This window comes from Jaculus jaculus, chromosome 19, assembly GCF_020740685.1.
Source record: "Jaculus jaculus isolate mJacJac1 chromosome 19, mJacJac1.mat.Y.cur, whole genome shotgun sequence".
NCBI lineage: Eukaryota > Metazoa > Chordata > Mammalia > Rodentia > Dipodidae > Jaculus > Jaculus jaculus.
In genome coordinates, this window is record NC_059120.1 from 51,744,070 (window position 1) to 51,801,927 (window position 57,858).

At 49.3% G+C, this 57,858-nt stretch overlaps 2 protein-coding genes and 1 non-coding gene across 3 annotated transcripts; 1 reads left to right on the forward strand and 2 right to left on the reverse strand.

Moving 5' to 3' along the window:
- Nucleotides 1-6,844: 6,844 nt before the first annotated feature.
- LOC123456065 (small ubiquitin-related modifier 2-like) lies at nt 6,845-7,168 on the reverse strand. Its single transcript, XM_045138680.1, has one exon. The coding sequence runs from the start codon at nt 7,138-7,140 to the stop codon at nt 6,853-6,855; it is 288 nt and encodes a 95-aa protein (XP_044994615.1). The 5' UTR covers nt 7,141-7,168; the 3' UTR covers nt 6,845-6,852.
- A 7,425-nt stretch (nt 7,169-14,593) lies between these two features.
- On the reverse strand, nt 14,594-14,702 carry LOC123456126. The gene has a single exon (XR_006634345.1). It is a non-coding gene; the product is annotated as a U6 spliceosomal RNA (small nuclear RNA).
- Nucleotides 14,703-24,610: 9,908 nt separating this feature from the next.
- Phgdh (phosphoglycerate dehydrogenase) lies at nt 24,611-51,238 on the forward strand. The gene is made up of 12 exons (XM_045138336.1): nt 24,611-24,861; nt 33,291-33,442; nt 34,757-34,822; nt 36,029-36,083; nt 36,201-36,299; nt 41,658-41,790; nt 42,859-43,007; nt 44,958-45,110; nt 46,489-46,621; nt 48,773-48,903; nt 49,825-50,062; nt 50,949-51,238. The coding sequence occupies exons 1-12, from the start codon at nt 24,724-24,726 to the stop codon at nt 51,101-51,103; spliced, it is 1,602 nt and encodes a 533-aa protein (XP_044994271.1). The 5' UTR covers nt 24,611-24,723; the 3' UTR covers nt 51,104-51,238.
- Nucleotides 51,239-57,858: the final 6,620 nt, after the last annotated feature.

The window sequence follows — 57,858 nt, forward strand, 5'->3', positions numbered from 1 at the left end:
ATGAGTTCAAGGCCACCCTGAGATTGCATAGTGAATTCCAGGTCAGCCTGGACTAGGGTGAGACCCACCTCAAAAAAAACAAAAAACAAGAATCAAAAAAGAAAGAAAGACCTGGAAGGCAGAGGTAGGAGGATCACCATGAGTTTGAGGCCACCCTGAGACTCCATAGTGAATTCTAGGTCAGCCTGAGCTTGAGTGAGACCCGACCTCGTAAAACCAAAAAAGAAAAGAAAAGAAAGGAAGGAAGAAAGAAAAGAGTTAATTGACTTATACTCAATGAACTTGAGATACCAGAAATGAGACAGTCACTTAGCCAAAGTCTTAACTAAAACTATTTAAATATATATATTGTTAAGTAGATGCCCAACAGAAATGTACTATGGTTGGCGCCACCGGCTGGCCTCATCTGAACCAGTTGCAGGTCCAGAATGACTGAGTCTGTGATTTACTCAGAACCAGGGGACTCCCGCCCCGCCTGCAGAGAAGTGCCGAAATCAGCACTTCACAAGATTTTTTTTTCTTTGAGGTAAGATCTCACTGTACTCCAGGCTGACCTGGAATTCACTGTGTAATCTCAGGGTGTCCTCGAACTCACGGTGATCCCCCTACCTCTGCCTCATGAGTGCTGGGATTAAAGGCATGCGCCACTACGCCCAGCTCTAAAACCTGCCCATCTTGGTTTGCCTCCCCAGGGCCCCCAGCCACTGCATGCGCCTTCCTGTGCATCTGGCTTATGTGGGTACCGGAGAACTGAACCTGGGACCTTAGGCTTCGCAGGCAAGCACTTAACCACAGCATTCTCTCCAGCCCTGCTAGGTGATTTTACAGCTTCAGCCTGATTTCCCAACAGTTCTGTTAAATGGGGCATGGGAAGGCACGCTTGCTGTGGGGTGCAGATACACATGGATTGAATTAGAAAGTACTGCTTATTCTATACATGCTATTCTCCTCCCCACCTGCTCTATGTGGCCCTGGCTGAACTCCAAGTGATTACATACATACATGAGTGGTTAGAGAGTTAGCCATCATGCCTGGCTCATTTTCATTTTCTTCTTTTTCAGAATCAAAGGAGATATATAGAAAGGGATGAGTCCAGAGCTTGGACAAAGTCTGGCTAAGCTAAATACCCCGGGTTCATTTCTGTCTTTTATTTATTTATTGGCGAGAGAGCGAGCGAGTGCATAAGGGCTTCTGGTCACTGCAGATGAATTCCAGATGCATGTATCACCATGTGCATCTGACTTATGTGGGACCTGGGGAATTGAACTTGGGGCCTTGGGCTTTGCAGGCAAGCACCTTAACTGCTAAACTATCTCTCCAGCCCCCTTGGAACATTTTAATATTTAGTTATTTATTTAGAGAGAGAGAGAATGAGTGAGCCAGGGCTTACAGTCACTGCAAACGAACACCAGATGCATGTGCCTCCTTGTGCATCTGGCTTACATGGGTCCTGGGGAATCCAACTGAAGTCCTTTGGCTTATCAGGCAAGCGCGTTAACCACTAAGCCATCTCTCCAGCCCCGACCCCTTGCTACCTTTTAAACTAGTGTCTCTCATTGCATCACTGATTTGGAACTAATTGCAGTTTATTATTTAACTTTCCGTGTCTCTGTGTTTGTATTCATGTGTCTTAGGCCACCAGATGTCCAGGACTACCTTTAAATACTTAGGACTCTTTGCTGTCTAAGCAGCGCCTTGCATTTTATATTGTCAAAAGTGCCGGGCTGGAGAGATGGCTTAGCAGTTAAGGCTTTTGCCTGTGAAGCCTAAGGACCGAGGTTTGATTTCCCAGAATCCACATAAGCCACATGCACATGGGGGCGCACACATCTGGTGTTGGTTTGTAGCGGTTGGAGGCCCTGGCGCGCCCATTCTCTCTCTCTCTCGTAAATTAAATAAAATATTTAAATACGGGCTGGAGAGAGGGCTTAGCGGTTAAGCGCTTGCCTGTGAAGCCTAAGGACCCCGGTTCGAGGCTCAGTTCTCCGGGTCCCACGTTAGCCAGATGCACAAGGGGGCACACGTGTCTGGAGTTCGTTTGCAGAGGCTGGAAGCCCTGGCACGCCCATTCTTTCTCTCTCCCTCTATCTGCCTTTCTCTCTGTGTCTGTCACTCTCAAATAAATAAATTTAAAAAAATATATTTAAATGCTTAAGAAATTAGCATGTGTTGCTGTGAGTCAAACTTTTTTTTTTTTTTTAACAAAAAATAATCCAAGTGCTGGGATTAGAGGCGTGCACCACCATGCCCGGCTCTTTTCAGGTTTTTTAGTTTTGCAAAGCCAATGGGAGAATTAATTCCTTCCTAGCAGTTCAGTTTTTGATGGCTCTGGTAGGGCCTGGTAAACTCTTCCCGGTGGCTGCTGGCTAGAGCCCAGGCTCACTGATTTGGTTGTTAGAAGCTTCAGGGCGCTCCTGCTTCTTTGCTGGGGTCTCACCCGAGTTAGCAGAGCCCTACGTACCTTCTGTGTGTGTGTGTGTGTGTGTGTGTGTGTGTGTGTGTGTGTACGCGTGCACATGCATGCTCGTGTATGTTCTTGCCTCTCTTTCCCCCCAGGTTGCTTTAGCGAGACTCTTAATCTGCCATCTTAACCATCTGGCCCACTTTCCTGAATCTTCAGAGTTCCCTCCCTCTGGAGAGAATGGCTCCAGTTGGAAGAAATAGGTCACAACGTGGGGCCTCTGTATGCAGCCCAGGCTGGCCCTGTCACCCTCCTCCTTCAGCCTTCCTCTCAAGTGCTGGGATGACAGGCATATGCCATTATGTCCAGCTAAAACTGCTTTTTAAAAACATATTTTTAGGACCAGACATGGTGGTGCTGCATGCTTTTAATCCCAGCACTTAAGAGGCAGAGGTAGGCAGATTGCCGTGAATCTGAGGCCAGCCTGAGACTACATTCCAGTCAGCCTGGGCTATCTCAAAGAAACCACATAAACAAAAATAAAAAATAAAAAATTGGGCTGGAGAGATGGCTTTTCGATAAAGATGCTTGTCTGTGAAATTTAAGGATCCAGGTTCAACTCCCTAGAACTTACATAAGCCAGATGCACAAGGTGACAGACCCATGTGGAGTTCAGTTTGTAGTGGCTAACTGGTGTACCAAAAAATAACATGCAAAGAAAAAGAAGAAGAAGAAAGAAAAGAAAAGAAACGAGAAACAAAACCTGGCTTTACCTGGGCACTAGCGTATTGAGCCCCTGTTTTTGGGCTTTGCAGGCAAGTGCCTTCACTTGTAAGCCATCTCTCCAGCCTGGATGTGACCTTTTAATTTAAGGGCTCCTACTGTTTTTAGCTTTTCAAACTATCCTGAGAAGGCTGGGGTGAAACTAACCAGTAGAGCACTGGCCTAGCTGCAGGAGGCCCCCGCACCATAAAAAGAATAGGAAAAGTTGGGCTGAAGAGATGGCTTAGCTGTTAAGCACTTGCCTGTGAAGCCTAAGGACCCCGGTTCAAAGTTCGATTCCCCAGGACCCATGTTAGCTAGATGCACAAGGGGGCGCAAGTGTCTGGAGTTCGTTTGCAGTGCCTGGAGGCCCTGGCGAGCCCATTCTCCTTCTCTCCCTCTCTCCCTCCCTCCCTCCCTCTTTTTCTGTCTGTCACTCTCAAATAAATAAATAATAAACAAAAAATAAAAAAAAAGAATAGGAAAAGTCGTTTTAGGGCTGGAGAGATGGCTCATCAGTGAAGGCGCTTGCCTGCAAAGCCTAACACGGGTTTAATACCCTAGTGCCCATGTGAAGCCAGATGCACAGTGGGGCATGCATCTGGTGTTCCTTTGCAGTGGATGAAGACCTGGTGTGCCCATTCTCTCTCCTCTCTATCTCTGCTTGCAAATAAATAAAATTTTGAGTGTTTTTTTTTTTAAGATTTATTTTTATTTATTTATTAGAGACAGAGAGATAGAGAGAAAGTGAGAATGGGCAGGCCAGGGCCTCTAACGACTGGGAATGAACTCCAGATGCATGTGCCACCAGGTCCACTTGGTTTAAGTGGGACCTGAAGAATCGAACCTAGGTCCTTGGCTTCACAGGCAAGCACCTTAACCACTAAGCCATCTCTCCAGGCCAGAAATAATTTTTTTGTTGTTTATTTGATTTGACCCAGGTTCTATTCCCCAGGACCCACATAAAGCCAGATGCACTCGGTGGCACATGCATCTGGAGTTCGTTTGCAGTGGCTGGAGGCCGTGGTTCACCCATTCTCTCTCTACCTGCCTCTTTCTCTCTCTCAAATAAATAAATAAATAAACATTTAAATATATATGTATATACATTTTAGTTATTTATTTATGCATGTGCCACCTTGTGCATTTGGTGAACGTGGGTCATGGGGAATCAAACCTGGGTCCATTGGCTCTGCAGGCAAGTGCCTTAACTGTGAAACCATGACTCTAGCCCCTATATGAGTGTGTGTGTGTATATATATGTATGTATATATATATATGTGTGTGTATGTATATATATGTGTGTGTGTATATATATATATATATATATATATATATATATATATATATATATATATACACACATTTGAGAGTGACAGAGAGAAAGAGGCAGATATATATAGAGAGAATGGGCGCACCAGGGCCTCCGGCCACTGCAAACGAACTCCAGACGCATGTGCCCCCTTGTGCATCTGGCTAACGTGGGTCCTGGGGAATCGGGCCTCAAACCAGGCTCCTTAGGCTTCACAGGCAAGCGCCCAACCACTAAGCCATCTCTCCAGCCATATATATATATTTAAAGTCACATTTCCAAAGGGAGCAACAGGAAGACAGCAAGGAAAGACTGATTAAACAGGCAAAGACCAACTCCTGTATCTTGGCATTCAGCAGTGGGGACAAAGTGAGCTCCAATGGGCCTGCGCAGATCTGTCCGTAACACTTCCCACCTTCAGTCCACATGGCCTCCCTCCAGGGCTGGCTCTGTTCATTGCCTGCAGGTTTTCTTGGCAGACATCCCACCTTCCTGGCGTCTCCAGCATCCTGAGTTTTCCATTGCGACTTGGGTAAAAAAGAAAATCAATGTCCGTAATCAAATTACGCAGTAGATGAGCCCACAGGCAGAGGGCGGAGGTGGGGGCCACAGCAAGGGGAGACACGCGCATCTCTGAGAGACGCCATGGTAGTGCATGAAATCAGCCACCAGCCAGCTCACCAATGGCCTGCTGTTTCCCAGTCTCACTTTGAAGGGTACTGCACCTAATTCAGCCAAAATTTCTATGTGAAGGGCAAAGAATAGGGTGTGGGGATTTGCGTTCCTGTCTTGAACACCATCCTGGGGGTGGGAAATGGAACTCTTAAGAGCTTTATTGGGGCTACAGAGATGGCTCAGCAGTTAAGGCATCTGGAGGCAAAGCAAAGGAACTGGGTTCGATTCCCCAGTACCCATGAACAGCCAGATGCACAAAGTGGGCGCATGCATCTGGAGTTCGTTTGCAACAGCTGGGGGCCCAGGCATGTCCATTCAGTCTCTCTCATGCGCTTTCTCTCTTCTCGCTATATCTCTCTGCTTACAAATAAATAAAAACATCTGGCCGGGTGTGGTTGCGCACGCCTTTAATCCCAGCACTTGGGAGGCAGAGGTAGAAGGATCGCAGTGAGTTCAAGGCCACCCTGAGACTCCATAGTGAATTCCAGGTCAGTCTGAGATAGAGTGAGACCCTACCTCAAAAAACCAAAAGAAAAAAAAAATCTGAAGAAGCTGGGCATGATGGTGCACACTTTTTTTTTTTTTTTCATTTTAAGCAAGAAGTTTATTTAAACAAGACGCTTGACTTGAAGGGAAAACTATCTAGGATTCATTTTTTTAAAAAAAATTTTGTTTATTTATATTTATATTTATATTTATTTATCTGAGAGCAACAGGCAGTGAGAGAAAGAGGCAGCGAGAGAGAAAGGAGAGTGGATGCGCCAGGGCTTCCAGTCACTGCAAACGAACTCCAGACGCATGCGCCCCCTTGTGCATCTGGCTAACGTGGGACCTGGGGAATCGAGCCTTGAACCGGTGTCCTTAGGCTTCACAGGCAAGCGCTTAACCGCTAAGCCATCTCTCCAGCCCTAGGATTCATTTTTTAGAGTAATTTATCCCTACTTAAAGACAGATTGCCCTACATGTAACAGCTACGTACAAAAAAGTTATAAAATTGTCCTTGGTTTTACAATGATAAATGAAAAACATTATAATTCTCCAATCAAACAAGGTATGTAAGGATTTTTTTTTATGTTGTTGGGTTTTTTTGTTGTTGTTAAAACAATGAGAGCAAAATAACTTACTGGAATATAAAGAGAGCTGAACGAGCATGCCATGAATGGAGAGAGGGGTTATTTTCACAGAACCAGTACTTTTCCCCATGTCATCTCCATTGGATGTCCACCAAAACATTGGCCATTTATTTTAAAAAGAAAAAGAAAAGCGCAATATGCTTGTGCACACACACACCAGTTACTTTATGTACAATAAAGGAATGGGGAAGGGGATAATGAAAGAATAGAGAAAACTATACTGTAGCAGTCAGGATGTGGTGGAACCATATTGCAGTTTTCTTTTTCTTTTTTTATTATTTATTTATTTGAGAGTGACAGACAGAGAGAGAAAGACAGATAGAGGGAGAGAGAGAGAATGGGCGCGCCAGGACTTCCAGCCTCTGCAAACGAACTCCAGACGTGTGCGCCCCCTTGTGCATCTGGCTAACGTGGGTCCTGGGGAACCGAGCCTCAAACCGGGGTCCTTAGGCTTCACAGGCAAGCGCTTAACCGCTAAGCCATCTCTCCAGCCCAAATTGCAGTTTTCTAATTGAGAATATATTCTTGGTCTATAACAAAATCCTGGAGTAAAGTAGGAGGGTCCCTTTTTAGCAGACACCTCCTGTCTGTTGCTGGAACACATCAATTGTATCTTCATCTTCCACTTCCAACTGTGCAGGTGTGTCTGTTTCATTGATTGGCTGCCCGTCAAATCGGAATCTGATCTGCCTCATTGACAAACCCTGTCGTTCACAATAGGCTTTCATTAGTTTACTAAGTGGTGTATGCCTCTTAATCTTAAACTGCACCACAGAACCATCCTGCCCCGCAACCTTCACATTAATATGATCGTTGTTCTCAGTCTTGACTCCTTCCTTGGGTTTCTCGTCGGCCATGGCGAGCGCTGGGGTGTCCTCAGCAGCCGCTTCACAAAAGAGGTACCAGGTCCACACCCAAGGAACACCCAAGCTGCACCAGGAGCAGCAAGAGAAGGAATTGGTGCACAATTTTAATCTCAGCATTTAAGAGGCAGAGATAGGAGAATCTCTGTGAGTTCGAGGCCAACCTGAAGCTATGTAGTGAATTCCAGGTCAGCCTGGGCTAGAGTGAGACCCTATCTCGAAAAAAGAACCCCACCCCCGCATGGTGGTTTGAGTCAGGTATCCCCCATAAATTTAGGTGTTTTAAATGCTAGGCTTCCAGCTGATGGAGATTTGGAAATTAACACCTCCAGGAGGCAGTGTATTGTTGGGGGTGGGCTTATGGGTGTTATAGACAGTTTCCCCTTGTCACTGTTTGGCACACTCTCCTGTTCCTATTGTCCACCTGATGTTGGCCAGAGGGTGATGTCCACCCTCTGCCCATGCTTCGTTTTCCCTCCCACCTGCCATCATGGAGCTTCCCCTCGAGTCTGTAAGCTAAAATAAACCCCTTTTTCCCAAAAGCTGTTCTTGGTTGGGTGATTTCTGCCAGTAATGCGAACCTGACTGCAACACTTGCCCCCAACTCTCACCCCCCCAAAAAAATCTGAAGAACTATGGGGGAAAAATACTTGATAGAATATAAAACTACTGAGCTGGGCATGGTGGCACACACCTTTAATCCCAGCACTCAGAAGACAGAGGCAGGAGGATCACCATGAGTTTGAGGGCATCCTGAGAATACAGTGTGAATTCCAAGTCAGCCTGGGCTAGAGTGAGACCCTACCTCGAAAAAAGAAAAAAAAACAAAAACCACCACCAATAACAACAACAACAACAAAAAACCTTTATAAACATATGAACATAAAAATAAGCATCTAGAGGGAAATTTGGTGGGCATAATATATGCATTTAGTCAAACAACAGTAGTGGTTTCCCCTCTAGGGCCTATGGCCTCCCCAGCCATAGGCTTTTGATTAGATTTTCAGTATCAGGCCTAAATTCCCTCCCATGTAGTAGGCCTCAAATCAAATCAGAGAACGGTTAGTTTCCCCCATATCAGACATGCCACCATTGCACCAGTTGGCACAGTTGGCCTGGCTCGGCAGCTGTAAAGCTTGCAGGGTCCACTGCTGGCTATGGCCGTTGGGGACATTTCTCCCCACAGAAGCTGCACAGCTCTTTGAAGCATCCTGACCAACAGGGAGTCAACAGGGAGAAGGCTTGCAGCTCAGCTCCAGCTTGATTTTCCAAACATTTTTTGAAAACCATGAGCTAAAAAAAAAAAACAAAACACAAAACTGTGTTTGTGGCCAAAAGTTAGTAAGCCTTCAAAGAGGACCTTATGTGATTTTCCACTGTGGCTCTGACCCCTGTACCCATCTATACATGGCTAATTTTTAAATGAGGTCACTTGATAATCCTGGGTCAGCAAGGACCAGAGGGCAGGAGTGCTCTATGTTTGAAGTTTCAGGGCTGTCAGTCTCTCTGTAGAGAAAGACCAAGGTGCTGCTGTATAGGTAAATTATTTCCAGAGCAGCCCCCCAGCCCCATGCCTCCTGGATATAGCTTTCCTCTGCTTCCCTGAGGCACCCTTGCAGCTTGTTGTTTTGTGCATTTGAACTACATCAGGCCTCTGTAATCGAAAGTTTCACCATCATGCGGCCCTTGTCTAAACATGCACTCTTCATTTACACTATTCGACTGACCCCAATCAAACAATGCTTGCTAAAAAAATAAATAAAAAAAAAAAAATAGAGAATCACACTGGAGAGATGGCTTGGTGGTTGGGGCACTTGGCCTGTGAAGCCTAGGGACCCAGGTCCGATTCCCCAGGACCCATGTAGGCCAGATGCACAAGATGGCACATGTGTTTCGAGTTTGTTGGCAGTGGCTGAAGGCCCTGGTGTACCCATTCTCTCTCTCTCTTTCTCTCACTCTCCAATAAATAAATAAAATAAAATGGCCAGTGTAGTGGCTCACACCTTTAATTTCTGCACTTGGGAGGCAGAGGTAGGAGGATCACCACGAGTTCAAACCCACTCTGAGACTACATAGTGAATTCCAAGTCAGCCTGGGTTAGAGTGAGATCATACCTCAAAAAAAACCCACAAAAATTAAAATAAAATAAAGTTTTTAAAAGGGGCAGGAGAAGCTTGGCATGGTGGTGCATGCCTTTAATCCTAGCAATTGGGAGGCAGAGGTAGAAGGATCACCATGAGTTCAAGGCTACACTGAGACTACATAGTGAATTCCAGGTCAGCCTCTTTGGGCTGGGGAGATGACTCAGTGGTTAAGGCACTTGCTTGCAAAGCTTAACAACCTGCGTTCTGTTCCCTAGTACCAAGGACAATTTTATACCTTTTTTGTACGTAGCTGTTACATGTAGGGCAATCTGTCTTTAAGTAGGGATAAATTACTCTAAAAAATGAATCCTAGATAGTTTTCCCTTCAAGTCAAGCGTCTTGTTTAAATAAACTTCTTGCTTAAAATGAAAAAAGTGTGTGCCCTCATGCCCAGCTTCTTCAGATTTTTTTTTTTTCTTTTGGTTTTTCGAGGTAGGGTCTCACTCTAGCCCAGGCTGACCTAGAATTCACTATGTATTCTGAGGGTGGCGTCAAAACTCATAGCGATCCACCTACCTCTGCCTCCTGAGTGCTGGGATTAAAGGCGTGCGCCACCACGCCCGGCTTTGCCTAGTAATAATCAAGAATATGCGTATTCATTGGCTCTACCGGATGTATTGGAAATTTTGGCCTTGCCACTGCATCCTTTCATAACGGCAATGTAAATATTACTAGGATTTACTAGATACTCTTGTTGAAGCAAGTTAAGAAATGCCGCTTGTTTAGAACATGTGGAGAGATGGCTTAGTGGATAAGGCGGTTGCCTACAAGGCCAAAGGACACAGGTTCAATTCGCCAGTGCTCACATAAAGCCAGATGCACAAAGAGGCACAAGTACCTTGGAGTTCCTTTGCTGCACCTGGGGGCCCTGGGGTGCTGGCTTGGTTCACAGAGCCAGACATGAGTTCTCTCCCACTGACCGGGTCTCAGGTCCAGTTCATGCACACTTGGTTACCTGTATCAGCTGTGGGTCACTATCGCAGGAGTGGACACTTCTTGCTTGGCTGGTTGATTTTATCACTACTTTATCAATCCGTTGGCAACTGTGGTCCTAGCACTTTCTAGCACTGTGAGCGCTAGCCAGGAAGGAAGTGGACTCCTTCTCAGTTCCAGCATGGTAATTTGATGTCCTGTGAATGCAGGCTGAAGCAATAAGGATTTCCCTTTTTAGAGAGAGAGAGGGAGAGAGAATTGGTGCACTAGGGCCTCAGCCACTGCTATCCAACTCCAGATGCTTCTGCCACCTAGTGGGCATGTGCGAGCTTGCTCTTGCCTCACCTTTGTGTGTCTGGCTTACATAGGATCTGGAGAGTCAAACATGGGTCCTTAGGCTGTGCAGGCAAGCACCTTAACCACTAAGCCATCTCTCCAGCCTGGGGTGTTACCTTTTAGCTCTTGTAGGAAACCAAGTGTTTTGGCAATTGTCTGTATTGTTTTGGGGGCCTTGTGTCTCCCTGACCAATAGCTCACGGTGCATGGGGGCGGGGGAGGGGTTCAGTTATGGCCCTGGAATTTACCAGCCAGAGCCCATGGTTTTAGGGATATGCTTTCTCCAGTTTTCCAGGTTTGGGTTTTTTTTTTTGTTTGTTTGTTTTTTGTTTTTTGAGGTAGGGTCTCACTGGAGCCCAGGCTCACCTGGAAATCACTATGTAATCTCAGGCTGGCCTCGAACTCACAGCTATCATCCTACCTCTGCCTCCCTGGTGCTGGGATTAAAGGCGTGTGCCACCATGCCTGGCATCTTTAGGTGTTTTTATTTATTTATTTGTTTGTTTTGTTTTATCCTCCTACCGCTGCCTCCCAGGTGTTGGGATTAAAGGTGTTTTTATTCTTAGAATTACGCATATACCACAAACATGCATCACCAATAATGACTCTGACCTAATGCAGACTGTCTTGGGGGAGAACTTCCTTGTGTTTGGCAGATGGTTTTAAGATAACAGGTTTGTTTGCTGGGAAGGTATCTGGCTATGGTAAACAGAGCCCGGGGCCTGTGGTTAGGATTTAACTTATTTTGTCTAATTTTAGGTAGGAGTAGCTGTATTCCTCCACTTTCAGGACATACATGTTTACTTTTGTACAGTTGTGATGTCAGCGATGTTGAGACATGGCAGAGGCCACCAACACCTGGAGAAGATTCTCCCATTCTTCACTACGTGGGCTGCTGGCTCTCTCTCTTTTTTTTTTTTAATTTTATTTATTTATTTGAGAGCGACAGACACAGAGAGGAAGACAGATAGAGAGAGAGAGAGAGAGAGAGAGAGAGAGAGAGAATGGGCATGCCAGGGCTTCCAGCCTCTGCAAACGAACTCCAGACACGTGTGCCCCCTTGTGCATCTGGCTAACGTGGGAACCAAGCCTTGAACCGGGGTCCTTAGGCTTCACAGGCAAGCGCTTAACTGCTAAGCCATCTCTCCAGCCCGTCTGCTGGCTCTCTTGATGGTTGCTTAGCTGTACAATAGCTTTTTATTTTTATGAGGTCCCAGTTGTTGAGTGTTTGCCCAATGTCCTGGGCTACTGGAGTCTTGTTCAGGAAGTCTTTCCCTATCTATATCCTGGAGTGTTCTCCATACATTCTCTTCTAATCAATTTAGAGTTTCAGATCTTTTTCTTTTTTTTCTTTTTTTTTGGTTTTTCGAGGCAGGGTCTCACTCTAGCCCAGGCTGACCTGGAGCTCACTCTGAAGTCTCAGGTTGGCCTCAAACTCACAGTAATCCTTTTACCACTGACTCCCGAGTGCTGGGATTAAAGGCATGTGCTACCATGCCTGGCTGGCTTCAGATTTTTATATATATATATATATATATATACATAGTTGTAAATAATATCCCATGGTAATTTTTTCCCTTCCCCCACTTTCCCCTTTGAAACTCCATTCTCCATCATATCCCCTCCCCCCTCAATCAGTCTCTTATTTTGATGTCATGACCTTTTCCTCCTGTTATGATGGTCTTGTATAGGTAGTGTCAGGCACTGTGAGATTATGGATATCCAGGCCATTTTGTGTCTGGGGGGAGCACGTTGTAAGGAGTCCTACCCTTCCTTTGGCTCTTTGGCTCTTACATTCTTTCTGCCACCTCTTCCACAAGGGATCCCGAGCCTTGGAAGATGTGATAGAGATATTTCAGGGCTGAGCACTCCTGTGACTCACTTCTCAGCACCATGGTGCCTTCTGAGTCATCCCAAGGTCACTGCCATCTGAAAAGAGAAGGTTCTGTAGAAGAAAAACTCTGCCTTAAAAAAACCAATTAAACCAAAAAAAAAAAAATGAGAGTAGCATTAATATATGGGTATGAGCATTAGGAGAAATGCTTACTGGGCAGTTTGATGAGCATAGTATATACATTTAGCCAGATAGCAGCAGACGTTACACCCCTAGGGCTCATGACTACCCCTGTTGTAGGTTTTCAGTATCAGGGATGTATTCCCTCCCATGGAGCGGGCCTCCAGTCCAATTAGAGGGCATTTGGTTTCCCCCATAACAGACATGACACTATTGCATTCATTGGCTCATTTGGCCTGGCTAGCCAAATTTAAGGCTTGCAGTGTCCACTGTTGAGTATCTCCACCGGTGATTTCTCTTTTTCCCACTGAACATGCACATGCAGCCTCCTTTTTATAGCTTTCTGTCAGGTGGTCTACATGGCAGAGATTTTCAGCTCAGCTCTAGCCGGATTTCTCAGTGACCTTGCAGCCAAGTATGTGGAGTCTTCAGCAATAGGGTCTTACCATGTATTCCTGGTGAGAAACCAAGGGCCTCGGTAATGGCCTGTAAGGTTTTGGGGGCATTAAGGACCTCCCTGGCCAACAACTCACTGGAAGGTATCCCATCCCTGGCACTGAAAATTTCTAGTAACAATCTATGGATCCTGTGTGTTCAAGTTTCAGATCTTATATTGAGGTCCTTGATCCATTTAGAGTTGATTTTTGTATCAGCACTTGGGAGGCAGAGGTAGGAGGGTCACTGTGAGTTCAAGGTCAGCCTGAGACTACATAGTGAATTCCAGGTCAGCCTGGGCTAGAGAGAGACCCTATCTTGAAAAAAAAAAAAATGTACACTAATCTAAAATAAAAAACTTTAGTAGCTATTTGAATGGGCGTGTAGCAGAATCTTCTATTTCATTTGCAAAAACCTAATAACTAGTGGGCTGAATGTCTTTACATGTGATAAAATACCTATTCACAGTTTTTGCTCATTTGTTTTTTAAAAATTGGGTTGTTTGTCTCATTACTTATTTATAAGACTTCTGGGCTTTTATTATTATTTATTTATTTGAGAGAGAGAAAGAGAGGGAGGAGGGAAGGAAAAGGAAGAGAGGAGTTAATGGGCACATAAGGGCCTCCAGCCACTGCAAATGAACTCCAGGTGCATGGGCCCCCTTGTGCATCTGGCTTACATGGATCCTGGAGAATTGAACCAGGATCCTTTGGCTTTGCAGGCAAGCGCCCTAACCTCTAAGCCATCCCTCCAGCCCGTTTTGTTTTGTTTTAACATAGTTTATTTATTTATTTGCGAGCAGAGAGAGAGAGAATGAGAGAATGGGCGCACCAGCAACTGCAAATGAATTCCAGATGCATTGGGCTACTTTGTGCACCTGGTTTCACATGGGCACTGGGAAATCAAACCCAGGCTGGCAAATTTTGCAAACAGCGCCCTTAACTGCTGAGCCATCTCCCCAGCCTATTTTATTTATTCTGAGAGAGAGCGCGTGATAGAGACAGAGAGAGAAAGCAGCAGAGAGAAAGCAAGCGAACTCCAAACACGTGCGCCCCTTTGTGCATCTGGCTTACGTAGGTCCTGGGGAATCGAACCTGGGTCCTTAGGCTTCGCAGGCAAGTGCTTTGACCTCTAAGCCATCTCCCTTGCCCCACAAGAGTTCCTTATTCTGGATATAAGTGAAGAGTAGGTTCCTTGTTACCTAGTGCTTTCCCATGCTCTTAGGTTGCTGGTTGGAGAGTTTCTTAGAGAGTGAGTCCTGCCGGAACTTACTGCATCACTGGGGAAGATGGAAGCTATGAAAGAGACTTTAGAGGTCAGGTTGGGACTCGGCTTTCACCAGTTCTGCTTATGGCTGGAGTTCAGTTGGTGGTAGTGTGCCTAACTCTTCGAAAGTCTGGGAAATGTGGTTTATTTGTGACCATGGGGAGAAGAGCCCTGGAGAAGAAGAGGAGGATGATGAGCTAGCAGAGCATCCTGCGGGAGCCTCAACGGCATGGCAGTTGCAGAAGCATCCGCTAAGAAGGTCTAGTTCTCAATCTCTTTCACAAGAAACTACATATATATATATATATATAATGTATGTATATATATATTGCACTTCATGAATTTGCATGCCATTCTTGCTCAGGGCCATGTTAATCTTCTCTGTACTGTTCCAATTTTTCTCTTTTTTTAGCATATGTGCTGCTGAAGTGAGCACCACAATACATAATTTTTAAAAAATATTTTATTTAGCTGGGAGTGGTGGCGCACGCCTTTACTCTCAGCACTTGGGAGGCAGAGGTAGGAGGATCGCCATGAGTTCGAGGCCACCCTGAGACTACATAGTGAATTCCAGGTCAGCCTGAGCTACAATGAAACTCTACCTTAAAATACCAATTATGCCAATAAATAAATTTAAAATTAAACAAAATTCTATATATAATTTATTTATTTGAGAGAGAGAGAATGGGTGTGCCAGGGCCTTCTGCCACTGCAAAAGAACTCCAGATGCATGGGCCACCTTGTGCATCTGACTTGAGCGGTCCTGGAAAATTGAATCTGGGAACCTTAGGCTTTGCAGGCAAGCACCTTAACCACTAGGCCATCACGCCAGCCCTTAACAATATTTTTGACTATGGAATGGACCTGTGTATTTTCTAATTTTTTTTTATTTATTTGCAAAGAGATAGAGGGAGATATATATATATGGAGAGAGAGAGAGAGAGAGAGAGAGAGAGAGAGAGAGAGAGAGAGAGAATGGGCACCACAGGGCCTTTTGCAACTGCAAACACACTCCAGATGCATGTACCACTGGCTTACATGGGTGCTGGGGAATTGAACCTTGGGCGTCAGGCCTTGTAAGCACTGAGCCATCTCTCCTGCCCTGGATACTCAATTTCTCTCTCTCTCTCTCTCTCTCTCTCTCTCTTTTTCAAGGTAGGGTTTCACTCTAGCTCAGGCTGACCTGGAATTCTGTAGTCTCAGGGTGGCCTTGAACTTGTGGCGATCCTCCTATCTCTGCCTCCCCAGTGCTGGGATTAAAGGTGTGCGCCACCACGCCCGGCTGGATTCAATTTCTTGAGGTGGGCCAGGCGAAGACTGTGCACCCTTTTCACTGCTCTGCTGTCTGACGAGATCTTTAACACTATTGCCAGCACCGACAAAGACGGGCCAGAATGAAAGAGGCTACTTGCCAAACACTGCTGGCTGCCCTGAGGGTAGGGCTCACTAGGGAAGCAGAGCGTTATTAATACGCCCGGCTTCCAGCAAGCCAGGTTTTCCTCTCCAGTAATTCTCTGTGGGCTCCTGTTGACACTTAGGGGTTTGGAAAAGATTCCACTTTGCAAGCCCTCTGCTCTGTGGTAGCAATGTCTCTGCGGCCAGCTAGTGACCATCACAGCATTCTATTCCAGAGCCGTTCACAGACAACTGGGGATTTTCCAGCCTCCCTACTTGGTGTAGACAGATTTATTTGTAATGTTTTTTAAATTTATTTATTTATTTGCAAAGAGAGAGAGAGAGATGGAAGAAAGACAAACAGAGAGAATGGCCATGCTAGGGCCTCTAGTCACTGCAAATGAACTCTGGATGCATGTACCCCTTATTTATCTGGTTTATGTGGGTCCTGGGGTGTCAAACCTTGGTCCTTTAGCTGTGCAGGTAAATGCCTTAACCGCTAAGCCATTTCTCCAGCCCTATTTGTAATATTTTTAAGTTTTATTTTATTTGCAAGCAGAGAGAGAAAGAGAGAAGAGAAACAGAGAATGGGCACATCAGGGCCTCCAACCACTGCAAACAAACTCCAGATGCATGTGCCACTTTGTGCGTCTGGCTTTATATGGGTACTGGGGTATTGAACTCTTTTCATTAACCTTTGCAGGCAAGTGCTTTAACCACTAACACATCTCTCCAGCACCCTGTAGTATGTATTTTTTTTTATTTTTTATTTTCATTTTTATTTATTTATTTGAGAGTGAGTGAGAGAGAGAAAGAGGGAGAGACTCAGTGAGAATGGGCGCGCCACGGCTTCCAGCCACTGGAAACACACTCCAGACGCGTGCGCCCCCCTGTGCATCTGGCCAACATGGGTCCTGGGGAATCAAGCCTCAAACCGGGGTCCTTAGACTTCACAGGCAAGCGCCTAACCACTAAGCCATCTCTCCAGCCCTGTAATAAATATGTTTTTGGTTGTCCAGGTGGTTTGGAAATTCTGCCTATGTTATAGTTTTTTTCTGTTCAAAACAGCTAGCTACAAAATAATCATAATGTGGTACCATAAACACAGTCAAAAGCCCATGGCTGGGAAGGTCATGCCCTAGTGGGGAAGCAACTACTGTTGTTTGGGTAAATGGACATGATGTGCCACCTAAATGCCTTTGACATGGCTATGTTTATGCCCATAGGTTGGTAGCTATGAGCTGTGGTCAGCGGGGCTTCTGTCAGCAGGGTCTGCAGTTAGCTTCAGGAACTCATGACGGGACAAAAGTGCTGCAAAGCAGAGACTGTTGAGGGTCGAGTCATATCTGGGCGCCTCCTTTACCTCCTTCCAAGCTCAGGGAATATCACAAAAGAAGAGGAGGAAAGAATGTGAGCGCCGGGGACTGGAGGGATGGCTTAGCGGTTAAGGCGTTTACCTGGGAAGCCGAAGGACCCAGGTTCGATTCCTCAGGACCCACGTACGCCAGATGCACAGGTTGGCACATGTGTCTGGAGTTTATTTGCTGCAGCTGAAGGCCCTGGTACACCCATTCTGTCTGCCTCTCTTTCTCTCTCAAATAAATAAAATAAAATAAAGAATGTACACATCAGTGGAAGAGGGGATCAGGCATGGCGGTGACTGTTGCACTCTTTATTCTTTTTAATTAATTTTATAAGCCAGGCATGGTGGCACACACCTTTAATACCAGCACGCAGGAGGCAGAGGTAGGAGGATTGCCGTGAGTTCAAGGCCATCCTGAGTCTATATTATGTAGTGAATTCCAGGCCAGCCTGGGCGAGAGCAAAACCCTACCTTGAAAAAAAAATTTTTTTTTTTTTTTGTTTTGTTTTGTTTTTCAAGGTAGGGTCTCACTCCAGCCCAGGCTGACCTGGAATTCACTATGTAGTTTCAGGGTAGCCTCAAACTCACAGTGATTCTCCTACCTGTGCCTCCTGAGTGCTGGGATTAAAGTCATGCACCACCACATCGGCCTTGTAAAGCTATTTTATTTATTTATTTGAGGAAGAAAGAGAGAAAGAGAGAGAGAGAGTGTGTCAAGGCCTCCAGCTGCTGCAAACAAACTGTAGATGCATGCAATAGTTTGTGCATCTAGGTACTGGGGAATTGAACCTGGGTTGTTAAGCTTTGTAGGCAAGTGTCTTCATGGTTGAGCTATATTTCCAGACCCATGCCAGGGCCTCTTGCCACTGCATATAATCTCCAGGTGTATGTAGCACTTTGTGCACTGGCTTTACAAGGGTGTTGTGAAATCAAATCCCAGGTTATCAGGCTTTGCAAGCAAGTGCCTTTAACTGCTGACCATCTCTCCAAACCATGATTTTCCATCTTTTAAAAAAATTTTTTTGTTGTTTTTTATTTTTATTTATTTATTTGAGAGTAACAGATAGAGAGAGAAAGGGACAGAGAGAGAGAGAGAGGAGAGTGGGTGCGCCAGGGCCTCCAGCCACTGCAAACTAACTCCAGACGCGTGCGCCCCCTTGTCCATCTGGCTAATGTGGGTTCTGGGGTATTGAGCCTTGAACCAGGGTCCTTAGGCTTCACAGGCAAGCGCTTAATTGCTCAGCCATGTCTACAGCCCCCATTTTTTTTAAAAAAGGATTTATGTATTTATTTCATTTTTTGAGATAGGTCTCATTCTATGACTGATTTTTTTAAAAAGTTATCTGGGGGAGAGAAAGAGACAGAGAGAGCGAGAGAGTGAGAGAGAATGGAAAGGGTGGCTCTAACAGTGAAACCTAAGATCAGTGAATAAATAATGCAGGAAGTTAGCTACCTGAAAGACAGCCCATCCTGAGAGAAGGCAAATATCTGAAAAGGAGTTAGGAAATACCTGGCCAAGTTAAAGAAAGAATGTGTCATCAAAATCCAGTTGAAGGTTTAAAAGGGAAAACCAAAGTCTACGGCACGATCAACGGCAGGATGGTTTTCTGCAGAGGGACAGGCGCGTCGGTAGAAAGGGCTAGTGAGTGTAGGAACAGAAAGATGAGCCCAGGCGACGAGTCTCCACGTTCACACAGCACTGTTCTCGGAGGAAGAGCAGGACTGCAAGGGACAGCCGAGAGCTCCTTCATTAGTGAGGTCACTCGCCTGGGCCAGGGTGACAGCCCATTAGAATTTTGCTTTGTTTGTTTTGCTTTTGGTTTCTCGAGGTAGGGTCTCGCTGTAGCCCAGACTGACCTGGAATTCACTCTGTAGTCTCAGGGTGGCCTTGAACTCATGACAATCCTCCTAACTCTGCCTCCCCAGTGCTGGGATTAAAGGAATGCGCCACCATGCCTGGCCTGTTTTTTTTATTAAGTGTGTGCATGTTCGTGTATCTGAATCTAGGCTTACACATGTCAGGGCACACATGTGGCGATCAGAGAACATCTTCAGGTGTCTGTCTTTGTCACCCACCTTGTTTGAAGCAGGGTCTCTAGTTTCATTGCTGCATTCACCAGGCTAACCGGCCTTCCGTCTCCATCTCTTCTCTTGCCCTAAGCATGTGGGATTTCAGAAGCCAGGGGCACAGTGCCCAGCTTTACACTGGTGCTGGGGGTCTGAACGTAAGTGTCACCCTTCTGTGAAAAACAGCTTACCCACCGAACCATCTCCTTTTTGTTTCCCTTGAACATTATATATTGATTTAGAGAGGGTCACACATAGCTCAGGCTGGCATTGAACTTGCTATGTAACTGAGGAAGACCTTGAATTCCTGATCCTCTGCCTTTCATGCAAGATTTTGGGTCTAGAGAGGGGTTAAATTTCATAAATGTACAGGAGATCCCAGGCCCCGTGGACCCCGACTTTTGATCCCTCATCCATGTTAGCAAAGAATTGAAAATGTGGACTCAGAGAAGGATGAATTATTAGTCAGACCCTATACCTTGAAAAACCAAAACAGAGGGCTAGAAGGCTTAGTGGTTAAGGCACTTGTCTACAAAGCCAAAGGACCCAGGTTCAATTCCTCAAGACCCACGTTAGCCAGATGCACAAGGGGGCGCACGCGTCTGGAGTTCGTTTGCAGTGGCTAGAGGCCCTGGAGCACCAATTTGACTCCTCTCTCTTTCTCCCTCTTAAATAAATAAATAAATAAAAATAAAGAAAAAAGAAAAACCAAAAAGGAAAAAAAAAAAACAAACAAAAAACAAGAATGTTGCTGTTTCCCTCTTGATCCCCCCTAAGGCTATCATACCTGTCCTGGTGTCATGGTCAGAGAGTGACCAGCTGTGGTTCCTGCACCCTCGGGTGCCTAGGGTGGGAGCTTGGTTTCATAGCACACAAGAAAATAGAATGGTGTATATTGTTTTTAGGTTTCCAACTCAAAAGAGGGCCTACGATGGGCTGGAGAGATGGCTTAGCGGTTAAGCGCTTGCCTGTGAAGCCTAAGGACCCCGGTTCGAGGCTCGGTTCCGTTCCCCAGGTCCCACGTTAGCCAGATGCACAAGGGGGCGCACGCTTCTGGAGTTCGTTTGCAGAGGCTGGAGGCCCTGGCGTGCCCATTCTCTCTCTCTCCCTCTATCTGTCTTTCTCTCTATGTCTGTCGCTCTCAAATAAATAAATAAAAAATGAACAAAAAAAAATTTAAAAAAAAAAAAAGAGGGCCTACGACAGGGCTGGCCTGGGTGTGCGCTGGAAGCTTTTCCCTCCCCAAATTTACTAATCAAAGAGTCTCCCTTCCCAAGGGGTTTGGGTCAGTGGAGGGAAGGGAACAAGGATCTAGAGAAAAGGGCAGGGCTGTTTGTCTTGTACTTCCAAGAAGGCCGAAGTTTCTGTTTTATGCATGCAGACAGTAAGGCACGCACGAGAGAAATTACCTCATTGCCAACAGTAAGTTATGAAAGAGACGCCCTTTGCTTGAATTTAGCGGTGTACACTGTGGGGTGCAATGGTAAGTGTTAGCATCTCGATTAGCAATATGAAGACTCAGGTGAGCCAAGAAACTTAATCATATCATTTCTTTTAACAGCTTTTTATTCTTTAAAAAATTTTTTTAAATGTTTTTTTGAGGGTGTCACTCTAGCCCAGGCTGACCTGGAATTCACTATGGAGTCTCAGGGTAGCCTCGAACTCATGGCGATCTTCCTACCTCTGCCTCCCGAGTGCTGGGATTAAAGCAAACCTTTTTTTAAAGATTTTTTTTTGTGCTTATGTATTTATTGGAGAGAGACATGAGATAGAGATAGATAGATGGATACATAGATAGATAGACAGGGAGAGAGAATGGGCGTACTAGGACCTCCAGCCCTGCAATTGAATTCCATGTGCCTCTTTGTACAGCTGGTGTACATGGGTACTGGGGAATCGAACCTGGGTCCTTAGGCTTCACAGGCAAATGCCTTAACCGTTAAGCCATCTCTCCAGCCCTATACTAGCTTTTGGTCAAATTTAAACTTCTTTCCAGGGTTGTGTAGGAGGCCTCCTGGCCCTTTGCAGCTTGGTCTCTTGTCTTCCAATGGCCATAGCTGTGAGGAGAAGCTGTGAAATTCCTGAAGTTCCAGGCTGAGGGTGTAGATCAGTTGGTTAGAGTTCTTGCTTTAGGCTCCGTCTTCAGAACCGAGGATGGTGCCTCTCAGAAGTCATTTCGGGACTCAAGAGGTAGAGGCAGGAGGATCAGTTCAAGGTCATCCAATTGCTACATAGTAAATTGGAGGCCAGTCCCCCCCACCCCCACCCACCGAGGTAAGGTCTTACTCTAGCCCAGGCTGACCTGGAACTCATTCTGTATTCTCAGGGTGGCCTCAGACTCACAGTGATCCTCCTACTTCTGCCTCCCAGTACTGGGATTAATGGTGTGCGCCACCTCACTGGGCTCTGGAGGCACAGGCAGGCAGATCTCTGCTTAGTCTACATCACCTGACCTTTGTCTGCAAAAGAACCCCATCCTTGTTTGCATTGGCGGCGCACCCCCTTAATCCCAGCACTCAGGAGGAAGAGGTAGGAGGATCAGTGTGAGTTTGAGGCCACCCTGAGACTAGGTAAACCTGGGCCTGAGCAACACCCTACCTAAATCCTCCCCACCCCTCCCCCCGAAAAAAAAAGAACAGGAGGAGGGGAGGAGGAAGAGGGAGAAGAAAAGAAGAGGAATGAAAGGGAGGAGGAGGAAGAAAAAAAGAAGGGAACAAAGGAAGGGCCGGCATGGTGGCTCATGTTTTTAATCCCAGAAATAGGAGGATCCACGCTGAGTGTTCGAGGCCACCTTGAGACTAGTGAATTCCTGGTCAGCCTGGGCTAGAGTGAGAAGGAAGAAAGGAAAGAGTTATAGATAAGAATCAGTTTCCTTCAGGATCTTACAGAAGAAAAAGAAGCCGAGATTCAGTGGAGGGGAGGGTTGGAAGAGGTGAGGAGAGGGTGGTGGTTGGAGGGGACTATGATCTCATTATATTGTTCATATTTATGCAAGTTGTCAATCAATTTTTTTAAAGAACCAGCTAGGTGGGGCACATGCCTATTGCTGGGGAGAAAGAAGTAGGAGGACTGCTGTGAGTTCCAGGTCACCCCCAGACTACATAGTGAATTCCAGGTCAGCCTGGGGTAGAGAAAGAGCCTCCCTCAAAAAAAAAAAAAAAAAAAAGAAAGAAAGAAAGCAAGAAAGAAAAAAAGGGGGCTGGAGAGATGGCTTAGTGGTTAAGCGCTTGCCTGTGAAGCCTAAGGACCCTGGTTCGAGGCTCAATTGCCCAGGACCCACGTAAACCAGATGCACAAGGGGGCGCACGCATCTGGAGTTCGTTTGCAGTGGCTGGAGGCCCAGGCGCTCCCATTCTCTCTCTCTCTCTGCCTCTTTCTTTCTCTGCCTGTCGCTCTCAAATAAATAAATAAAACAATTTCCAGGTTGAAAGAAAGGTAATAAGCAGGGGAGATGGCTCAATGGTTAAAGGCGTTTGCTTGCAAAACTTGCCCATCTGTTATTTTTTCTTTTTGGTTTTTCAAGGTACGGGTTTCACTCTAGTCCAGGCTGACCTGGAATTCACTCTGTAGGCTCAGGGTGGCCTTGAACTCACGGTGATCCCCCTACCTCTGCCTCATGAGTGCTGGGATTAAAGGTGTGCGCCACCACACCCGGCTCTAAAACCTGCCCATCTTGGTTTGCCTCCCCAGGGCCCCCCGACACTGCATGCGCCTTCCTGTGCATCTGGTTTATGTGGGCACTGGGGAACTGAACCTGGGACCTTAGGCTTCGCAGGCAAGCACTTAACCACTGAGGCCTCTCTCCAGCCCTGCTAGGTGATTTTATAGCTTCAGCCTGATTTCCCAACAGTTCTGTTAAATGGGGCACGGGAAGGCACGCTTGCTGTGGGGTGCAGATACACATGGATTGAATTAGAAAGTACTGCTTATTCTATACATGCTATTCTCCTCCCCACCTGCTCTATGTGGCCCTGGCTGAACTCCAAGTGATCCCCCTGTCTCAGCCTCCTGAGTGCTGGGATTACATACATGAGTGGTTAGAGAGTTAGCCATCATGCCTGGCTCATTTTTTTCTTCTTTTTCAGAACCAAAGGGATATATAGAGAGGGATGGGTCTAGCTAAGCTAAATACCCCAGTTACCTTTTTATCTTCTATTTATTTTTTATTATTTTTATTTGTTTATGAGAGAAAGAATGTCAGGGCTTCTGGTCACTGCAAAAGAATTCCAGATGCATGTGTCATGTGCATCTGGCTTATGTGGGACCTGGGGAATTGAATTTGGGGCCTTGGGCTTTGTAGGCAAGCATCTTAACTGCTAAGCCATCTCTCCAGCCCCCTTCCCCTTGCTATCTTTTTTGTTTATTTTTCGAGGTAGGGTTTCACTCTAGTCTACACTGAGCTGGAATTCACTCTATTCTCAGCGTGGCCTCGAACTCACCGTGATCTTCCTATCTCTGCCTCCGGAGTGCCACCACGCAGGCCTTACCCTTGCTATCTTTTAAACTAGTGTGTTTGTACTCATGTGTCTTAGGCCACCAGATGTCCAGGACTACCTTTAAATACTCACGACCGTTTGCTGTCTTTTAATCCCAGCACTCGGGAGGCAGAGGTAGGAGGATGGCCATGAGTTCAAGGCCACCCTGAGACGACAGAGTGAATTCCAGGTCAGCCTGGACTAGTGTGAGACCCTACCTCGAAAAACTAAAAAAAAAAAAAAAAAAAAAAAAGTCATGAGCTGGAGGGCTGGCTTAGCGGTTAAGGCTTTTGCCTATGAAGCCTGAGGACCGAGGTTTGATTTCCCAGAATCCACATAAGCCAGATGCACATGGTGGCGCACGCATCTGGTGTTGGTTTATAGTGGCTGGAGGCCCTGGAGCGCCCATTCTCTCTCTCCCGTAAATTAAATTAAATATTAAAATGCTTAAGAAATTAGGGTGTATTACGGTGACTCTTTCTTTTCAACAAAAAATAATTTATTTATTTATTTGAGAGTGAGACCTCTAGCCACTGCAAGCGAACTCCAGACGCATGCGCCACCTTGTACATCCGGCTTCTCGTGGGTAGTGGGGAACCGAACTCGAGTCCCTTAGGTTTTGCAGGCAAGTGCGCCTGAACTGCTGAACCATCTCCCCATGCCAGGGGAGACCTTGCTTTTTTTTTTTTTTTTGCACATGCCGCTTAAGTACTCCTGGGCCCAAGTATTCTCTAGTCAAATCAATGGGCCCATGAAAGAAAAGCAAGGTAAGAACGCAAAGTCCCCGGTTCACTTGGGCTACGGATCGGTTAAACCCCCCGTAGCCAGCCAGGTGCACCCGGCAAGGAAGCGCTCGGAGCTGGAGAAATCCGCCGCGGCGGGACAATGGAAGGGGGCGGGGACCTGGGAGGCGCTGGCCCGCGGCAGGAGGCGGGGTCACCGGGTGTTCGAGGGCTCCCAGCCAATCGAAAGGAGCAGATCGGAGCCCGAGTGTGGGGAGGGGGAGAGATCAAGGGAGGGAGGGGGGTGGGGGGGGGAGAAGCGGGAGATCGAGGATCCTGGCCAGTTCCCCGGAGCCTGCCGGCCCGTGAGCTTCTTCTCTCCGCCGATAGCTGCTGGCTGCGAGGCCTGATCGTCTTCTTCCCGGCCATGGCTTTCGCAAATCTACGCAAAGTGCTCATCAGTGACAGCCTGGACCCTTGCTGCCGGAAGATCCTGCAAGATGGAGGGCTGCAGGTGGTGGAGAAACAGAACCTGAGCCAAGAGGAGCTGATAGCCGAGCTGCAGGTAAGGAGAGAGCTGGAAGGGTGAGGGGGGGGGGGTGTGTGCGTGGGGGGGGGCATCCTTTGGCTAAACTGCTTGGGCTGCACCGGGGCTTGGGGTGTGGACTTCTGAAATTGGGGGACAAGAAGTTGGGGGGAGACGGAGGGAGGTGTGGGGGCAAAGCTGCGGATGCAAACTTTGCGCGCAGTTTGCAACCGCGTGTTCCAGCGCTGCCTTCCCTCCCCACCTTCCCCGCGCCGGCGCTGCCAAGCGCAGGCTGCTCCAACTGGTCCTGCGAGCTGCTTGGGATGCCAGAGCCGCTCCAAGTGCCTTCGCGCCTTAGGGGACCCCGGGGTGCCCAGCGCCGGCTCCCCGCGCGGGGGCGTCGGGGGAGGGGCGCCACGCGGGTGCCCTGCTGGCACGCGGGTGCTGCCCGGGCCCCCGCTGCGGCTCCCTTCGCTGCCGACTTCTGTCGGCCTGCAAGGGTTTGGGGCTCGGGGTACGCTGGCCGCTCTCAGCCAGGTCCCGTGTGCATGCATGGCTGCTGGGGAGGGGTGTGCGGTGAGTGTGGGGGGGGGAGAAGCAGGCTCCCCCGCCCCCCAACCCGGCTCCGCTGGACGCGCACCGCCTTTTTTTCTGATGCAAGAGCGCCGCGAGCTTTCACAGCCTCTCGGCCTCCGTGGGTGCTTTGGAGAAATGGGGGTGTTGGGGGGGGGAGTGGGTGGAGGGCGAGATCCCGGGGCGCACGCATCACATCATGCCGCAGGCCGAGCTAGGTTTTTGGCCTTTATCTACTTTTTTGGTCTCACTCTAGTTCAGGCTGACCTGGAATTCACTATGGAGTCTCAGGGTGGTCTCGAACTCACTGCGATCCTTCCTACCTCTGCCTCCCGAGTGCTGGGATTAAAGGCTTGTGCCACCACGCCCGGCCTTTATCCACTTTTGTCTTCCTCGTGGGGTCACTGGACTAGACCAGAAGCCTATCCCACCCGCCCCTTGGGAATGTGATTGTCATCTATCTATATTATGTAGGAGCACGCCTCCGGTTGTTAAAATCTTTTACCTGTCTTGGAAAAGGTCTTGCTAATTTAGGTGACCCTGCTCAGTTCTAAATTAGGACAATTTATTTTGTGAGTACTTCGTTCCTAACCCTTCCTACCCCAGCAATCAGCCCCGCCCCGCCACTCCCCACCCCCAAATTCCACGTGTTCCGCCGTGCCTGTGGGGGCCCTTAAACCGCGGAGGCTGCGCGGTGGCCCCAACTGCTCCAGCGTCTCCCAGTGCCCTGCCCCTGCCTCCCTCCGATCCCTTCCTCTGTATCTTAAGTGCCCAGTCCCTTGTCCTGTTCTGAGAGAAGCTTGACTGGCCCCTGTTTCCTAGCTTGCTCATGCCTGTAATCTTAATAGTCTGGAGGCTGAGGCAGGAGGGTCTCTGGGAGTTTGAAGTCCGGTCCTGGGCTACAAAATGAGACCCCTGTCTTGAAACAACCCAAAAAGTGGAGTGGCTTAGTTGTTCAAGACTGTCTGCTTGCTTCCAAACCCCAGTACCCACGGCAAACCGGATGCACAAAGTAGCATCTAGAGGTTGTTTGCAAGATGCCCTGGTGCACACCCTTTCTCTCTCTCTCTCTCTCTCTCACACACACACACACACACACACACACATATCCTTTACTCACAAATATATACTTATATATAATTAATTAATTAATTAATTAATTTTTATCTATTTATCTGAAAGCGACAGACAGATAGAAAGAGGCAGAGAGAGAGAATGGGCGTGCCAGGGCCTCCAGCCACTGCAAATGAACTCCCTTGTGCGTCTGGCTAACGTGGGTCCGTCCTGGGGAATCGAGCCTCGAACCGGGGGCCTTAGGCTTCACAGGCAAGCGCTTAACCACTAAGCCATCTCTCCAGCCCATAAATTTTTATCATATACATAAAATATATATTGTGTGATATATAGTATATGATATATCCAATATATATATAAAGGAGGGTTGGAGTTTGTAGGCTAGCTAGGGAGCAGAGCCTGCCTCCCCTGAGACAGCTGGTCAGGTGACAGTTTGAAGTTAGAACACCAGCAGCTGAGTCTGTAAAGAACGGGAAGGAGCTGAGTGGTCATCAAAGGCTGCATTGATGAGCAGGGCTCTAGACCGCAGCAAAAAAAAAAAAAAAAACAGCCCTGTTTAGAATGCTAATTAATCTTGGACCACCAGCAAAAGGGCCTTCATTTCCTCCCTCCTCATTTTATCCCCTTCAGAGAGGGGTTTGGCATAGTGGCTGTTGCTCTTGTCCAGTTAAAATCTTCCCAGTGCAAAGGAAGTTTACCATTCTACCTAGACGTGCTTTAGTGGTTTCACACCCTGCACTGGCAGTAATCTCTCCCTTAGTGCACTGCAGGCTTCAATTAAGCCCCAGTCATGGCCAGCATTTGTGACAAAGAGGAAACAGGCATATGCTGATAGAGAACCTTAGCATTTCATGTACTTGGTTTCTGTTCCGTGTGTTGGGAGGTGTGAGTGTGCGCAGGTGCCTGTGTGTGTGAACGCGCGTGGGTGTATGTGCAGTGTGTAAATACAGAGCCACAACTGAGAGATGGTCTCAGAGATCCTCCTGCCTCCGCTGGGATTAAAGGCATGTACCAGCACATCGAGCCCAGGCTCTTTTTAAAATAGCAAGTCCGGGCTGGAGAGAGATGGCTTAGCGGTTAAGCGCTTGCCTGTGAAGCCTAAGAACCCCGGTTCGAGGCTCGGTTCCCCAGGTCCCACGTTAGCCAGATGCACAAGGGGGCGCATGCGCCTGGAGTTCGTTTGCAGAGGCTGGAGGCCCTGGCGCGCCCATTCTCTCTCTCCCTCTGTCTTTCTCTCTGTGTCTGTTGCTCTCAAATAAATAAATAATCAAATGTTTAAAATAGCAAGTCCACAGCTTTCACACTAGAATTTAGTTTGTGCACACCTCCCCCCCCTCCTCCCCCCCCCCCACCGAGGGAGGGTCTCACCCTAGCCCAGGCTGACCTGGAATTCACTATGTAGTCTCAGGGTGGCCTTGAATTCTCGGTGATCCCCCTACCTCTGCCTCCTGGGTGCTGGGATTAAAGGCGTGCACGGCTGGGATTGAGTTTGTACAAGTACGTAATTCTCCCCAAGGCCCAGCCCGTGCTCTTGGGAAGGGCAGCGGGTGTGGACTTGAACGGGAACGGGCTTCGGCTGCTGAGTTGGCAGTTTGTCTGGTGCAGCGGTCGGTCAGCTGGATGAGTGGCAGAGCTCTTTCCCAACTCCCAGCGGAGGGAGTGGGTACAGGCTGAGAGCAGGAGACGGCAGAGGGCATGAAGAAGGGCCACTTGGGTAGTGACAAGGAAGTGTGGGTGTGTGTGTGGGGGGCTAGGTAGCTGGAGATTGTTGTTTTTAAATTTATTTATTAGAGACAGGGAGAGATAGAGGGTGAGAATGGGCACACCAGGGCCTCTAGCCACTGCAGAGGAACTCCAGACCAGTGCGCCATCATGTGCATCTGGGTTGCGTGGGACCTGGAGAATTGAACCTGGATCCTTAGGCTTCATAAGCAAGCGCCTTAACCACTAAGCCATCTCTCCAGCCCAAGAATTGTTTTTTGGTTTTTCGAGGTAGGGTCTCACTTTAGCCCAGGCTGACCTGGAATTCACTATGTAGTCTCAGGGTGGCCTCGAACTCAGGTCAATCCTCCCACCTCTGCCTCCCAAAATTAAAGGCGTGTGTCACCACACCCGGCCCAAGAATTTGCTTTTTAGGGTGCTCAAACTTGAGCTCCGCTCTTCTCCCCAGTCCTGGGTTAGTGTTGGAAAGCAGGCATGCACAGGAGAAAATTCTTTGTTACTTATTTTTAGTTTTTTATTTTATTTTATTTTTTTCAAGGTAGAGTCTCACTCTAGCCTAGGCTGACCTGAAATTCACTAGGTAGTCTCAGGGTGGCCTCGAACTCACTGTGATCCTCCCACTTCTGCCTCCCAAGTGCTGGGATTAAAGGCGTGTGCCACCACGCCCGGTTTAGTTTGTTTTGTTGTTTGAGGCAGGTCTCACTGTAGTCCAGGCTGAGCTGGGGACTCTGTAGTACCAAGCTGGTCTCAAACTCACAATAATCCTACTTCTGCCTCCTTTCTTTCTTTTTTTTTTTGGTTGGGTTGGGTTTCACTGTAGTCCTGGGCTGCCTCCTTTTTTTAAATAAAACTTAAAAAAATTATTTATTTTTTTAAGGTTTATTTTATTTGTTAGATAGAGGGGGAAAGAGAGTGAGAATGGGTGTGCCAGGGCCTCTAGCCACTGTGGGATCTGGAGAATTGAACCTGGGTCCTTAGGCTTTGCAGGAATGTCCCTTATTTAATGGCTAAGCCATCTCTCCAGCCCAAACTTTTTTTTTTAATATAAAAATTTTAGTTATTTGAGAGAGAGAATGGGTACACCAGGGCCTTTATCCACTGCAAATGAACTCCAGATGCTTGTGCCACCATGTGCATCTGGATTACTTGGGTTCTGGGGAGTGGAACTTGGGTTCTTGGGCTCGGCAGGCAAGTGCCTTAACCTGCTAAGTTATCTCTCTAGCCCTGCATCCCCTTTTTTTTTTTTTTTTGGTTTTTCGAGGTAGGGTCTCACTCTGGTCCAGGCTGACCTGGAATTAACTCTGTAGTCTCAGGGTGGCCTCGAACTCATGGCGATCCTCCTACCTCTGCCTCCTGAGTGCTGGGATTAAAGGCGTGCGCCACCACGCCCGGCTATCCCTAATTTTTTGTTTGTTGAGGCAGGGTATTGCTGTAGCTCAGGTTGACCTGGAATTCACTCTGTAGTCTCAGGGTGGCCTTGAGCTCACTGTGATCCTCCTACCTCTGCATTCCCAGTGCTGGTATGAAAGGCGTGCACCATCATGCCCAGCTCGTTATTTTATTTTTTGGTTTTTCAAGGTAGGGTTTCACTGTAGCCCAGGCTGACCTAGAATTCACCCTGTAGTCTCAGGGTGGCCTTGAACTCATAGCGATCCTCCTACCTCTGCCTCCCAAGTGCTGGGATTCAAGGCGTGAGCCACCAGTTCCTCCTTATTTTTGAAACTATTTTACTTATTTATTTGAAAGGAGAGAGCGATAATGGGTGTACTAGGGTATCTAGATGCATGTGCCATTTTGTCCATTTGGCTTTACATGGGTACTGGGGAATCAAACCCTGAGTCATTGGGCTTTGCAGGTAAGCACCTTAACTGCTTAGCTATCTCTCCAGCCCTTTCTTTCTTTCTTTTTTTTTTTTTTTAATTGTTATTTATTTTTTGTTTTGTTTTTCAAGGTAGAGTCTCACTCTAGCCCAGGCTGAACAGGAATTCACTCTGTATTCTCAGGGTGGCCTCGAACGTAGGGTGATCCTTCTACCATCACTTCCCACATGCTTGGATTTCAGGTTTATACGACATAGCAGTGCCCCAAGAGCCAACATTTGAGTAGTTCAGTAGTTTGCACCAGCACTCGGGAGGCGGAGGTAGGAGGATCGCCATGAGTTCGAGGCCACCCTGAGACCCCATAGTGAATTCCAGGTCAGCCTGGGCTAGAGTGAGACCCTACCTCGAAAAATGAAACAAAAAAAACCGCCTTCAGAAGTGGTCAGCCCACGACGAAGGGTCCGAGCAGGGGTCATGGAGCAAGGACTGACCATGGAGACATAATCATACCAAGCTTTGCACCAAGTTCAGATGTGGCAGCTGTGGCCCAGTCCTGCTCCAGATATTCTGCCCAGTCCATATCCATGGGCATCCATCCTCCCTTCAAAGCTGTTCTCTGAACCCTTCTGGAGAATTCCTACGGCAAACACAGGCTGCCGGGGATGGAGACATCTTTTTGTAATAAGCACCTTTGTAGATGGAGCCGCTGTATCTCTCCTTTGCCTGCAACCAGCCTTTTCTTTCTTTCTTTCTTTTTTTTTTTTTTTTGTTTATTTATTTTTAATTTATTTGAGAGTGACAGATAGAGAAAGAGGCAGATAGAGAGAGAGAATGGGCGCACAAGGGCCTCCAGCCACTGCAAAGGAACTCCAGACGCGTGCGTCCCCTTGTGCATCTGCTAACATGGGTCCTGGGAATCGAGCCTCGAACCGGGGCCCTTACGCTTCACAACCAGCCTTTTCTCACTCCAAGGAACCTGAAGCTTCTCCAAGCAGACAGACAGATGTCCCAAGGGCCATGGGCTTTTGGAGACTTGCTTCAGAAGCAGCGGATTCAGTGTTAACACTAGGCATCCCACACAGATCAGCTCGGTTTACTCGCTGCCGAGGCCTCCAACCACCTCCAACCATAGCCCTCTCCTTGGCCTATTTTAGTTCACTGGCACACACTTACTGAGCCGAGGAACTGACCCACCTTTTACTTACTGAGCCTTCAGACTCCAGGGCACCGCTCCTTCCCTCAGGCTATAATTGGTACATTAAGGACTGTCCTCCATGTATACAGATACCACACCCCCCAGGTAGGGTCTCACTCTAGCCCAGGCTGACCTGGAATTCACTATGTCGTCTCAGGGTGGCCTCAAACTCACTGCGATCCTCCTACCTCTGCCTCCCGAGTGCAGGGATTAAAGACGTGGGCCACCACACTCGGCATATGTTTCTATTAGAGAGAGAGAGAGGGAGAATGGTGTACCAGGGCCTCCAGGCCTGCAAACTAACTGCAGATGCATGCACTACCATGTATACATGGGTACTGGGGAATCGAACCTGGGTTCAGAGGGGGATTGATCCCACCCCACTTCTGCTCTCTAGTGGCTCCAAGGACAGTAGAGGAAGGGATGTTCGAACAGGGCAAGGCACCATACCTCTCATCTTGCATTTCCCCTCCCACACTCAAGGCAGAAGCCCACTTCTATTGCTGGGAAGGGTTACAGCTTAGAGTTGCACCCAGCGTGTACTGGTGTTGATTCCTCCGGATGGGCATATGGCAGATACTGTCATTCTTCTATTTAGTTTAGACAGTGGGGGGAGGGGTGAAGAAGGGCTCCTGTTCTGTCCTGCTACAGCCTCTGCAATCCAACGCCGGATGCCTGCGCCACCTAGTGGGGATGTGCGGCCTTGCACCTGCCTTACCTTTTGTGTGTTTGGCTTACATGGGATCTGGAGAATTGAACATGGGTCTTTAGGCTTCTCAGGCAAGTGCTAAGCCATCTCTCCAGCCTTATTCTTTTAGTATATATATATATATATATATATATATACATATATATAGTTATTTATTTATTTGAGTGAGAGAGTGTGTGTGTATGGGCATATCAGGGCCTCTAATCCCTGCAAAGGAGCTCCAGATGCATGTGCCACTTTGTGCATCTGGTTTATGTGGGCCCTGGGGAATCGAACCTGGCAAGTAGCCACTTCTGCAGCTCAGGATGGTCATTCTTTCGGGCTGAGTTGAAAGCCTGCACGTAGGGACTCCCGCCTGGCTGGAGCAAAGCGGGGGGTGAGAAGATTATTAGCATGTGTGGAGCGGAGCTCATGAGGACATGGTCGCTGGCTGGCTTCAACGCTGGTCTGGATTCACTGAAGGAACACGCAGTCCAGGTGCTACATGAGACACAGCTTCCTTTTTTTTTTTTTTGGTTTTTCGAGGTAGGGTCTCACTCTGGCCCAGGCTGACCTGCAATTCACTCTGTAGTCTCAGGGTGGCCTCGAACTCAGAGTGATCCCTCTACCTGTGCCTCCCCAAGTTCCCCGGTGCTGGGATTAAACGCATGCACCACCACGCCCGGCCTTTTTTTTTTTAAATATATATATATATTTTTTATTGACAGCTTCCATAATTGTAGACAATATCCCATGGAAATTCCCTCCCTTACCCCACTTTTGCCATTGAAACTCCACTTCCCATCACATCCCCTCCCCCTCTCTAATTTTGATGTCATGACCTTTTCCTCCTACTATGATGGTCTTGGGTAGGTGGGAGACGCAGGTTCTTCCTAGGTGACATTTAGGGAGAGGGATGAATGAAGTAGGTTCCCAGAGCTAATGCTGTCCCTTGCCGGGCATGCTAACAAAGCACTTGCTGGTTCACAGCCACTCTTATTTATTAATTTAACTTATGTATTTAAGAGAGAGGGGGCAGATGGAGAGAGAACAGGTGCACCAGGGCCTCTAGCCATTGCAAACGAACTCCAGACTCATGTGCCACTTTGTGGATCTGGCTTTACATGGGTACTGGGGAATTGAACCAGGGTCCTTAAGGTTTGCACATAAGTGCCCTAATGGCTAAGCCATCTCTCCAGCCCCACAGCCGGGCTCAAATCTAAACAAAGTCAGTGATTGTCCTGATCCACGTCTCCCTGCAGCGTTCAGTGAGGAGGCCAGAGCTGACTCCCCACACTTCCGGACATGGACTTCTCTTGGGAGAAAGGGGTGGTGTGCCAAAGGCCTCCAGCATCTCGTAGGACTGCATGGACCCTTGTGTTTTTCTCTTGCCCAGGACTGTGAAGGCCTTATTGTCCGCTCGGCCACCAAGGTCACTGCTGATGTCATCAACGCAGTGGAGAAGCTGCAGGTGGTGGGCAGGGCTGGGACTGGCGTGGACAATGTGGACCTGGAGGCGGCAACGAGGAAGGGCATTCTGGTGATGAAGTACGTTGTGGACGCTGAGGGTGCGGGGGAGGGGGCAGAGCGAAACAGCGGAGGAAGGGCCGCGAGGTGCCGCGGCGGCTACGGAGTCTCTTGCAAAGCCTGGCTGCCCAGGTTCAATTCCCCAGGATGCACGTAAAGCCACATTCACAAAGCGGTGCATACATCAGGTGGTCATTTGCAGTGGCAGGAGCCCCTGGTGTGCCCATTCTCTCTCATAAACTTATTTATTTTTTGGTTCTTTGAGGTAGGGGTCTCACTGTAGCCCAGGCTGACCTGGAATTCACTATGGAGTCTCAAGGTGGCCTCGAACTAACAGCAATCCTCCTACCTCTGCTTCCTAAGTGCTGGGATTAAAGGCGTGCGCCACCACGCCCGGCTTTTTTTGTTTGTTTTTTTGAGGTAGGGTTTTACTCTAGCTCAGGCTGACCTGGAACTCACTGTGTAGTCTCAAGGTGGCTTTGAACTCATGGCCATCCCTCATACCTCTGCCTCCCAAGTGCTGGGATTAAAGTCATGCACCACCATGCCCAACATCACATAAATTTAAAATACATACGTACATACATGTATATGTTTATATACATGTATGTATGGTATATATGTATGTATGTGTATTAAAAGTGAAGGGCCGGGCGTGGAAGCGCACGCCTTTATTTCCAGCATTCTGGGAGGCAGAGGTAGGAGGATCGCCATGAGTTCGAAGCCACCCTGAGACTACATAGTGAGTTCCAGGTCAGCCTGGGCAACAGCGAGACCCTACCTTGAAAAACCAGAAAAGAAAAAGAAAATGTTGTTAAAGGATAACCCACCCTATAGACAGACCCAGCGGCAAGCAGGCCCAGCCCCCCTCCGCCCCTGCTCCAGCCTGGGGGGAAATAGGAGGCCTGTGGTCTTCCTGCAAGGCTACCCTGAGTCCTGTCATCTTTTCCAGAGTCCCTTGTCTTACCTTCTTATAGCCTTTATTTCTAGAGATGTTTACTTTTTGTTTATTTGTTTATCTAATTAGAGAGAGAGAGAGAGAGAGAGAGAGAGAAAGAGGCAGACAGAACGAGAGAATGGGCACACCAGGGCCTCTAATCACTGCAAACGAACTGCGGACACTGGTCCTGGGGAATCAAACCGTGGGCCTTAACCATTAAGCCATTTCCCCAGCCCCCACGTGAGGCAAATCTCAGCCTCACAGTGGGCACGGCGATAGCGTTTCTGGGAGGGAGGTCCTCCCTTGGGCGCAGGAGGCCAGGGTGAGGCCAGTGACATACTGAGTTAATGGGGACAGCGCACTGATGTCTCTCTCCCCTTTTCTTGGGTCTTTAGCACCCCCAATGGAAATAGCCTGAGTGCTGCGGAGCTCACCTGTGGGATGATCATGTGCCTGGCCAGGTAAGCCTCTGACTGACTGCTCAGCGGGGGTGGCAGCGTGGGTGGCATGTCAGCGATTAACGCTAGCCGAGCACACAGACCTGGAGACGGGTTGAAGTATTTCCATCTGGTGTCATGCAAACTGGTGAGCGTGCATTACGCTGGTCCTGAGCACCCGAGGTGGGGACGGGAGAGGGCGCAGGCCTGTTGTTCATGATGTAGCAGCAAGTTCATAGACAGTGCGGAGCCATGGTGTTACAGGAAAGGATTGGGTGCCACGCATGGCTTCTCTCCTATTTCCTTTTTTTTTTTTTTTTTTTTTTTTTTGTGGTTTTTGAGGTAGGTTCTCACTGTAGCCCAGGCTGACTTGGAATTCACTACGTAGTCTCAGGGTGGCCTTGAACTCATGACGATCCTCATACTTCTGCCTCGCGAGTGCTGGGATTAAAGGCGTGCGCCACCATGCCTGGCTGATATGTTTTTTTTTTTTTTAAATTTACTTGAGAGTGACAGAGAAAGAGGCAGAGAGAGAGAGAGAATGGGTGCGCCATGGCTTCTAGTCACTGCAAACAAACTCCAGACATGAGTGCCCCCCCCCATGCATTTGGCTATCTTGAGTCCTGGGGACTCAAGCCTCGAACCAGGGTCCTTAGGCTTCACAGGCAAGCGCTTAACCGCCAAGCCATCTCTCCAGCCCGCAAAGTTGAGTTTTTTTAACTAGTGTGTCCTGTCACTGAGGCTGCCCTCACACTTTGTGTCCCGCATCACACATCTTACCCTTTCCCTGTGCCCTACTTGACACTTTTTCTATATTCTAGACCTGTATGAGGAAGTTGTCTAGGGGTTTGGGGGGCAGGGGAGTTAGATGGGAAGACATGTTGAAAGTACCGGGGTCAGGCATTCAGGACAGAGTGGAAGGGTCTGGATCATCAGAGTCCCCAACTTCCCGTGCATTTGACCCTTCACACCCTGGAAGATTGGCCAATGCTAAGAGGGGGTCAGAGCCTCTCCCTCTTCCCCACCACCAGGTTCCTGGCAGGGACAGAAGTCCCTGGGTTCCCCAGTCAGGTCTTGCCAAGACTCTGGCATTCCAGCCCTCCCTTTACCCCCTCTGTCCTGAACCCTTGAGTCCCCAGGTGCACACTGAGCTTGTCTGCCGGAGTGAGCATGGCAGAGGAAGGCTGGGCTATAGATCAGACGATGCTAAACCTGTCTGTGACCTTGCAGGCAGATTCCCCAGGCGACAGCTTCCATGAAGACCGGCAAATGGGAGAGGAAGAAGGTGAGGGCCGCAGCTCTGCCCCGTCCCCGGCCCCCACCTTCCCGGCTCGGGGCCCAGGCTCTGCTCTTCTTGGTGCTCACTTGGGGCATCTTTGCCTTTTTCCCTGTGTATTTGCAGTTCATGGGAACAGAGCTGAATGGAAAGACCTTGGGGATTCTTGGCTTGGGCAGAATTGGGAGAGAGGTGGCTACCCGGATGCAGTCCTTTGGGATGAAGGTAAGGGGTTGCCTGATTGCTTGGATGTGGAGCTTGCTTTCTTTGTTTTTTCTTTTTTGTTTTTTCGAGGTAGGGTCTCACTCTAGCCCAGGCTGACCTGGAATTCACTATGTAGTCTCAGGGTGGCCTCGAACTCATGGAGATCCTCCTACCTCTGCCTCTCGAGTGCTGGTATTAAAGGCATGCGCCACCACACCTGGTGCTTTCTTTATTTAACAACAACAAAAATTTGCTTATTTGTGTGCATGTGGAGGGCGCATGAGTTATCTTTGACCCACTTTCTTTGACACGGGATCTCTTGCCGCTCACTGTAAATAACTCTGGCCAGTGAGTGTCTTTATGTGAGTGGCTGGAGAGTTGAACCCAGGCCAGCGGGTTTTGCAAGCAAGTGCCTTTAACTGCTGAGCTACCTCAGCCCCTGACGTGAGAGTTTTTATAGCAATATTGGATGAAGCAGTTTGGCTTGAGAAAGGCCAGAGACTTTGTCCAAAATAGGTCTTTAAAGTCCCTTATTAAATAAACAGTAAAGGTAGTGGTGGTGTGTGTGTGTCTGGGGGTCCGTTATTGAAATCAAAACCTTGGGGGAAGGTCCCAGTGGACCAGAAAGTCTTTTTTTTTTGTTCATTCTTATTTACTTATTTGAAAGTGATAGAGAGAGAGTGAGTGCACCAGGGTCTTCAGCCACTGCAAATGAACTCCACACCAGATGCATACACCCCCTTGCGCATCTGGCTAAAGTGGGTCCTGGAGAATTGAGCCTCGAACCGGGGTCCTTAGGCTTCACAGGCAAGCACTTAAGCGCTAAGCCATCTCTCCAGCCCCAGAAAGCCTTCTTATGCCACACCCATTCTTTCCTGTTTTGTTACCATGATTTTGCTGTATCCTGTCTTTTTCTCTCTCTTCTAATTTAGGAAACAGCAGCAAATTTATAGCCTTACATTAGAGCAATTAATTGCTCTGTCTTTCTCAAAATTCCAACAAGGATTAGTGGCTGGGTATGGTGACGCGTGCCTTATACTTGACGCTACAGCAGGAGGCTCATGAGTTCAAGGCTGGCCTGGACCTCATAGCAAGACCCTATCTTCAAATAAACAGAGGGCGGGCGTGGCAGCGCCCACCTTTAATCCCTGGAAGAAGTTGGAGGATCTCTGGGTTCCCAGCTAGCCTGGGACTAGAGAGTGAGTAGCGGTCAGCTTGAGCTACAGCGAGACCCTGTCTCAGAAAACGAACAACAAAGAAACACCTTTATGGCTGGAGAGCTGACTCAGCCGTTAAGGCACTTGCCTGTAAAGTCTCTAATGACTTGGGTTCTTTAGTACCCTCATAAAAGCCAGATGCACAAAGTGATGCATGCATCTGGAGTTTGTTTGCAGTGGCTGGAGGCCCTGGTACACCCATTCTCTTTGTCTTTCCTCTATCTCTCTCTGCTTGCAAATAAATAAATAAATAAATAAATAACATTAAAGAAAAGTGTATCTAGAGGCATTCCAACAACTTCCTTTTTAATTTTTTAAAATTTTACTTATTTGCAAGAAGAGAGACGGACAGAAAGAATGGGCACACCTGGGCCTCACGCCACTGCAAATGAACTCCAGACACATGTGTCCCTTGTGCATCTGGCTTACGTGGGTCCTGGGGAATTGAACCTAGGTCCTTTGGCTTTGCAGGCAAATGCCTTAACCACTAAGCCACCTCTCCAGCCCACAATGTCCTTTCTTTCTTTCTTTTTTTTTTTTTTAATATTCATTTAAGAGAGAGACAGAGGGACAAGACAGAGGTAGAGAGAATGGGTGCACCAGGGCCTCTAGCCACTGCAAACCAACCAGATGCATGTACCACCTTATGCATCTAGCTTTATATGGGTACCAGGGAATCGAACCTGGGTCCTTTTGGCTTTCCCTGCAAGTGCCTTAAAAGGTACTATCTCTCAAGCCCCCAACTTCCCTGTAGTAGGCGTGTCCTTTTTAGGACATGGAGAGGACCCAGGCAGACTCATGGCTTCTGAGCCCGCCTCCTTCCTCTCAGCATGCCCCGCTGGTATGAGAACTCCAGTCCCTGGCCGACTTCAGCTCCTTTGTGCCCTGGTTATCTATCCCAAGTGAAAAATGTGAATAGGGCTTTTATTGGCCGAGTTCATATCTGGCAGTGGCCTGCAGACAAGTGAGACACTGGCTGTCTGTGAGGAAAACTGAGCCAGTGCCCACTAGCCACCGTGAAAGTTGCTTTTCTCCACCTCTCAGTTCCAGGCACCTAGCGGCATAGCTGGTACCCCGGCCAGTGCCAGGCTTTGCCAGGGCTCCTTTGGGTGGAACAGGTAGTTCTGTACTGCCGTGAGCTCTCTCCATCCTCCATGGTTGTCTTGTGTCCCTTCCTCTCCCCGGTGTTCACGAGAACATGAGAACGTGTGGGTTAGGGGTGAACAGGACCATTGTTCATGCCAGCCTCAGAGGCGGCACACACAGGACAAGAGCAAGGATTCTTCCTTCCTCTGCTTCCCTTGGTAACTCCTCTGGACAGAAATGACCCGGCTCCATCCGAGCGGAATGACAATGTCTGGGAAAGTCACTAGACCCACGAGCCCTTGGAGCTGCCTGAGAACAGAGGGAGGAAGTATTATTATTTTTTTTTGGAGGAAGTATCTTTTTCCCTAAAGGCTCCACTGGCGGCTGGGAGGGTCCCTCAGTTTTGCTTGTGTCCAGGGCTCATGGAAACGTTGCCTTACTCACAACCGTTTTCACGCCCCCCGCCCCTCAAAGCTCTGCACTGCGAATGGAAGTTCTCTTTATATAGGAAAGTAGCATTTATTCCTATTCCAAAAAGTAACTCAGTGCCAGGCGTGGTGGCGCACGCCTTTAATCCCAGCACTTGGGAGGCAGAGGTAGGAGGATCGCCGTGAGTTCGAAGCCACCCTGAGACTACAGAGTGAATTCCAGGTCAGAGTGGTTTTTCGAGGTAGGGTCTCACTCTGGCTCAGGCTAACCTAGAATTCACTCTGTAGTCTCGAGGTGGTCTTGAACTCATGGCGATCCTCCTACCTCTGCCTCCCAAGTAGTGAGATTAAAGGCGTGCGCCACCACACCTGGCTCAAATAATTATTGATTAGTGGAAGTTAGATTAGTGGGGGACTGAAATCATCCCTTCAGCGGCTCTTCTATAAGATGAAGACCTTGGCACACAGTTGGCAACAGCTGAGGCAGGCGTCCTAGTTCCAAACACTCTGTGGACACCGCAGACTCTGTTGTCTCTCCTGATTCTCGAATGCCAGTATTTTTGTGATCCTCACGGCTCCTGCACCTCTTTCTTCCCAGTCAGTATTGCTGAGAAGGGTCCAGCCCCCGGAGACAGGCCTGGAAAGGCCTTTGGGTGGCAGGCAGAGAGAGGATAGGTAGACTGTCATTGCTTGCTACTGACATTCTGTCTACTGGCATGGTCACCTTGCAAGGAAGCATGGCTCTTGCTGGGACTTGCATGCTGGGCCCCCAAGACCGTCTCTGATGACAAGTTTTTGTCTCATCCCGCGTGGCTGTCACACAGTGCTGTGGCTTTCCCACTCTACCTTTCATGGGTCAGAGGTGGGGATTTGCTTGTTTTGTGCTTGGGGCACAGCTGCCCCCTTTCGTGATCCCCCACTGTGATCCCGCCACTCCAGGGGCAGACATCTCCGTGTTGACCTGCCCCTTTCCCTTTTTCTCTCTCTTGCTATTTCTTTTTCTGTTCGTATTCTCATGTATCCCAGGCTGGCCTTGATCTCGCTATGAAGCTGAGGATGGCCTTGAGCATTTTTATTTGTTTGCTTATTTAATAGAGAGAAAGAGAGCTGGGCGTGGTGGCGCATGCCTTTAATCCCAGCACTCGGGAGGCAGAGGTAGGAGGATCACCGAGGGTTCAAGGCCAACCTGGGACTACTTAGTTGATTCCAGGTCAACCTGAGCTAGAGTGAGACCCTACCTTGGGGATAAAAGAGAGAGGGAGAGGGAGGGAGGGAGGGAGAAAGAATGGGCATTCCAGGGCCACTTGCCTTTGCAAACAAACTCAAGAGCCATGTGACACCATGTGCATCTGGCTTACGTGAGTTCTGGTGAATTGAACCTGGGTCCTTAGGCTTTGCAGGCAAGCATCGTAACTGCTAAACCATTTCTCCAGCCCGGACCTGAACTTCTGGTTTTCCTGCCAGCCGGTTTAATGCGGTGCTGGGCATTGAACCCTTGGCTCTGAGCATGCTATGCAAGTGTTCTACTGATTGAGTTACACCCCCAGCTCCCACTTTTCTTCTGGTGCCCAGCATGTAGAGCCCTAAAGGAAGGGCAGGCTCCGCGACCCGAATATCTCCCTTATCTTCCGGTCCAGCCGTGTGGTCTCCGTCTGGGTTTCTCCCTTACAAAACAAGGAGATTGTAGTGCTTCACCATCAAGTATGAGTTAGGAGAGGGGGGAAAAAAAGCATCTCACAGCCAGGCCTATTGGCCCAGACCTATAACTCCAAAGTCTGAAGCAGAAGGACCTCAAGTTCAAGGTCAACCTGGGCTTTAAAAAGAAACAAAAAGCACAAATGAAGTTGGAGGATGCCTGTGGAACTTATAAAAGTGGATTCCAGATGAGCCTGGGATAGTGAGGCCTTGCCTGAAAAAACCAAAGATAAAGAAAGCACGGAAGAAAGAAAGAAAAATTATAAAGCAAGGAGCTGTGCTGAGCGTCCTCTGTGCTTGCGTGCCGGTCCTGATATTTCATCCTTGTTTTATTTTTTTTTTTTCTATGAAGTCTCAGGGTGGCCTCGAACTCACGGCGATCCTCCTACCTCTGCCTCCCGAGTGCTGGGATTAAAGGCGTGCGCCACCGCGCCCGGCTTCATCCTTGTTCTCAGTGACACAACCTGGTCCCTTTCCTGATCCTCTTGGTCCCACCAGCGCTCTCCTGACTCACGTCTCGCTCCGCATAAAGGCTCGCTTCCGGGGCGCACAGCGGCAGCTGCCCCCCTCCCCATTTCCTGCTGCTCTGTGAGATGGCACCTTTGCTCCCACACGATCACCCTCCCTCAGCAAGGGCTTCTTTCCCAGGGCTTCTGAGCCCCGTCCAGCCACGCATGAGCTGCCCTCGCATCTGTTTGTGCTTGGGGTTTGGTGGTGGACAGCCGTCCCCTTGCTCTGGATGTGACTGTCTCTTAGGTGTGTCCGCTTTCTCCCATTGTTCCAACAGGGGACAAAAGAGTAGCTCCCTGTATTGTGGCAATTCAAGTTTTGGGGACTAACGTAGGCTTAGCATGTGCTTGCTATGTGCTAAATGCTCAATAAATGGTGGTTGTCTTGCTGGTAACAACACTGTCAGTTAGTGAAGATGTCTGTCCCCTCTCACTTCTGACCAGACTATAGGTTATGACCCCATCATTGCTCCAGAAGTTTCGGCCTCCTTTGGTGTTGAGCAGATGCCTCTGGAGGAGATCTGGCCTCTCTGTGACTTCATCACTGTGCATACGCCTCTCCTGCCCTCCACCACAGGTAAAGTGTGGGTTGGGCCGCAGAGGCCACAGACCCGACAGACCCGACAAGGGCCTGGGTCTTCTGCAGCTGCAGGAAAAAGCAGGTGTCGAGAGGACCCTGCCCTAGGGCCTGCTGAGCGCGGTGGTGCTTTGTTGCTTTGCCCCGCCTCCGAGTGCTGGCGTCGTTACCTGTTGGCACCAGGTGAACCGACCGGTGTCGAGGAACTGAGCTGAGGCTGGGACAAGCCAACCGGTCCTGGGGACTCCAGGCAGCCTGGTGGGTTCTTTTATGCATCTCGGGGTGCACGGCTCACGTAGGGTTTATGTGGATGACGGCGTGTACGGGACAGAGTAGGTGGCAGCCTCTCCCTTTTTCAGAAGGAGGGCATGTCTTTGGCTAACTTGAGGTTATGGGTAAATATCAGGCCTCCCTGATAGCCAGAGAAGACACACTCCAAACGAATCCCAGCATTTTGGGGCAGGCAGGTGTCCTTCTCAAAACATCAGCCGAATCACTGAGTGCTCTGCAAACAGAGTGCAGCAGGATAAAAACCACAAAAGGCGTCGGGGTGATCTGGGTACATGTGCAGCCAGTGTTGGGGGGGTGCTTCCTGGCACCCCAGCAGATTTTTCTCTGTTTAAACATTTATCTATTTTATTATTTATTTGAGACAGAGAGAGGGAGGGGAGAGAGTGGGAACGGGCACACCAGAGCCTCCAGCCACCGCGAAATAACTACAGATGACGCATACGCCACCTTGTGCCTCTGGCTAGCGTGGGTTCTGGAGAATCAAACCTGAGTCCTTAAGGCTTTGCAGGCATGCACCTTAACCGCTAAGCCTGGTAGGGTTTTCTGATTCTTGGACCTACCTACTCAAACAGAACTTGTAGTAGCATGTTTCTAACCTGAGTCAAGCCCATATCTGGCTCAGGGCTTCCGGTCTCAAAGAACCCTAAGGAAAAAAAAAAGGTGAGAGCAAAGGCAGCCGACCGTGGGCTCAGCAGAGAGAGAGAGAGAGAGAGGCATAAAGGGGTGGAGGCCTGTGCTGAGCGACGGGCCAGCAGGCACATCTCTCCTCTCTTCCAGGCTTGCTGAACGACCACACCTTTGCCCTGTGCAAGAAGGGTGTGCGGGTAGTGAACTGTGCTCGGGGAGGAATTGTGGACGAAGGCGCCCTGCTTCGGGCTCTGCAGTCGGGTCAGTGTGCTGGCGCGGCACTGGATGTGTTTACAGAAGTAAGTGCTTGTAGCCTTGGAGAGTGTGTGTGTGTGTGTGTGTTGAACCTGGGGCCACGGTTGGTGAGGATTTTTTTTTTTTTTAATTTTTATTTATTTATTTGAAAGCGACAGACACAGAGAGAAAGACAGATAGAGGGAGAGAGAGAGAATGGGCACGCCAGGGCCTCCAGCCTCTGCAAACGAACTCCAGACGCGTGCGCCCCCTTGTGCATCTGGCTAACGTGGGACCTGGGGAACCGAGCCTCGAACCGGGGTCCTTAGGCTTCACAGGCGAGCGCTTAACTGCTAAGCCATCTCTCCAGCCCAGTTGGTGAGGATTTAAGAGGAGAGGATGCAGGAAGAAAAACCTACTATTTTGCAGGAGTACAGCCCACTGTTGAAAAAAAAAAAATATATATATATGGCTTTTATTTTTATGTATTATTTGTGAGAGATGCAGATAGAGAATGGATGCATCAAGACATTCAGCTGATGCAAACAAATTCCAGATGCATGCACCACCTTGTGCGCCTGGCTTACATGGGTCCTGGGGGATTGAACCCTGGGTCCTTTTGCTTTGCAGACAGGCGCCTTAACCGCTGAGCCATCTCTCTAGCCCCAGGCCACTGTTTCACGCCAGTGGTAAATGAGGGAAGCCGTGTGGCCAGGAGCACAACTGAGTAGTGTGAGGAGCTTCTCTTAAGGGACAACCTTGCTGCTTTCTGCAGAACTCGGGTTTTAAGTGTTTAACATGTGACTCAAGTCCTGGTCTTGGGCTTAGACTGCTGCCATCTTGATAGCTTGGGGAGACAGGCAAATAGCTTAGGTCGATGACTCGGATTTGAGATTTGGGTCAGAGAAAGAGAAACTTAGGGCTTGAGAGATGGTTTGCTGGCTAAGGTACTTGCCTGCAAAGGCTGGTGAGATGGTTCAGCAAGTAAGGAGTGCTTTGCTGCTTAAGCGCAAGGCCCTGAACCGGATCTCCAGCACCCTTGGAAAAAGCCACACAGTGTTGGAGAGATGGCCTAGTGGTTAAGACTGACTGCCCTGGCTAGATTCCCCAGTGTCCATGGAAAGCCCGATGCAATAGAGGCACAAGAATCTGGAGTTCATTTGTAGTGGCTAGAGGCCCGGGTGTGCCCAATCTCTCTCTCTCTTGGCAAATAAATAAATATTTTCAAAAAGATCAGGCGTGGTGGCACATGCCGTTAATCCCTGCACATGGGAGGCAGGGGTAGGAGGATCTCTGTGGATTTAAGGCCACCCTAACGCTACAGAGTAAATTCCAGGTCAGCCTGGGATAGAGTGAGACCCTACGTCATAGAACCAAGACAAAAAGCTGGGCATAGCCACACCTGTCTATCACTGCAGAGCTGAGGAGGAGTGAACGCACAGGGAGGCTAGAGCTCCTGGGGCAGCCAGTCTAAATACGAAAATAGGGGGCTGGAGAGATGGCTTAGCGGTTAAGCGCTTGCCTGTGAAGCCTAAGGACCCCGGTTCGAGGCTCGGTTCCCCAGGTCCCACGTTAGCCAGATGCACAAGGGGGCGCACGCGTCTGGAGTTCGTTTGCAGAGGCTGGAAGCCCTGGCGCGCCCATTCTTTCTCTCTCTCCCTTTATCTGTCTTTCTCTCTGTGTCTGTCACTCTCAAATAAATAAGTTAAAAAAAAATTAAAAAAAAAAAAAAGAAAGAAAATAGGGAGCTGTAGGTACAGCGAGAGGCCGGCTCAGGAAACTCAGATGGAATGATAGAGGGAGAGAGCCGGGTCTTGCTCTGCTCTATGCATGTGTATGCAACATGCACACGGAAGTACCCTGCACACATACCACACCCAGCGTGCACCACGTCGAGAAATTTCGTAGGACCAATAGCTGAGGGAGTATAGTCTGTTTGTAGCCAACCTTGAGCTCTCATTCTCTCTCTCTCTCTCTCTCTCTCTCTCTCTCTCTCTCTCTCTCTCTCGTTGCAGGAGCCACCACGGGACCGTGCCCTTGTGGACCACGAGAATGTCATCAGCTGCCCCCATCTGGGCGCCAGTACCAGGGAGGCCCAGAGCCGCTGTGGGGAGGAGATCGCAGTCCAGTTTGTGGACATGGTGAAGGGGAAGTCTCTGGCAGGGGTTGTGAGTACCACAATATGGAGGGGAAGAGGGTCCTGGTGGAGGTGGGGGAGGAGAGAAGTGGGGGAGTGGTCAGCTCTGGGAGCGGAAGGGGAGGCAATGTGCTTGAACGGCCCTTGGGCCGAGATGGATAGGAGCTGCCTGTCAGTGGCCTTGATGGCCAAGGCTTGGGGCAGCTCCAAAGCTGCTGTGTCCCGGCCCTTCCCAGGCCTGGCCTCTAGAGAAAGGGTCCTTTGTTGTCCGCATGCCTTGGGAGTGAAGGAGTGTTGCCCGGGGCACTGGTGGAGCTGTGCTCAGTGGGTGCTGGGGGTGGGGTGCTAAAGCCCTGGGCATCATGTCATATTCCTAGTTGGCGCTCCCCCTGCAGTGAGTGACTCTCCTCTTCCCAGTGAGCTCTCCCTGCCAGCCGGCTCCTTTGCTTTCCCTGGCATCCCCACTCCTTGTCTTGCCTCACAACACGCCCCTTCATGTCCAACCGACACGTTGAATTGTAAGTCTGGAAAGCCCCAAGGTTCCCGTAGTATCAGATAATGTCCCAGACCCTGGGAGACAAAGGTTTGGCTGGGGCTTCACTGCCTCCTTCACTAAGACGTGCAGGGCCTTTGTAGCTCCCTCTCAATTCTTTTTTTCCCCCCTTTTCCTTTTATTTTAAACATATTTTATTTATTTATATCAAAAGAAGAGAGGCAGATAGAAATGAACTCCAGCCACCATGTGCATCTGGCTTATGTGGGTTCTGGGGAATTGAACCCGGGTTCTCAGGCTTCACAGGCAAGACATTTCTCCAGCCTTCTTCTTTTGGAAAAAAAAATATATATATTCTTTTTCAAGGTAGGGTCTCACAGTAGCCCAGGCTGACCTGGAATTCACTATGTAGCCTCAGGGTGGCCTTGAACTCTCAGCAATAATCCTTCTTGGCCTCCAAAGTGCTGGGATTAAAGGCGTGCACCACCACGCCTGGCTGAAACATATTTTATTTATTCCGGACTGACCTAGATTTCACTATGAAGTCTCAGGGTGGCCTCGAACTCACGGCGATCCTCCCACCTCTGCCTCCCAAGTGCTGGGTTTTCAAGGCAAATTGGGAGTGCCAATCTCAGAAAGCACTACCACTTGCTCTAAGCTATCTGTAGCCCCCGTGTTTTCCTGTGCTTTCCAGACCCTTCTCCCGCAGAGAAGCCAGTCTCCCACGGAGGGAGCTTAATCCCCGCCCAAGCCGCCTTGTGAGGCCAGCCTTGTGTCCGACTCTGCAGCTCTTAGCAGAAGTCATTGTCACCCTCCAGGCATCTCCCCATGCCTTGCTTTTGTCACGGAGTTAGGCAGGTGCACCCTTTTATTTGTCACTTCCGATCTCACCTTGTGGCCTTCTTTCCACCCACAGGTAAATGCTCAGGCTCTTACCAGTGCCTTCTCCCCACACACCAAGCCTTGGATCGGCCTGGCCGAAGCTCTAGGCACACTGATGCGAGCCTGGGCTGGCTCCCCCAAAGGGACCATCCAGGTGGTGACAGAGGGTAAGCCACGCAGCGTGAGCCGGGGGCGGGCACTGCAGTGGCCAAGATATGCCCACGTTTGCCCACTGTGTGTCTGCTGCTGAGAGACTCCGGTGGACTTGGGCCCTGGTCTGAGGTCAGCAGCTCGTACTGAACGTAGACAGGGTGAGGGGGTACAAGCGCTTTGGGAAAATTTTTGTATTTGATTTTCACAGATCATGCTTTTTTTTTAAATACATTTTTATTTATTTATTTGAGAGTGATAGACAGAGAGAGAAAAAGGCAGAGAGAGAGAATGGGTGCGCCAGGGCCTCCAGGCACTGCAAACGAACTCCAGATGCGTGTGCCCCCTTGTGCATCTGGCTAACGTGGGTCCTAGGGAACCGAGCCTCGAACCGGGGTCCTTAGGCTTCTCAGGCAAGCGCTTAACCGCTAAGCCATCTCTCCAGCCCCATGTTTTGCATTTTTTAAATCAAACTTTACATTTATTTATTTTTGTGGGTTTTTTTTTTTTTTTTTTTTTTGAGGTAGGATTTCTAGCTCAGGCTTACCTGGAGTTCACTATGTTGTCTGTGGGTGGCTTCGAACCCATAGTGCTCCTCCTACCTCTGATTCCCGAATGCTGGGATTAAAGGCGTGCACCACCACACCTGGCTTAATTTATTTATTTTTTCAATTTTTTTTTAAACTTATTTGAGAGTGACAGACAGGCAGAGAGAGGGAGTAGAGAGAGAGAATGGGCACATCAGGGTCTCCAGCCACTGAGAACAAACTCCAGACCTGTGTGCCCCCCTTGTGCATCTGGTTAACATGGGTCCTGGGGAATTGAGCCTCGAGCCAGGGTCCTTAGGCTTCACAGTCAAGCGTTTAACTGCTACCGGCTTAATTTTTATTTTAATTAATTCATTAATTTTTTTTTTTTTTTTTTTTGGTTCTTCAAGGTAGCATCTCACTCTAGCTTAGGCTGACCTGGAATTCACTCTGTAGTTCCAGGCTGGCCTTGAACTCATGGCAGTTCTCCTACCTCTGCCTCCCAAGTACTGGGATAAAAGGCATGCACTACCACATCTGGCGATTTTTGTTTTATTTATTTGAGAGAGAAAGAGGCAGCCAGGGTGAGAGAGAGAGAGAGAGAGCGAGAATTGGCATGCTAGGGCCTTTAGCTGCTGCAAACAAAACTCTAGACACATGCATCACCTTGTACATCTGGCCTATGTGAGTCCTGGAGAATTGAACCTTAAGCTTTGCAGGCAAGCGCTTTCACCTCTAAGCCATCTCCCCAGCCCCGCTTATGCATCTCTTCAGGCTATACACGCTTTGGGTACAAGAGCCACCACCTCCGTAGAGACTCGCGTAAGAGGCGTTAGGGTCTGTGGAGAGTCTCGAATTCGGCAGTAGGACTGTAGCTCTGCCTGTGGTACTTGACAACCTGCGGGGTGAACCCCCCTGCTCCCCAGCCTTGGGTTCTTTTCCCAGAAAACAAGTCTAGTGAGGCAGTAAGGACATTGTGCTGTGTGGCTTACTTACCAAGGGGGTCATGGGCGGGTGACAGTCCTTGGGCTGTGTTGGCTCAGCCACGGGGAAGAAATGGAACGCAGCTATCTCTGCAGCCCTGGGCAGCCGTGTAGCTCAGGCTGCCTTGGCAGTGGGTCCCACACCCTGTTGCTGTTAGATATTGTTAGATGGCCTCTCTTCACCCTGAAGAGGGTTGGTCTCCATTATTTCCTGTCCAACACCTGAACTTGGGGAAGGATTGGCAGGATGGGGTGGCTAGACCTCAAACATTGGCTGTACCAGGGCCAGGCAAAGCCAAAGGATGCCCATCAACCTGGGCAACCTAGACTCTTGGGGAAACAGTTCAAGTAACTGGGAAGTGTTGGGTCAGTGGCCCATATTTTGCATATTTGAGCTCCGAGAGCCTGATGCATGTGGGAACACAGGTTCCCAAGTGTCCCCTGGGAGACAGGTGGGCAGATGTGGCCGTGTCTCAGATTGCCTCAAATGTCCCGAGTTTCCAGGCTTGCACCCAGATAGCTTCTCAGCTGGCTGAGCGCTGCGCAGCCTGTGTTTGTTGCGAGCCGCTCCTTACCCCCACCCCCAAACCATCAGTGCTAAGTGCCTGGGGCCTCTCTCCTCTCCCGGGGTGCTAAGGGAGTGTCTCTGTGTTCCCAGGATCCTCTCTGAAGAACGCAGGGACCTGTCTGAGCCCCGCAGTCATTGTCGGCCTCCTGAGAGACACCTCCAAGCAGGCGGACGTGAACTTGGTAAACGCCAAGTTGCTGGTGAAAGAAGCCGGCCTCAACGTGCGTACCCCCTTTCTTGCCAGCACTGATCTTGCGCCTTACTTTTGGCTTGATTGGTTGGCTTTGTTTCTCGAGGTAGGGTCTGGTGCTAACTCAGGCAGATCTGGAAGTCACTGTGTAGTCTCAGGCTGGCCTTGAACTTCTACCTCTGCCTCCCGAGTGCTGGGATTAAAGGAGTGGATTGAAGGCATGCTGCCGCCACACTTGGCTACTTTGGTTTTTTTTTTGAGATAGGCCAAGGATGACCTTGAACTCCTTACCCTCTCACCTCTGTTTCCCAAACACTGGGATTATAGGCATGTGCTACCTACCATGCCTGGCTTCACCCCACATTTTTTAAGAGTCATTCACAGCTCCACATAGTGGGTATGAGTCTTGACATTTAATAAGTTCCTTCATCTGCAGAGTAGACATACAAACCTACTGCTGTGCTTAACGTATTCGTGAGTGCTAATTTCATAGCTGGGGCGGTGGAGGGACGTGGGGGCCACATGGATGAGCTAGGCTGCATCTGAATGGAGTCTGGAAGATGCTTCCCTATCCTGGGGACAAGCTCTTCTGCCATTCTCCAGGCTCCCTCGGGGCATCTTAAGCAGTGAAAACTGAAGCTACAAGAACAAACTTTCTCCCCTCCTCTCTGGCAATCCCAAACCGGCCACTGGCTACAGGCAGCCAGAGCCGAGGGGATCTGGCCTCTTCAGCTAGCCAGTAGCTGAATCCTGTGTTCCTGCTGGTCCTTTCCTCCCTCCCCTTTCCCAGCTCCTGCCCCTCCCTCCAAGCCTGACAGACGTCTTTGGGGCACAAGGCTAACCCCCGTCTGTCCTTGGCCCCAAATTGCTGAGTTCATGGCCAAGCCAGAACGCTGCACATAGGTGGCGAGGCGGGGTGACCTAAGGAGTGTCCTCTGCCTTGTCTGTGCAGGTCACCACTTCCCACAGCCCCATGGCCTCAGGGGAGCAGAACAGCGGGGAATGCCTCCTGACTGTGGCCCTGGCGGGTGCCCCCTACCAGGCTGTGGGCTCAGTCCAGGGCACGACCCCAGTGCTACAGATGCTCAACGGAGCGGTGTTCAAGCCCGAAGTGCCTCTGCGCCGCGGCCTGCCCCTCCTCATGTTCCGAGCTCAGCCCTCCAACCCCGTGATGCTGCCCACAATGATTGGTGAGGAGGAGGCTGTGGGGGTGTGGATCGCGGGGTGGGGCTGGGGGGGGGCGTTGGTGGCTGAATCTGCGGTACACTGAGGATCTTCGTGCAAGTTCCCACGACTTTTGGGCTGACATTGCGCTCAGAGAGGAAACATGCCTGATCGAAGGTCACAGCAGTGCGGGCAGAGGTGGGACCCGGAGGCCTATTTCCCCGGGCCCATTCTCCCCCAGCCATGAGAGCCAAGCTTGCACACCCGTTTCCAGAAGCTTGGGTTTCCCTCTACCTGTAGACGCTGGCCTGGCCACGGCAGGGCCTGTCAGAGTGTTCCTGCTGGTGTGGCACTATCTTCTGGAGCCTGGGCTGCTGAGGACTTTGGATGGAGTTTGTCCAGAACAGGCAGATGGTGTTTCCCTAAGAGCCCGAGGGGACCTAGTTTCATCACTGCTTTTCTTCCATAGCGTTAACCTGGCAATGGGGCAGGTTAAGAGCTCCTTTTCTTTTAAACTATTTCATTTATTTATTTGACGCACAGAGAGAGAGAGAGAGAGGCACACAGGGAGGAGGGGAGAGCATGGGCACCCCAAGGCATCCAGTTACTCCGGACGCACGCGCCACTTTGTGCGTCTGGCTTTATGTGAGTCCCGCGGAGTCAAACCCAGGTCCTTAGGCCTTGCAGGCAAGCACCTTAACCGCTGAGCCATCTCTCCAGCCCTGAGAGCTCCTTTTCTGATGGCCGGGATATGCAATCTCCGAAGGTGCCCTGTTGGTCCCACCCTTGCAGGGCATTGCCTGCGTCTTACCCCGAGGCAGCGGGGACCACGGAAACCTGACTTCCGGCCAGTGCTGGGGCCCCCTCACCCCTGCGCGGCCCCTGCTAACCAGAGGGTTTCCGCCCTTCCAGGACTCCTGGCACAGGCAGGCGTGCAGCTGCAGTCCTACCAGACCTCGATGGTGTCCGACGGGGAGACCTGGCACGTCATGGGCATCTCTGCCCCGCTCCCCAGCCTGGAGGCGTGGAAGGAGCACGTGTCCGAGGCCTTCCAGTTCTGCTTCTAGCCTGGTGCCTCCCCCCCCGCTGCCTCTGCGAGTCTTGACCAACAGGGAGAGGAGAGCCTGTGTCCCAGGGCTAAACCCGGGGGGCCTCTGATCGGAACCGCAGCGCCATTCTAATAAAGAATCCCCCAGCTCTGGGTTCTTGGTGCTGTCATTGTCCGGAAGATCCAGCAGAGGGCACCCGGTGGCCTGTTTTGGGCTTGCTGGTGGGTAGGGTGGATGGCGGGAAGTTGGGATCAGCCAGAGCTCTTGAGCATGGGTGCTCTGAGGGTGACCTGGGCCTTACAAGCTTCTTCATAGGAGCAAAGCTCAAAGCATTTTGGAACCCTTCCATCTGAAAAGGCGTGCATATTATTATTTTTTTTTTCGTTAAATTATTTATTTATTTATTTGAGAGCGACAGACACAGAGAGAAAGACAGATAGAGGGAGAGAGAGAGAATGGGCGCGCCAGGGCTTCCAGCCTCTGCAAACGAACTCCAGACGCGTGCGCCCCCTTGTGCATCTGGCTGACGTGGGACCTGGGGAACCGAGCCTCGAACCGGGGTCCTTAGGCTTCACAGGCAAGCGCTTAACCGCTAAGCCATCTCTCCAGCCCCATATTATTTTTTTTAATTGGCAACTTCCATAATTGTAAATAATATCCTGTGGTAACGCCCCTCCCTTCCCCTACTCTCCCCTTTGAAGATCCACTCTTCATCATATCCCCTTCCCCTCTCAATTAGGATCTTTTATTTTGTTAATTTTTTTGTTCATTTTTTTTTATTTATTTGAGAGTGACAGACAGAGAAAGAGGCAGATAGAATGGGCGCACCAGGGCTTCCAGCCACTGCAAACAAACTTCAGATGCGTGCGCCTCTTTATGCATCTGGCTAATGTGGACCCTGGAGAATCGAGCCTTGAACCAGGGTCCTTAGGCTTCACAGGCAAGCGCTTAACCGCTAAGCCATCTCTCCAGTCATCTCTTTTATTTTGATGTTATCATCTTTTTCTCTTCTTATGATGGTCTTGTGTATAGGTAGTGTCAGGCACTATGAGGTCATGGATATCCAGGCCATTTTGTGTCCGGAAGAGCACATTATAAGCAATCCTACCCTTCCTTTGGCTCTTACATTCTTTCTGCCACCTCTTCCACAATGGACCCTGAGCCATGGAAGGTGTGATAGAGATATTGCAGTGCTGAGCACTCCTCTGTCACTTCTCAGCACCATGGTGCCTTCTGAGTCATCCCAAGGTCACTGCCATCTGAAAAGAGAAAGTTCTCTAAGCAAAAGTGAGAGTAGCATTAATATAAGGGTATGAACATTAAGAGAAGTGCTTACTGGGCAGTTTGGTGAGCATACTATATACGTTTAGCAGAGAGCAGCAGACCGTTATATCCCCAGGGTTCATGACGACCCCTGTTGTCGATTCAGTATCAAGGATGTATTCCCTCCCATGGAGCGGGCCTCCAGTCAAGTTAGAGTGGCTGGTTTCCTCCACAAAAGACATGCCACTATTGTACCCGTTGGCTCATTTGGCCTGGTTGGCCAAAATAAGGCTTGCAGTGTCCACTGTGGAGTATCTTCACTGGTGATTTCTCTCTCTCCCATTGAACTGCATGCAGAATGGCTTCTTCCACCCTTCTGTCAGCTGGTTTATATGGAGGAGGTTTTCAGCTCAGCTCTAGCAGGATTTCTCAGTGGCCTTGTGGCCCAAGTATGTGTAGTCTTCAGCAACAGAGTCTTACCATTTATTTCTGGTGGGAAGCCAAGGGCCTTGGCAATGGCCTGTAATGTTTTGGGGGCATCAGGGGCCTCCCTGGCCAACAACTCACTGGAAGATATCCCATCCCTGACACTGAAAATTTTCTAGTGACAATCTATGGCTCCTGAGTGTTCCATTGTCCAAAAACGTAGGTTTCCATATGACTTATTTATATCCTTTTAGGTTTTGATTAGCCCTCCCTCCACCTTTCCTTACTCAATCTCTTCCCCTCACCTCACTTAGGCCATTTCACCCCCATTAATCTGTTTTACTTACATATATGCAATACTATCCTATTAAGTCCCCCTCCCCTTTCTGTTCCCTTTATATCTCCTTTCTAGCTTACTGGCTTCTGCTACTAAGTTTCATTCCTACGCACATAGAATTTTTTTTTTTTTAATTAAAGAGAGGCAGATAGAGAATGGGCGCGCCAGGGCTTCCAGCCACTGCAAACAAAGTCCGGACACGTGCACCACTTTGTGCATCAGGCTTTACATGGGTGTTGAGGAATTGAATCCGGGTCCTCTGGCTTTTTAGGCAAGCGCCTTAATCGCTCAGCCATCTCCCCAGCCCCTGGAATAGGAGAGCATATTCATCAGATTCAGCGGATGTGAAGTGCTGTCCAGGCGTTGGGCTCACGCTTTGCTTTACGAGAATTCAAAGTGGACCCCTGTCGCGTGGAAGTCCCGCGGTGGCCGCGTTCAGGAACCTTGGCAGACCCTGCAGGGACATGTGGGAGGTTCTCTTGCTAGTCTGAGGAGGTGATACGAGCCCAGCGTGTTGGCATGAGAGGAGGCATTTGGAAGGATTTCTTGAGGAGAGAAGAGTACGGAGAGGGACCGGGGAGATGGCTCTGTGTGGAAAGCGCCTGCTTCCCCAGCAGTTCCTGGGTGCGGTCCCCGGTACGCACGTCACACGCTGCGAGCCCCAGTGCTGGGGAGGCGGGGACAGGAGCGTCTCTGGAGCTTTCTGGCCAGTCATGCTAGCCTAATTGGTGAGCTCTAGGTCCTGTCTCAAAAAACGGTGGATGAGGGCTGGAGAGATGGCTTAGTGGTTAAGCGCTTGCCTGTGAAGCCTAAGGACCCCGGTTCGAGGCTCGGTTCGCCAGGTCCCACGTTAGCCAGATGCACAAGGGGGCGCACGCGTCTGGAGTTCGTTTGCAGAGGCTGGAGGCCCTGGCGCGCCCATTCTCTCTCTCTCCCTCTATCTTTCGCTCTCAAAAAAATAAATAAATAAATGAACAAAAAATATTAAAAAAAATAAAAAACGGTGGATGAGCCGGGCGTGGCGGCGTATGCCTTTAATCCCAGCACTTGGGAGGCAGACGAGGTGGGAGGATTGCTGTGAGTTCGAGGCCACCCTGAGACTACATACTGAATTCCAGGGCTAGAGTGAGATGTGGAAAAACCAAAATAAATAAAAAGGTGGATGGACCTCTCCTAGCCGCCACATGCACCACACATAGAAACACACGCAAAACACACATATATGCAAATAGAATGTATAAAGATCAGCGGAGGGGAACTGCTTATTCCGGCCAGGTGCATGCAACTTTTTCATGAGAAACGTAGCAGAGCAGCGCGCCTTCACGTTTGAGAGTAACTCCCCTTAGGGGACGTGCCTGGCCTTCCGGCAGCTTGGCCTTGGCACACCAAACCACCACTTTTGCTCTCTTGCCAGGACAACGCCAACAGCAGAAGGCAGATGCCATCCGCCCAGAGCTCAGAGTGCACTGTGTGGCTTTGATTGAGCGACTCGGAGGAGCATGGCGTCCACCTCGGGCATTGCGTGACTGGGTGCCCGGTGTTGGGGATCCTTCAGCAAACAGGCTCACTGCTCCTCAGCTGCAGGGAGGGTGGGCGGGCATGCGGTGGCCCTCCATGAACTGTCACCCTGCTGACTTCCAGCTAGATCTGGAACCTGGGCATCCTGACCCATTCTTTTTATTTTATTTTATTTTATTTTTTTCTTTTTATTTTTGGTCTCACTCTAGCTCAGGCTGACCTTGAATTCACTATGTAATCTCAGGGTGGCCTCAAACTCTTGGTGATCCTCCTACCTCTGCCAATGAACTCCAGATGCATGCGCCCCCCCCCCCCTGCGCATCTGGCCAGCGTGGGTCCTGGGGAATCGAGCCTCAAACCGGGGTCCTTAGGCTTCATAGGCAAGCGCTTAACCGCTAACCCGTCTCTCCAGCCCCTCTGAACCATAGCTGCTCATGTAACATCTGCTGGGGTCCCTGGAAGACACTGTAGCTGGCGGGGTGGTGGGGGGAGGGGAGACTAAACTGGGAAAAGCTAAAACATTCAGGGAGAAATTGAGTTCCAGGGGCTAGGGAGACAACATTGCCTTGCAAACGTGAGGAGCTGAGTTCAATCCCCAGTGCCCACATGCTGAGTGGGGAGGCATGCCCCAGTAAGCTCAGCACTGGGAGGCAGAGATTGGAGGGTCACTATCCTAATTGGTGGGCTGTAGGCCAAAGAGAGGCTGTCTAAAAAATGGCGGACCCGGGGCTGGAGGGATGGCTTAGCAGTTAAGGCGTTTGCCTGCAAAGCCAAAGGAGCCTGGTTCAATTCCCCTGGATCCACGTTAGCCAGGTGCACAAGGGGCCATCTGTGCCTGGAGTTCATTTGCAGCGGCTGGAGTCCCTGGCGTGCCCACTCTCTCTCATTCTTTCTCTGTCAAATAAATAAATAAATAAAAATAATTTTTTAAAAAATGACAGACGGGCTGGAGAGATGGCTTAGCGGTTAAGGCACTTGCCTGTGAAACCTAAGGATCCATGTTCGACTCTCCAGATCCCACGTAAGCCAGACATAACAAGTGTGAGGCAAGCGCAAGGCTCCACATGTCCACTAGGTGGCACGGGCGTCTGGAGTTGGATTGCAGATTAAATAGTAAAACAAAATGGTAGACAGCCTTCCTGAGGATAGCACTTGAGATCCCCTGGTCTTTATATGGGTGCATGCACAAGATTTCATTTTCAGTGTTTGAGCCTCCTTGTCCCAAATCCCCAGACAAGCCACGCGCACACCGACACCCAATCGAAGCAGCTGATCGGGAGGAAAGTTTTACACCGTAGATCCTTGTCTCGTCAGGTGAGTTTGGCAAGCTGACTACCCAGGAAAACGTCCAGCAAGGCCACACCTCCCAATTTGTCACCAGCTGGTGGGCGGTCAAACATTCAAGTTGCCAGGGGCTAGGCGGCGCACTGGGGAGGATCGCGGAGAGTTCGAGGCTGCGCTGAGATCACACAGTGAACTCCAGGTCAGCGTGGCTAGAATGAGAGCCTTTCTCAAACAAAAACAAAAGTTTATGGCTGATGGGAGACAGCTGCTTGGAATCACCACACACACGAAGCTGGTCAGGGCCGTTCCAGAAACCCAAACAGGAGATTGGCATGAGGAAGTTTCATCATCATATCGTTTGACCTGTGGCTAATCAAAAAATCTCTTAAATATAAGAGGCGGATTGGGTGCATGTGTACAAGTGAATGCGGCTGGACATCATCGAATCGTTGCTAATCAGGTCGTTTCCCACTGAGCTGTACAACCATACCCAGAATTATTCTTTTGAATATATTTGAGAGAGAGGCAGATAGAATGGGCATGCCAGGACGTCCAGCTACTGCACACAAAATCCAGACGCATGTGCCGCCTTGTGCATATGGCTTACGTGGGTCCTGAGAATCGAACCTGGTTCCTTTGGCTTAATTAGTATTCATTTTAAAAACGAGCTGGTGCTTCTTAGAGGTACCATTAACTCAATGTTATTCTGGCTCTGTGGCATCGCTGATCCCTTACTCCAGAGTGGAGTTTCACTCTTGACTACAGAGGCTGGAAGCAGAAAGCTCCTGAGGGCAGGACAAGGATTGGAGCAATCCAAGGAAATGACCTCGGAGTGTTGACCTCTGTGTGCGCCCTGACCAGAGGGTTGGGTCAGTCTTCACATCTGTCTACATCAAACGTGGAGAGCTCCTTGTGATGAGTATTCTGAATTTTTAGGTTATTTGTTTCAGGGAGAGAGAGGATGGGCGCACTAGGGCCTTTGGCCTCTGCAAATGAACTCTAGATGCATGTGCCACCTTGTGCATCTGGCTTACGTGGGTTCTGTGGAATCGAACCTGGGTCCTTTGGCTTCGCAGGCAAGCGCCTTAACCGCTAAGCCATCTCTCCAGCCCCCGTTGCTACTTTGTAAGAAGACTCTTGACAAAGCAGTGTTCCCCTCACCCAGCATGCCAGGGTGTATCATCTAATGAATTTAGTACCTCTGTTTGCTTGTTGGTTTTGAAGGGTCTTGCTACGTAGGGTAGCCCAGGCTGACCTCGAACTAATTCTGCCTTGGTTACCCAAGTATTAGAATTTCAAGGGCTGGGGAGATGGCTTAGCGGTTAAGGAATCTGCCTGCAAAGCCAAAGGACCTCAGTTCAATTCCTCAGGACCCATGTAAACCAGATGCACAAGGGGGCACATGAATCTGGAGTTAGTTTGCAGTGGCTGGAGGCCCTGCTGCACCCATTTTTTCTCTCTCCCTTTCTGTGTCTCTCTCAAATAAATAAAAATAAATGTTTAAAAGAATTTCAAGAATTCACTATCCTGCCTGGTTTGCCCTGTGGGTATTTTTTTAGTTATTATTATTATTTAAATTTTTAAAAATTATTTATTTATTTATTTGAGAGCGACAGGCACAGAGAGAAAGACATAGAGGGAGAGAGAGAGAATGGGCACGCCAGGGCTTCCAGCCTCTGCGAACGAACTCCAGACGCGTGCGCCCCCTTGTGCATCTGGCTAACGTGGGACCTGGGGAACCGAGCCTCGAACCGGGGTCCTTAGGCTTCACAGGCAAGTGCTTAACCACTAAGCCATCTCTCCAGCCCTTTAGTTATTATTTTTTAGGTAACACTGGCCAGATATGACAAGGAGACATGCTCTGTCACTTCTGCTGGCCCTCCCTGGAAAGTGTCTATAGAAGGGAGAAGTAAACTGGGGGAGGCTGTCTGTCATCTTGTTTGCT

Coding starts and splice junctions, on each gene's coding strand:
- Phgdh (XM_045138336.1), top strand. CDS start 24,724: ATGGCTTTCGCAAATCTACGCAAAGTGCTCATCAGTGACAGCCTGGAC. Junction 36,300..41,657: donor TGCAGTCCTTTGGGATGAAG/GTAAGGGGTTGC, acceptor ACTTCTGACCAG/ACTATAGGTTATGACCCCAT. Junction 46,622..48,772: donor CATCCAGGTGGTGACAGAGG/GTAAGCCACGCA, acceptor CTGTGTTCCCAG/GATCCTCTCTGAAGAACGCA.
- LOC123456065 (XM_045138680.1), bottom strand. CDS start 7,140: ATGGCCGACGAGAAACCCAAGGAAGGAGTCAAGACTGAGAACAACGAT.